Raw genomic sequence first — 72,089 nt, 5'->3', positions numbered from 1 at the left:
CTATTTCCGAGCGAGTGCAGTTCATCAAGTACATTAAGCTTTTAATAATTTGGGCATATTCTAATTGAGAAATACTTTCCTGTACATTTTTAGAAAGAAACAAATTAACATCCACAGGTGTTCTAGCAAGATGATCATCATCTTTGCTAAATTTGTCAAGTATTTTCCTAATGTAATGTGATTGTGACAAAGCATAACCTTATGATGTTTTGGTAATTTTCATACCAAGAATTACATCAACAATGCCCATGTCCTGCATATCAAAATGTTTATTTAACATTTTCTTGGTAGTTTTAATCATGTCATTATTACTACCTATGATGAGCATATCATCCACATAAAGACATACAATGACATAACATTTGTCTATGTTTTTAATATAAACACATTTGTCACACTCATTAATTTTAAATCCATTTGACATCATTGCCTTGTCAAATTTCTCATTCCATTGCTTTGACGTTTGTTTTAAACCATATAATGATTTAACCAATTTACATACTTTCTTTTCCTTTCCTGGCACAGAAAAGCCTTCTGGTTGTTCCATGTAAATTTCTTCATTTAACTCACCATTTAAGAAAGCGATTTTCACATCCATTTGATGAATTTCTAGATTGTACAAAGACGTAATAGCAATTAGCATTCTAATGGATGTTATTCTAGTAACCAATGAGTACGTGTCAAAGTAATCAAGACCTTCTTTTTGTCTACAACCTTTGACCACAAGTCTTGTCTTGTATTTGTCAATTAATCCATCCGCTTTCATTTTTCTTTTGAAAATCCACTTGTACCCAAGAGATTTACAACCCGGTGGCAAATCCACTAATTTCCAAATGTGATTTTGCAAGATGGATTCAACTTCACTATTGACAGCTTCTTTCCATAAAGGAGCTTCAGGACTGGACATAGCTTTTTTAAAAGTTAAAGGCTCATTTTCTAACAAAAATGTTAGAAAATCTGGACCAAAATATTTTGAGGTTCTAGCATGTTTACTACGCCTAGGTTCCTCTTCCTCATCTTGATCTATCTCTTGCTCTTGATCTTGTTCTTGATCATTACTAGTAATAGCATCAAAAGATCTTTTCTTATTACTAGTCTCTTGTCCAATCTTATTCAGAAACACATGTTTAAAGAAAGATGCATTATGAGATTCAATAATAGTATTTACATGCATTTCAGAATGTTCTGATTTATTAATCAAAATCCGATATGCACGACTATTCTTGGCATAACCAATGAAAATGCAATCAATGGTTTTAGGACCTATCTTAGTCTTTTTAGGACTAGAAATAGTCACTTTAGCCAAACACTCTCATACTTGTAAGTATTTGTAGGATGGTACTCTTCCGTGCCACATTTCATAAGGTGTTTGATTCATTTTCTTTCGGGGTACTTTATTAAGTATATAATTTGCAGAAAGTAATGCTTCCCCCCACAAGTTCTGAGGTAGTCCAGAACTTATTAATATGGCATTCATCATTTCTTTTAAAGTCCTATTTTTCTTTTCAGCAATTTCATTTTGCTGAGGTGAGTAAGGAGCGGTGGTTTGATGAATTATTCTATGTTCTTTACAAAACTCACCAAAAGGTGATTCATATTCACCACCTCTATCACTTCTTAGTTTTTTTTTTTTTTTTTTTTCTTACCAAGTTGATTTTCAACTTCATTCTTATATTGAATGAAAGTTTCCAAAGCTTCATCATTGGTTCGAATTAAATAAACATAACTATATCTAGTATAGTCATCTATAAAAGTGATAAAATACTTTTCCTACCTTTAGTTTGAATTGATTTAAAATCACAAATGTCACTATGAATTAATTCAAGTGGTTTCGTACTTCTTTCAATTGAAGGGAAAGGAGTTTTGGATAATTTTGCCTCAACACAAATTTCACATTTATGATTTGAATCAATGTCAAATTTAGATAAACATTCTATATTAATTAATCTACGTAAAGATCCATAATCAACATGTCCAAGTCTACCATGTCATAAATTTGAAGACTCAAGCAAAGAAGAAGAAGATGTATTTTTATTAATAATAGAGGGTACAACAGTCATTACATTCATTTTGAAAAGGCCATCAGACATGTAGCATTTTCCTACATACATCCCGTTTCTGATAAGTGCAAACTTGTCACTTTCAAAAACTAGCCTAAACCTATTTTTACTCAACAAAGATCCAGAAACAAGGTTCTTGCGAATGTCCGGTACATGCAGCATATTGTTGAGAGTGAGTTCCTTTCCAGATGTCATCTTCAAAATAATCTTTTATTGTCCTTCAACTTTGGAAGTTGAGGAGTTGCCCATAAAAAGTTGTTCATCGTTGTCCACTATAGAATTAAATGTGAACATCTTTTTGTCGGCACAGATGTGGTGTCACGACCCAAACCCGCCCCTATAGGTTTAGCATCGTAACCGGCCAGTAATCCTTGGATTACCGAAGGCCTCTGAACAAATTAACAAGATTAATGGGCTAGCGAAAGCTAATACATAAATATAGTTGTCCAATGAGCCGTGCTGACTTATATGAAACAGAATATTTAAAACTTTATATACATAACCAGTAGTCATACATTATACCCACACACATTACAGTAATTTAAGTACAGCCAACAACATTAAACAAGTTTTAAATAAACAGAAACAATGGAACTTAAACACAGGACTCTTCGGGAACCTCCACGTGAGACATAATGGTTGGCTGACAACCGAACACAAATCCAGACAAAAGCCTCCAGGCTCAAATTCCAGAATGCTCACCTATAATATATATATATATATACAAACAGTGAGCTAAAGCCCAATGAATAACATTAAGGTAAAGGGGTTAGTGAACGAAATCCGAGCATATCATAAGTGGAAAACAGATCATAGCATAATCATATTCATATTAGAACATAATAATGGTACATCCCATAGAACACATAATAGGACGTCTTTCGACTAGAGTAATCGGTTCTGGATACCGATTAAACACATATCATCACAATGAAGTGGTTAACGAGATCTCGTAAACTTGTATGTCATGGACCCGCATTTTCATGCCATCCCCCATGACTTGGAACTATCTATGGATGGCATAATAGATTTCAAACTTGGGATGTTCGTTCACGTAAACCGATATCATATCGAAAATCAAAGCTTATCACATTTCATTTGGAACATAATTCATATGAACTTATCTTTACGATAACATTACTCACAGTGGTTCTCACAAACGGTTAATCAATCTTCAGACGTTGACCTACAATCACAAAAGTACATAACACAACATATCTCATTATTACACATTCACATGGCCAACACAGCTTAACTTTCATTATGTTGGTTCTTGTTCATTCTTAGCACATTGATTAAAACACACACACACACTTGCAGTCTCGGAACTTGGTACATTCTCTTCTTAGTGTGTTTCTAATCCATAATCTCATTATCAAAGCTTAATTAAAGCTTAGGAATGCCTAAGATGCAATGAGGATGCCAAAATATGCCTTGGAACACTTAGGCTAAATTTCTGGAAATAAGGTCTATGCTCGAGCGTGGGTTTCCTCGCTCGAGCGGACATGCAGAAAATGAAGCTCCGCTCGAGCGTGACTTTATTTTGGATTGTAAACTCAAAAAAAGTATTGGATGCCATGTTTTCACGCTCGACGGGCGCTCGACCCACGCTCGAGCGTGGTGCATGAATTCAGGGTTCACGCTCGAGCGTAAAAGTCCCCGCTTGAGCGTGGGTCAAATTTCTAAAAAATCCAGATTGACCTTCCCAGCTCAAAGCTCGAATTCAACCATCCAAAACATATTTCTTGGGCCCCAAAACTTGAGATAACATAGTAAACTTGTAAAACATGAAGAATTTAGGATCATTTCATAAAATCATGACCCAAGGGTTTGTTAAAAACTCACAATTTCAACTTGAAATTCAAGAAACAAAACATGCATGTAAAATCTTTTCTTCAAACTTCATGAAACTAGTAAATTGAGCTCAAAGGCTCCATGCATGAGGGAAATCCTTTTCAAACATGGATTTAAGCTTTAAAATATGATGAATTACACATGTATGATAACAACATAGATGCCCAAAATCAAACTTAACATGTCAAAACTCCATGTATTCATGCATGCATGTGGATTTCTCTTCCAAATTCTCTTTCAAGACTTCAAAAACATGGGATTGACTTACAAGACTTGATGAAATATGCATGCATGTACCATTCAACCTCCATTTCCAACACAATTGATGTAATTCAAAGCTAACTTGGTAATTTAACACCTACATGAGCATGCATGTATGAATTGTAACTCAAATCTTCATCCTAGGCTCAATATACACATTTAAACTCACAATCTACATGTTAATAACTTAGATTCATAAATTTAGGAGTTGAATTCATACCTATAGTCTTGAATTAGTCTAGCTCTTGCACAAAATTGATGAACTCAAGTAAAATCTTCAACTTCTTCTTTTAATCTCTCCTTCCCTCTTTCTAGAATTGCACTCTCTCTCTCTCTAAGATGAAATCTCAGATTTTTCCACTCAAGGGAAATGAAAGGAAATGAGCTCAAAAAAGCTAAATGTGATGCATATATAGTTATGATGATATAATGCATTAATTGAGACATTAGGCTAACCAAACACGACCTAATTAATCGTTCTGAATCAATTTTTAATAAAATTTCCCACAAGGTTCTAAAAATTCCAAATAACATATTGATGTAATCAATTTCGATTTCGGATGCCGATAAGGCTTTCAATTTACATATTAAAGCGGAAAATCCCAACAGATATTTCTACAGGCAACAGATAGAAAGCCAAATATCATGCAAAATACAGAATAAACACATAATTTATTTTAATCCTCTCATTAGCATCATTAATTACAGATTAGTGGCTAATTACAGATCGAGGTTATTACATATGGCGAGTAGCACCAATGTCCACCTACCATTCTTTAGGATTTCCGACAAGGTTTGCCTCAGAAGCAACTGCAGAAAGATTTATGACATCGACACCATTGGAAATTTTTTCCACTTCGGTTATATTGGCTTGAGCAAGCTTCTTACTTGATCTTTCTTTGCCTTTACATTTATTACGGCAATCTTTGGCCCGATGTTCCTCTTTGTCACAAACATAACACTTGCCATTAAACTGGTACTTCTTAGTTTCCCCTCCTTTAGATAGCATTTTCTTCTGCCATCTTTTAAAATCAGTTCCTAAGAACTTCTCTGATTTTTCACCATGATTGACTGGCACAATCACAATAGGAGGGGTTGGCGTAATTGCAGCCACCATACTAATACTTGTTTGAGCATTAGTTTAACCAGTTTTAGTAGCCATAAATTCTAAATTATAAAACAAAATTAGAATTAGAATTTTATACTACACAGAAAATTAATTCAAATTCACGGAACTAAATTCTATAAAAATAAAATAAAATTTATTTAACCAAATTAATTTCACACAGAAAATTAAATTTCTGTAACACTTCAATAATTAAAATACTGAAACAGAATTTTAATTAATGAACTCAGAAATTATTTATGAAAACCAAAATTAATTTCTAACAAATTTCACAAATAAATATTCAGAATTGTTAATGACACCAGTATATTACTATTAGTTGTCAAAGAAAATAGACAGCATGTTACTACTATCTGTCAAATAGTATATTACTACTATTTGTTTTCCAACTAGAATATTATTTTATAAAATTATAGAAAATAATTTCTGTAAGAAGAAGAAAGAAGAAAGGAAACAAACGAAAAATTCTGTATAAACAAAATAATTCGAATCTATCTTAAGATTGTTGGAACAATCTTCTGTGTACAATAAATAAATTGAAATTAAATCAAACAAATAAAATAAATTACGTACTGGAATTATTTTACCGAACCGAATGAATATTTAAAAGATCAAGTCGAGTGTATGACACTCTGTCCTTAAGACAGATTTGCCCCGCTACGGTGCTTACGGACTAATGGCGTCCATATCCGAGGATACAATGATCTTCACAAATTTGTAGTAGCACTCAAAACAAATTTGTTCGGCGAACTAAAACCTGTGTTCTATACTCTTTAAATTTTTCCTAAAAAATATATGTTGAATATATGCAACAAAGCAAAGATTAAACAGCAAAAAAATGGATTTTCAGACTATTTTCATATCTCTAAACACTGCTGGAATGCTCTGAATTTATAGGCAACACAAACTGTCCCGAACAGGTATGAAAAAGAAGTGAACAGATGCATTTTCAAACTGTACAGGTACTGTTTGAATTTCAAACAGATCTAGCAGTTTCAACAGATAACTACACAGCAATTAAATCTGTTTGAAAAAAAAAACAGAATCTGTCCAGGTGTGCAATAGATTTGGAAACTGTTAATCTGTTTGGAAATTGGACTGAAAGAAACACAATTTTTGGACACAAAATTTAAATTCAAATAATTTCCTATAAGAATTTGGAAAAATTCAAATAAATTTTGTCGCGTGCGCGTGTGGTGGTTTGAGACAAGGTTCCATTTGTCCATAACTCCTCCCTTCTACAAACTTGAGGTGCCCCTTGGAGCCTAACCTAAGTTAGTACACCAAGAGCTTATATACCCACAAAAGTTTTCTTAAAGTTTCAATGTGGGACAACTTATTTCGAGAAAACCCACATTTACTTCTTTAATTGTCCATTCCATGAACTCGAAAATGACCTCAACTTCTCATTCACTCATAAATAATTTTAACGAACCGTTTTCACCGTGTGACTTACCATGCGGCAATGAACACATCACCTCTTTGGACCCACCCCAAAAAACATTTGGGGTCCACTCAATTTTAGACTCAAAATTAACCCAAAATAAACCTTATAAAACCAATTTTTTCAACATTTTTTTCCATGTTGAAAACGATGGAATTTAACTATCTTCAGACGGTGCAATTTAACTATTTTAGATCCCCATAAAAAAAAAATTAAATTTATTACTCACAACTTAATAGGTTGAAATGATGATTCTCAAAACTCTATATAGAAGGGTTATTCCCTTATAATGATGAATAACATTCTATTTACATTTTTTTATCATTTGTTTAATAAACCAAAAATGACAATAATGAATAACATTCTATTTACATTTTTTTATCATTTGTTTAATAAACCAAAAATGACAATAAATATTCTAATAGAATAATTATTTCATTCCACATTCATTTTAATTAATCAAATACTACTTTAAAAGTTTAATAACCAACCCACTAAAGAGGTCCATTGTCATGCCCTAAAATTTAAACAATTAAATATTGAATTAGGACTAAATCCCAATCGATATTCCATCATCCAAATCCTAAGGGTAAAACAAAAAAACTAAACTTTCTCGTCTTCATAAGGTTTAAATAAATTTCCATCCTCAAAAAGTTACAAGGGATAAAAAAAAACTAACAAAACGGCAACCAAACCATCCACCATAATTTCATAACTAATCAATACCTCCAACATTAAAGTAACAATAAATAGTCAAAATAACTCAAATAATGTAAAGCTACCAATCATGCCAAAATATCAAAATACTAAGGTCATAAAAAAATAAATAAATAAATACATAAACTAATATCAACCCTAAACTCAAGAAAATAAAACGACATGCCCAACAACTATAGTTATTCCACGTCACCAACGTAACCCCAACTAATCTTGCAAAGAAAGCTCAGTTGCGCTCAAATAGAACGCACCCGAGATATTAAGAGATAAAATGGGTTAGTATACAAGTATACTGGCATGAGTATAATTATTTGACACCCACGTGTCCACCAAACACAAGTAAAAATACATTTAATTCATGTTACGGGATAAGACAAGTAGTTTCATCCGAACCGCGACGAAGGGGTAGTTTCCCACGATACAATGGCATTTAGTTTCTTACCCGTACACAACTAAATATAAATTGAGTATAAAATAAACAAAATAAAAATAAAAATAAAAATATGGAGAGTTAACCCTGCATAAAAAGTTAGTAAGACTTACTATTCTGCACACAAAAAAAAAAAACAAAAAAACAAAAAAACAAAATTAGTATAATTCAATCATAAGTAACTTGCTGAAGAAGTATAAAAATGCACCGTTTCACGCTTAAATAATTCGAATTGACCAAAACTCAAAGAATAAAAGTTGTACAGAATCAATTTTTATTGAAAATATTGTGGATGAATTTAGTAGAAACTGAACAGGTTGAAAGAAAATCTTAATAGAAGAACCTAGACAAAATTCGATCAAAAAATCTAAAATTGAAAATGAACATAAACTACCCTAAGATGATTTTTTTTCAGAAAAGTTCAAAACGCAAAAAGTGTTTAGAATAATGTTTTACTTCAGTTTTCGCGAAATCAATAAAAATGAGCTCGTTTCGTAGGTTAAAACAGCCTCTAAAATCTGCATTGCTAAAATTAATAAAAACTATTATAACCAAGAGCATCCGATTAGAAGTTTTAATCGATCTTTTTAGTATAAAGTTAAAATAAAAAAGTTCTCTAGAATTACATATACATGCCTCTGCCCAAATTTCATAATTTATTGAGGTCGATTACTATTTGTTTCAATATGTACAAATCAATACAATTCAAACTATACTTATAAGTTCATATTTAATTCTTTGTACCTTAATTTCATCGCTTCGGCCTCCACTTTTAGCCTACACATATATCCCATATGCCTCTCGTATACCTAACACCGCTCCGAAGCCAAACTTGCATGGAGATATTGTCCCGAGTTTGACCCACACTTCCCGGATGGTTATCATATACGTACGCGCGTAAATCAAAGCACTCGTCTACTCATGAAAACGAGGCAATAATATATATATACACAATCTCTCATCTACTCATGAGAACAAACATAACAATTCCAAACCTAAGGCATTCAAATAAATCTCATAGTCCTCACTTTTTTTCTTATACACTCTTTCTCACCATCACTCAAATAAAACAACAATCCATGGAGTCATGTTGGAATATAAAGAATAATCTATGGGTTTTAAGTTTATTTTAATTTCATATAACTATGAGTGTGATTACAACCATAAAATAAATATATATAAAAATTCTAAATCTGACATACACAACTAATCAAAATAATTAAAATCAATCTATCATTTTCATGTAAATATAAAATCAAACTAACATCAAATAAATAAAAATAAATAAATAAAAATAACGAATTAAACATAAATGAAGGGAAGTGGGTTTTGTACTCACAATTACCTTTTAAAAATCAAAAAATTATTTAAAGAACTAATAGAGCAACCAAAACAAAACCCTAATCTTTTTTTTCCCTTCACTTTCCTCTTTCTCGGCTCTCTTTCTTGATTAATCCCCCCCTCACTCGTCTACTCATGAAAACGAGGCAATAATATATATATATATATATATACACAATCTCTCATCTACTCATGAGAACAAACATAACAATGCAAAACTTAAAGCATTCAAATAAATCTCATAGTCCTCACTTTTTTTCTTATACACTCTTTCTCACCATCACTCAAATAAAATAACAATCCATGGAGTCATGTTGGAATATAAGGAATTATCTATGAGTTTTAAGTTTATTTTAATTTCATATAACCATGAGTGTGATTACAACTATAAAATAAATATATATAAAAACTCTAAATCTGACATACACAACTAATCAAAATAATTAAAATTAATCTATCATTTTCATATAAATATAAAATCAAACTAACATCAAATAAATAAAAATAATTAAATAAAAACAACAAATTAAACATAAATCAAGAAAAGTGGGTTTTATACTCACAATTACCTTTTAAAGATCAAAAAATTATTTAAATAACTAATTGAGCCATCAAAACAATCTCTCTCTTTTTTGTTTTCTTTTCTTATTGTTTACCTAGTCACTCTTCTAATCTAATTGACTATTATATAATATTATATAAATATACATAAATATAACATATTTAAATATAAATATAAGATCAATATATATATATAACACCATTTATGTATATAAAAAAATAAAAATATCAATATATATATATAAATATTTAAATTAATTATATATAATTAAATAGCATATTAAATTAATTAAATATCACATTAATTTCTCATGTAACCACACAGTTAATAAAGTCAAAAATAAAGTAAGATCATAATAATAATAGTAAATAAAAACTTACGAAAAATCAGGATCGCTACATCCATGATGGGAAAAAATTAACCCATCCTACAATCAACAACCTAAAAAATAGCTCCATAATAGAAAAAATAATCAAATACAACAAAGGGTCCTGTAATAATATAGAAATTATATTAATTTTTATATTTGGTAAGAATTAATCCTCTAATTTTCTAAAAGATATAGATAAAAGCGATCAACTAAATTAACCTACAACCTTAATAATATCATCAATGTTGGGTAGTTGGTCATACAACTAAATCTTAGACAACCATATTGCTCTCCTTTAATTAAAGTCTTTAAGATTTACTTTATCTTTGTCATGAAATGGACCTAGTGGTTGTATGATGGAGAAAGGGAGGTTGGGGATCCAAAGTCCAAAAGCTAGCAAATTGAATAATTTACAGAAGATTTGTCTTTTATTATTGTTATTATTATTATTATTATTATTATTATTTTGATGGGTCTAAAGATTTTTCTTTAACTATGATGTTTAGTTTAAGTAATCCTCATTGAAAGGAAGCCAAAATGAACCTCACTAGGAAATAACCAAACCGACAAATTGGAGTAATGTCACATTTGATTTTCCCCTCTTAGTTACCTACCAAAGACAATGCTTTAGCTCTCTAACTTGTACCTACATGTGATGTTCCTTCCATATGGGTAAAGTTGGGGGGAACCAATTATTCATGACATGTTTATCTTATTTTATTTACTTTTTTTTTTTTTAGGGTTAATTATTTAAAAATCTTATTTACAAATGTTATGATAGCTCAGATTTTATTTAAGATTTTTTGAATCAATAAGTCTTATTTAATAAAACTGAAAATATTATCAGTTTTTTCAATTTTTAAAACTAAGAACATTATTAATTTTGTATAGTAATATTCCAAATAATTGTTTCACTAACTGAGAAAAAAAAACAGAGCATGAGATTAAACATTTTTTCCCTTTTAATTATTAGTTTGATTCAACTATCAAAAAAATCAATAATATTATTAGTTTTTTTTCTGTTTTAAAATTGAGAATATTATCAGTTTTTAAATTTTTTTTTTATTTGTTCTTTTGTTTTCAATTTTGCGCATCAATGTGCCACCATCATACTCCTTTTATAGACACTATTTTTAGTTTTGCAAAAAAAAAAAATTCAATTTTAAAAAAAAAAGAACTTTTTTTTTTTTTTTTTGCACATAATTTTTTTAAAAATTTTTCAATTTGAAAGTTGATATTTTGAAATTTTAAAAATCAAAATAAGTGTAAAATCATCATGTTCTTTTATAAATAATCATAAATGATGGATAAGAATGGCAACGGGGCGGGGCGGGGCGGGGCGGGGCGGGGCCAGGGACTACACTCCCCGTCCCCGATCCCCGAAGGCTGAAAAATCTCCATCCCCGCCCCCGCCCCCAATCCCCGACGGGGAACCCATCACCCCCCGTCCTCGTCCCCTAACGGGGTTCGGGTTTCCCCGACCCTGAAAACTCCCCGAGCTTCAACACAAGAACAACAAATCAAATCTAAATTTAAATTTATAGATTTAAATTTAAAAAAAAAATTAACAGATTTAAATTTTTTAAAAAATTAATCACAGATCAGATCAGATTAACAAATTTAAATTAACAGATTTAAATTTACAAAAAAAATTAATCACAGATCTAAATTTACAAATCTAAATTAACAGATTTAAATTTAAAAAAAAATTAATCACAGATCAGATCAACACACACACACAGAGATCAAATCACACACATACACACACACACACACAGAGATAGATCTAACAGTGGTCGGCTGTGGCAGTAGGTTTGATGGTAGTGGCGCGAGATCAAGAGTGGCTGGTTGTGGCGGTAGGTTTGGTGGTGGAGACAGACCTTGTGCGGCGATGGTGGTGATGTCATTGTTAGTGAGGGAGGGGGGGTCGAGGCCAGCGGTGGTGGTGATGTCACCGTCGGTGAGAAAGAGGGGGGGTCGAGGCCAGAGAGAAGAACGAGAGAGTGAGAGAGAATTGAGATGAGAGTGAGAGTGAGAGAGAGAGAGAGAGAGAGAGAGAGAGAGAGAGATGTATCATAGTTAGAGAGTGAGTGTGAGAGCAACACATCAGTAACTGACTCATAAATAAATATACACAGATTTGGTTTATTATAAATATTATATAAGGGGTATAAAAGTAATTTTACTTCGAGGAAATTCGGGGATGGGGCCGGGGACGGGGCCAGGGCTTAATCATTGATCACCGTTCCCAACCCGAAATAGATCGGGGATTGATTTTCAGATATCGTTTTTCTCCCTGTCGGGGGTATTTTTCGGGGAATAACTGCTCAAATCGGAGTCGGGATCAGGGATCCCCGTCGGGTCGGTTTCAAATTGCCATCCCTAATGATGGACAATCATTGTTTGAAGAACAATTCCGACTATTAAAAATTTAATGGGACTTGAAGGTCCAAAAAATCTTAATTAAAACTTAATGAAGTATAAGTTCATAAATTAAAATTGGTGTGTAAATATTCTTTTTTTTAATAAATAAGAGAGTAATTATAAATATAAAAAGAATAATGCTATATGTACCAATTAATGTATACACTAGTGTACTAACAGATGATGTTGCATTATTTGTATGGTTTTGGGTATTTGTAATTTGTATAATAAATGTGGTCAATAATAATATTATAACACTAGTTGGTACACGGATTTATTACAGCAGTGACTGCTGTGTCTCAATTTGAGGTGTATTATAGGCTTATTTTTATGATCCAAACCATTCATTTTATAGGGTTTGTTGAGTACTTTATGTCTACCAAAAATCATATTAATCGGATATCAATAACTATATGATTGATAATTAAAAAAATAAACAATAAGTTTTTCTTTAGAGAAATGGCATAAAAAATATGCAATTCAATCATATAGTTATTGATACCCAATTAATATGATTTTTGATAGGCACAAAGTACTCAACAAATCCTACAAAATGAACGGTTCGGATCATAAAAATAAGCTCATAATACACCTCAAATCTTTAGTATACTAGTGTGTATATTAATTAGTGCATGCAGTACCACCGATATAAAAAATATTATATCAAGAATAATTAAAGTCCAATAAATAGTCAGCAAACCAACAATCAGTGCTTGCCCAAATTTAGAAGAAACAAACAACTACATAAGATAAAACCTTCATATTAAAAATTGAAATTAAGATTGCTATTGCGCCACAAGTTGTGAGGTTCGGTGGGTTTCTCTCAAGCTTATTTTGATAAGTTGGTATTATAAAATTTGTTGAGTATATTATTTATAAAAAAAAGTTAAATTAATCAGATATCTGTATTTTTATAATTACATCCTAATTGTTATTCAAAACATTATCAAAATCATACTAAATGTGGTCTTGATATTTTGTGAGAAAAATAGAAAGAATGATATTTACATCATTTGAGCAGTATTGCCAAATTATAATATTTGGCACTATAGCATACTAATTTAACTTCTTTTTTTTTTTTTTTTTTGAATTGAGATACTAATTTAACTTTGATATTGTTATTTTAGTTTAAGAGTAGCAAAATTTGCACCAAATAATATTAAGGTGCCGTTTGGTAACACTTACGTTTTCAGTTTTCTATTTATATTTACAAAAATTTTAAAAACTCAAATAAAAACTTGTTTGGTAAATTTTTTATTTATAAATCAGTGGTCTCAGTTTATAACTTTGGTCAAAAAATGTAAATTCAAAAAATGTATTTTCGTTTTGAGTTTTTTTTTTTTTACCACCCAACACTAGCCACCAACCGCCACCATTTTCTACTACCGTCTTCCGCCACCACCACCCAACCCCCACCACCACCTGCCATTACCACTCACCACCCAACCGCTACCACCACCCACCCACCTACCACTTACTCACCACCACCACCACCTTCACCCACCTACCATCCACCTGTCACTACCATCCACTGCTCACCACCACCACCCGTCACCACCACTCACCACCCGCCACCACCAGCTACCTGTCACCCACCCGCCACCGCCACCGCCACTGCCACCACCCACCATTACCACTACCACCACCACCACCACCCACTCGCTACCACCCGCCACCGTCACCCACCCAGCCACCCACCACCACCACCACCCGCCACCTACCCGCCATCACTTGTCATCCGTCACCCATCCGCCACCACCAACTACTCGCTACCACCCGCCACCGTCACCGATCCACCCACTATCACCACCTGCCACCACCACCTACCCGCTGCCACCCACCTACCACCACTTGCCATCCGCCACCCACCTACCACCACCACCACCACCACCCACTCGCTACCACCCACCACTGTCACCTACCCACCCACTACCCGCCACCTACCCGCCATCACCACCCACCCGCCATCACCACCCACCTGCCACCACCCGTCATCTGCTACCTACCTGCCACCACCACCCATCATCTGCCACCTACCTGCCACCACCACCCACCACCCGCCACCACCACCACCACCACCACCCCCACTCACTCGCTACCACCCACCCGCCACCGTTACCTACCCACCCATCACCACCACCCACCCGCCACCACCCACCACCACCTGCTACTCACCACCCATCGTCACCACTTTTCACTACCGTCTTCCGCCGCCACTTGCCATCACTTGCCATTTCTCACTCTTTTTTATATTTTTAAAATTTTTTAAATATTTTGTCAATTACCAAACGCGTTTGTAGTTTATGTTTTTCTAAAAATAAACAAAAAATAAACAAAAATTAGTTTATAAAATTTTTGTAAATATAAACTGAAAATTTTGTAAAAATTTTAAATAAATCCAAAACACCCAAGTTTATAAAACAGTGTGTTTATTCATATAAACTGAAAATTTTGTAAAATTTTTGTCAATTATCAGTTTATTCATATTTTTTAAGTTTAAATATTTAAAATTTTATAAACGTAAACTTATTATAAAATTTTTATAAATATAAACCCAAAACAGTTTTTTTTTTTTTTGGGGGGCTCATATGATAAGATGCTAATAGATAGTAACTTATTAGATTATTGGAAAATGTTTGGTGGTCACAAATTCTGTAGTTTAAATGGTCTGAAAATATCAAAATGATGTCGTTTTGACATTTTTAGAGTTATTTTATACCCAAAACGACGTCATTTTGATATTTTTAAACCATTTAAAACATAAAATTTGTGACCATCAACCATTGCCCTAAATTATTAGAGTAGGTCAATATTGTCCATTGATAGTTATCATCTCATTGACACTTGAAAGGACTCTCTCATGAACACTCAAGTTACAATCACATCATAATAAATAAATAATTTCTGCACAACTCATAAGTGTATTCCATATATGTACGTATATGTGCAGAGAGGGAATTATTAGGAGACAGTGAGCGGCCATGACCCCTTATCGTGATGATATGTTATGTTTACCTAAAATTTTCTTGTTAGTACAAATGATCCTTACTTACCTTATGCACGAATATTGAAAACTTCATATTTCTTAATAAAACAAGCTTCTATGTGTGAAAGTATTGGAACACCAAAAAAAAATTGACCTCCAATTTTTTTAATTTATTTTATGCAAGCATAATTTAACAGCAATAATACAATAATTATATTTCTTTTATCACATTTTGTTTATCACCTAATGGGAGGCATATTCATATGAGACCCATTGAAAAAATTTAAAATTTGAACCCACAAAAAAAATATAGTGTTTTTCACTTTAATAGATAGTTGAGTTGGTATATACAAAAAAAAAATCAATTAACTTATGATTTCAGTTCTGACCATGTTAAGACTACACGCAAAATATTTGTTTATGTATTATTTTAGTATCAAATCTTAGTTATTTCCCATTCTGAAATTGAAATATAACACTACAAAACAATCGATATATAGAAGGAAAAATTTATTCATATCTTAGTCTCTTAAGAGAAATTTTTTTGATTCCGTCCTTATATATATGTTAAATTATCCGTACTATGCATGGTATAATAAGTAATTAAAAATTAGTTTTTAAACTAAAATAATAATGTAAAATTTATTTAAAATATGTAGTAAAAATAATTTATAATCAATTAAATTTTATTCATTTTTATCATAATTACACATAAAAAGATACTTTTTATTCTGATGTTATTAATTGTATTGTAAGTTCTTAATAAAAATTGCATGTCATAATTTAATTGATAAAATTAAAAAAAATTACAAAAAATATATTTACGATAAAATATAAATACATTTTGTTTTATAAATTTCGTAATTTTAATTCGGCATATGATAGTAATAAATTACATTTGTTAATATACTAATTTTTTCTTATTTTGTGAAGCCTAAAAATTTGTCTACTCAAAATTGTAAATTTTCTTATGTCATAACTCTTTTGTGAAAATGGATTAGGAATGACTTGTAATATTCGACTAAACATTAGAAGTGAGTTAGAAGCTAGTTGACTTAATATTTATACCAATGTGACATTCACATAATCATTAAAAATTGTCTTTATTGGTTCGTAACTGGTATGAGATAGTTTGAGAGTTCTAATATTCGATTAAATATTAAAAATGAGCCTAAAAAATTTGATTCCAGACGATTTTTTTCAACAATTCTTGGTTTAAATCTATAATACATCATAATTTAATAATTTAATATCATAAAAAATAATAATCTTAATGTTAACGGTGCTTTTTATCAATCAATAAAAAATATTTAGGAAAAATAATGCAAATAGTCCCTGTAATTTACACGATGTGTCAATTTGGTCCCTGTAATTTCAATTTGCTCGATTTTTCCCCTTAATTTAACAGATTGTATCATTTTAGTAAAATAAATAACGGTTGTTAAGTTAATTTAACGAAAAGTCAAACAATGTGTCAATTTGGTCCCTGTATTTTTTACAATGTATCAATTTAGTCCCTATCAAAATTGAGAAAATTGAAACTACAGGGACCAAATTGACATATCGTATAAAGTATAAGGACCAAATTAACACATTGTTTGACCTTCCGTTAAATTAACTTAACAACCGTTATTTATTGGACTAAAATGACATAATCCGTTAAATTAAGAGACAAAATCGAGCAAATTAAAACTACATTGACCAAATTAACACATCGTGTAAACTACATGGACTATTTGCATAATTTATCCTAATATTTATAAATATTAAGAGAATTACATTTGAATAAATTTTAATATAAAATATTTATTTGAAAACTTTAAGACTTATTTTCTTTCACTCTATCACTAATTTTTGAGATAGCAATTAAAACAAATTTCAATCATTATTATATAGAGAGACATGCGTGACAAGAGTTTGTAGTACCCAATTTTAATAAATAATATTATTTCAAATTTTTCAAAAAACAATATAAAGAAATTTGAAGAAATAATGTACCCAACTTAATGTTATGTTTGATTCATGAATTTAGGTAAGAATTTAAAAAGATAAAAAAAATAAGATAATATGTGAAATATGAATAAAACATAACTATATTTTACATAATTTCACATTCCTTTTTATTTTCTCTTTCAAATTTTTTATCCAAAATCATGAACTAAACATATCATCAATATTTAAAAAGATTTCTGAATCCTTTGTTATATTGTCTAACCAAAAAAAAAATATAAAATCCTACCTTAAGCTATAGAAGCATAACTTGCGGGTTTAAGGGATTAAAATTATCCGTTTAAAAATATATTAAAAAAAGGAATAAAACTATGGATCACAAATCAATGATCTTATAAAAATCTTTTGGTGAAATAGGTTAACTGGTTATGAATTTTTTTTAAGATAGAAAAGCAACTAATAAATTTTTTTCCTATTTTTATTTAATTACTAAAATTTGAAATTTTTGTATGGAACTTTGGAGATTTCACTGTCTTAATAAAATGTCTCTTTACTATAATATTGATTTATGGATTAGAATGTCGATATATATAAAACTATTAAATATCAAGAGAAAAATCTATTGAAGATATAAATTGATTCCTACGTTTTAGTGGTACAAAAATTTTAATTTTAAAATTGATTAATTGATTTTCCTTTTCAAATTTTTAAATTTAAATTTTTAAAATAATGAATTAACTTTTCTTTTGAAATGTGTAAATCAAATCATACTAAGATTATTTTTTTTAAATCTTTCAATAAAGTTAGCCCCTAAAAGATTTTTTAATTATTTAAAAAATAAGAAATCTAAAAAAGTAATGTGAGGATTTTAAATTTTACAATGCTCTTTTTATTAAAAATTACATTTTTCTTAATATATCTATATATATATATATGTGAGAGACACTTAACTATTTGAGATTTGTCTTTTCTTTTTGATTTTGACATTTCATTTTGAATAATTTACTAATGGTGACTTATATGTTGAGTGAAAGTTTTTTCGTAATTACACAAACATTCTTAGTCAATTATGCAACAGGTTTTTTTATAATTATACAAACATTCTTGGTCAATTATGAACCATAAATATTTTATACATAAATATTTATTTTTTGACAAATTATGAATACACTCATAAAATTTGTTTAAAATATGAATCGGTCCTATAAAACTAAAAATTACAATTAGCGTTTGTTAGAAATTTTAATTTAACACAATACTTAAGGAAAAAAAACTATTCTCCTATACAATAATAAATTATCAAAATTGTTCATTGAAAAATATTTCTCCTATCATTAAAATTTATTAATTGACTTAATGATTTATTTATTAACAAAAGGGTTAAGTGAAAAATATTTTTCTTATCATTAAAAATTGTTAATTTACTTAATGATTTACTTAGTAATAAAATTGATTATTTGTTATGCGAGTATGATTTATGTATTAATAAAATTAGTCATTTGTATATATATATGTGTATTTTCTTCTGCTTCTTTATTAGTTTAGTGACTTATCTTATTAGTTTTTTTTTAGATAGAAGAATTATTTTAATATTTGTTTTATATTTATCTGTTTTGAAAAGTTACACATCATAATTTTTTTTACATAAATTTGGAAAAAAATGTTAAAAACTTATAAATTCACTCAAAATGATATGATAATAGAATTAGAGTCGACATCATTGGGTATATAATAAATCAAAAAATATATATATCACACCACATAATTTTATTATATATTTAATGATTTATTCTATTCAATTTCATATAATAATATTTTAATTTTAAAAAAAATTATTAAAATATAAAATATAAATATATTATAATAATAACTCATGACCTGCGTAAACTAATAAATATATATATTCATGCATAGACCTGTGTAAACTAGTGTATATATATATACACATAGGGGTCGTTTGGCAAGAAAAAAAAAAAGAGTTAACTTTTAACTTTTTATCTATTTTAAATTATATCATCTCTCATATTTTTTATCATTAAAAGATAAAATAAATTAAAAAATTAATTTTTTAACAACTTTCTAAAATATCACATAGATAGATAGATTGTACTGGCTTTGCTTTGTAGCTAGTGGGTGGTTTCCATCAATTTAAATGATTAATTTATGTTTGGCCACCTGCTTTTTTAGGTTTCACATTTATGTTTGGACAAAGGGGTTTGATGGCGACTTGCACGTATATTATATTATATTATATTATATATATATATATATATATTTACACGTTATTAATATTATGAGTGAATAGGATCATCTAATGGAGTAGTTGCCTGTCCGATTTCTTCTTCTTATTGGATAGTGAATGTAATGGACAAGACCCATTCATTGCTTGCCAAAATCAAATTTTGATTTGCCACAGTGTAACAGTGTATTCTTTTTGACAATTAGTGCAAAGTTACACTTTGCCTTTTTTATATTTAGTTTTTTTTTTTTTTTTTTGACTTTCATTTTTTGTTTGGTCTTTTGAGTTTTTTTTAGAAGATTTTAACTTATTTAAAGTCACATTATTTCTATATTTTTTTACATGTTTTTTTCAAAAAAAAAAGTCAAAGTCATTTTTTAACCAACTTTTCAAACTAACCTTATGTTTTAAGTTTTTCTTAATTTACTTCAAAAACTAACTCATGTCTAAAATTATGTAGAAAATGATATATTAATGGGGTATTTTTTTTAAGGTCCCTGATATTATGATTTTATAGTAAAAAGGACATCAAATATTTTCATGATGTCTAAGGTCCCTCAACATCAATCCAGAGAAATTTCAGTCCCAGAGAAAATTGGTCCAGAGAAATTCTGGGAAGAATTTCTCTGGACCAACCCAGAGAAAATTTAGTTCAAAAACCAGAGAATTTCTCTGGTTTTAACCCAGAGAAAATTCAGTTAAAAACCAGAGAAATTTGAAAAATCCAGAGAATGAGGTTCAAAGCAAATTCAACACATCCAACTCTACAAAGCCCATGAATGTACGTGTTGTATGTTACAATAGTTGGGCTTTCCTAACTCTCCTCCATTTCTTCTAGAATTCCAGTAGCTTCCTTTGCAGTAAAAGCTCATCATAATGGTATAGGTGCGTACATTAGGCAATGGTCCAGACTTCTTTATTTCTTTAAATAAACTTGCAAGATATTCCACTCTATTTGCTTCTGCCAAACATTTAAGCAAGAAATTGCATGAAAAAATACTAGGGTTTAACCCAATTTTCTTAGCCTGCAGAAACACATCAACTGCATTTTCAAGCATTAAAATTTGCTGGCATTTGTTCTTGGAACAACAATTTGATTAGCTACACAAATCTCAACACTTGGGTTAGAATCAAACACTGTGCCATCTAGTTTGTCCATATTTCTCTGGTTTGCAAATTTCTCTGGATTGCACAAATTTCTCTGGTTTGCGAACTAAGCAAAAAAAAAAAAAAAAAAACTTACTGGGTTAGCACCATTTGAATAGAATCCACATTCCGATTCAACTCTCAAGCAAGTCATGCAATTCCAAGACGCCGCATCTAAAGCAGTTAGATAGCTCGCTCAGGTAAAGTTTCCAAAAGCGGTGGATTCAACTTTGATATAATATTTCAACACCACCATTTTTAACTCCAGGAAGTCTCTCTCTCTCTCTCTCTAAAAGGATGGAGGACAGTTCGTCAAGACAGGGCACCGTGACATATGCTTCATGGATCAGACGGCCGGAAACGCCCATCTCGTGGAGGTCGGAAAGGCCAGGCATCGTAATCAACCCTCGCTCATCGAGATCTTCTCCTTTGATTCCATGACCTCCTTTTCTCTCTTCCAACTCCTCGGTCTCTACTCTAGCCCCCACTGAGACTCTTGTTTCTTCTTCAACAAGCTTCACACGTGATTGAAGAAAGGAGAAAGGGGCTGAATTTCTCTGTGATAGATGGGAGGGACTTTAGACATCAAAAAATAATTTTGTGGATCTCTTCCATTATGAAAAGTGGGAGAGGGACCCTAGACCAATTTTCCCTATATTAATAACCACGTAATATAAAAATATTTTATTTATAACACTACTGACACAAACTCAAATATTTATATAATAATATATTTTTTTTATATTATGTGGAAGCTAACATGATATTTTTTTGGTCTAATTTTGAATAGAAGTAAATTGAAAAAAATTTGAAATATTAAAGGCAAAAGTGAGAAAAATAAAATTTCAAAGATCAAAATAAAAAAATACTTAAACATAATAGGGATAAAGTGTAATTTGCCAATTTTATTTTAATGGTATAAATATAATATATTTGGCATAATCCTTGTAGAATTCAATTTTCATAATTGTATAATGTGATACTGTGTTTTTGTAATTACAAAATGGTTGAATTTCACTCTAATTCATAATCTGAACTTGGGGGTATTGTTTGGGACCTGTCATAGATCTTATTTTAATAATTCAAATATTTTATTTTATAAGGCTTTCTATATATATCATTTATGAAAAAAAATTAGATTCATAATCGAATATTTTCATTTTATCACTTTTATCTTCAAAAAATATGTCCATTTTTTTGAGACAAACAGATAGAATAAAAAAGCTACGATTATTGGATCAACATAATTTTTCATAGATGATATACATAAACAAAATAAATAATTTAAATTATCAAAGCGAGAAATGTGATGAACCCTACAAACTCGAACAATATTTGAACCGAAGAGAAACTCAACCCATTAGAAATAAAATAAAATGAAAAAACAACGTCGTAAAATAAAACAAAATATTCAACTGATCAAAACAATCATAATAATCTTAAAATCAAATTTTAACATGCTATAATGTTACTACATATATATATATATATATATATTGAATCTTTGTAAAAAAGAAAAAGAAGAAGAAAAGAAATGACGTTTAAATTATCAAAGTAACATTGTAAAATTATAATATCTTAACATTATAAGCTCAAATATATATATATATATATATATATATATATATTTGTGGTCACATCATGAAAATGATAGCGAGGGGTTTTCTTTCCGAAATTTGATATTAGTATAATTTGGCATAGAAATGTTATGGTCCATTGGAGAAGAATTAAAAAAAAAAAAAATTGTTGCCTAATTTAAATTTTATTATAGAAAATAGCACATCATTGAAGACATTCTAAGCACGAGCCAAATTTAATTTGCCAGCAAAGTATATTTTAATTGTTTAAAGAGAGAATTATAACTCAGTGTATTTTAAATATTTAAAAAAAAATCAAATCAATGGTAAAATTTATAAATATTCATAATTAAATTTATAAATTTTTTCACTAATCTGTAAATATTTTATCAAAAAGTCTCTGATGTGTAATTTATCCTCTTATTTAAGCTACAAGCAAAGAGCAAACTCGATTTATATTATTATTATCATTGCTGCTTTATAATGCTTTCTATTTATTTATTATTATTATTATTATTTTCTTATTTTGTCTTTGTTGCCAACCAATTTCATTAAGCATGTTTTTGTTACCAAAAAATATCAAACCAACAAAATATTAAACAAAAATAGTTAAATAAGTTTTAAAAAGTTGATTATCTAAGTCGAGAGTTAGAATGCTTTTAATTTTTACTTTCGAATTATTATTTTTTAACTTACAATAAATTACACTAAACATGACTCATACACATGGAATATCTTCTTTGATTATGACTTGTTAGATAATAATATCTATTAATTTGAGATAATATAAAATTATAATAATTTATAATTAGTAAGAAATATTCCATCACATGATACCATACCAGTACCTAATAATTTTTCTTGGTAGGACTTATTACTAGAAGCCCTTTTTAACTAAAAATTATCAATTGGGCATCACTTGGCTTCAAGGTCACCGTTGTCGTATACGACTTTATAACATAGCAGATAGAAGAATCAAATTGAGAAAGTTGATCAAGAATTCCAATTCCCATTCCAAGTGAAACAAAATTTATATAAATAAAAAAATAAGTTACATTAATCGCCCTTGTATTTTAATTTTATGTCAATTTAATTTTTGTAATTTCAATTAATTTAATTATGACTCTCAATTTTAAATTTTGTATTAATTTAGCCCAATTAAAATAAATATGATCACTAAGTTAGTTGAAATTAACTTACAAAATTGAACAAGTTTATAATTTTGCTTATAAAAGCATAACATATGATGCTTATGTGTATATTTTTCATAAAAAAATATTAATAATTATAATTAATTAGACCAAATTGAGATAATAAAAAAAATTCAATATCATAATCGAGTTAATTGAAATTACAAATATCAAAATGACACGAGCAAAAATATAAGGAAAACAAATATAATTTATCCAAAAAAGAATATAAGATGAAAAAAACAAAAACAAAAAAAAGTCTAGGCGCACAGATGACTGAACATAGATCTGAACACAGAAACTGTGCATCCAATTGTCCGGCTGGATGACTAGCCAGAGCTTGTCGACTGCGACTGTCATAGTGTCTTCCAGTCGTTTGATGGAATAGTTTCTATGTTTAATTCTGTGTTTGATCCTCTATATATGCATAGCATTATTGAAAAAAAAAATTAATAATAATAATTGTTTGGTAATCAAATGGTACAGCGAATCAACTGAAGTAGCTTAGACGCGGTTTGGCATTGGCTTTAGTAGGTTTTTTTAAGTTAAGACTTTTTTAGTTTAGGACTAAAATATTTGTTAAAATAGTGAAATGATTATGGTTTGGATGCGATATTTTATCTTATTAGTTTATTTAACCTATTTTATCTTTTGTACTTTTTTAGCCCAACTAAGTTAGCCAAACGAAGGGTAAATTGCATAAATACACCTTTTGAGATTTATTTAAAATATAATTTACTTTATGTAGTTTTAAAAATTAGATCACAACCTTTGAAATTTTTAATTTCACAACAAAGGACATATCTTATTAATAAATTATTAAATTAATTAACAGTTTTTAATGATGTTCGAAATTTATTTTAATAAATAATTAGGTGATTTTATCATTGTATAGGAGAGCAGTAAAGAATTTTATTTTATTTTTCATCTTTTAGTTAATTCTGTTAAATAATAAATCCTGACAAAGGGATATTTATAATTCAAGCCATAAAGAATAATTTATATTTTAAATAAATCTCAAGAGGTGTATTTGTAATTTACCTTACTTCAATCTATAGCAACACTACAAACTCAAACTTATGAACCTAAAATTTACCCTAAAAAAGAATCAATACTTCAAATTTATTTTACTCATAGACTCTATACTTCATCAATGTAATTTTTACCATACAAACACATTTTGAATAAATTATCACTACTACAAAAATAGTTAAAGATCACACTTTGACAAAAAAAAAAAGATCTCACTTTTATTGGAAGTGTGATAAAAAAAATTAGAATGATATTTTAATCACACTTAATTTGATTGAGTGTGATAATATTTATTTTTTATGTCACTTTTCAATTAAGTGTGATTATATATATATATTTTTAATCACACCTTCTAATTAAAGTGTGATTATATATACACTACTACTTTTTAATCACACTTTTTAAACAAGTGTGATTATATATATATTTTTTAATCACACATTCTAATTAAAGTGTGATTATTTATATATTTTTTAATCACACCTTCTAATTAAAGTGTGATTATATATACACTACTACTTTTTAATCACACTTTTTAAATAGGTGTGATTATATAGGTATTTTTTAACCACACATTCTAATTAAAGTGTGATTATTTATATATTTTTTAATCACACCTTCTAATTAAAGTGTGATTATATATACACTACTACTTTTTAATCACACTTTTTAAATAGGTGTGATTATATAGATATTTTTTAACCACACATTCTAATTAAAGTGTGATTATTTATATATTTTTTAATCACACCTTCTAATTAAAGTGTGATTATATATATCCTATCACTTTTTAATCACACTTTTTAAATAGGTGTGATTATATAGATATTTTTTAACCACACATTCTAATTAAAGTGTGATTATTTATATATTTTTTAATCACACCTTCTAATTAAAGTGTGATTATATATACACTACTACTTTTTAATCACACTTTTTAAATAAGTGTGATTATATATATATTTTTTAATCACACATTTTAATTAAAGTGTGATTATATATACATTACTACTTTTTAATCACACTCCCTAAATAGGTGTGATTGTATAGAATATTTCAATTTGATTTTTATATAAAATATACAATTCCCAAATCTGCGCCTCTATTCTACCCATGAATGATAGAGATGACTCACTACTAGAAAATAAGGCTTTAGACACGGAACTTTTTCACCCATTTTTTCATCTTTCTATCTCTCTGTCTCTGTCTCTGTCTCTCTCACTCTCACTCATCACTCTTCTCTGTCTGTCTGTCTGTCTGTCTGTCTGTCTCTCTTTTTCTCTGTCTATCTCTCTCATCTCTCTCTGTCTCTCTTCTCGTTATCTCTCTCGCTCATCTCTCTCTGTCTCTCTCTCGTTTATCTCTTTTCGCTCTTTTTTCTCTTCCCCTCTCTTTGTTTATATCTTTTTACCTATTTTTTCATCTTCCTCTCTCTCACTCGTCACTCTTTTCTTTCTGTCTATCTGTCTCTCTCTCTCTCTCTCTCTCTCTGTGTCTCTCACTCATCTATCTCTTCTCTCATCTCTTTTCTCTCTCTGTCTCTTTCGTTCATCTCTCTTCTCTCTATCTCTCTCATATTTCTCTGTCTCTCTCGCTCATCTCTCTTCTCTCTCTCTCTCGTTCGTCTCTCTTCTCTCTATGTCTCTCTCGCTCATCTCTCTTCTCTCTATCTCTCTCTCGTTCATCTCTCTTCTCTCTCTATCTTTTTTTTGTCTCTCACTCTCTATCTTTTTGTCCCTCTCTCTCTCTTCTCTTTCTCTCCCACTATGTTCGCGTTGCTCACTCTCTCGCTTCTGTCTTCTCTATTTACTGAGCTCCCTCTCGATTTATCTATCCACTACAAGAAAATGCACTTTTAGCGACCACTTTGTCTCTCTCTTGCTCATCACTCTGTCTTTGTCTCTCTCTCTCTCTCTCTCTCCCCTCTATCTGTCTCTCACTCATTTTTCTCTCTCTCACCACCCATCTCCTTTACCACCTTCACCACTACTGCAAACGCCATTCCACTACCACCATTACTACCACTGTCGCCACTTCACCTCTACGACTACCATTGCTACTACCATTGCCACCACTACCACTACTGCCACTATTACTACCATTACCTCTCATTCACCCTTGCCACTTCATCTACTTTACCACTACCACAACTTCACCACTAATCTCCTTCGCCACCGCCGCCACCACCACCACCACCACCACCACTACCACCATCATCTCTTATCCACCACCTTCACCACTACTGCCACTACTACTACCATTACCTCTCATTCACCCTTGCCACTTCATCTACTCTACCACTACCACAACTTCACCATTAATCTCCTTCGCCGCTACCACCACCACCACCATCATCTCTTATCCACCACCTTCACCACTACTGCCACTTTCTATCCTCTACAAAAAAAAATAAAAATCATTAATTACAAAAAAATATATATTTTAACAAAAAATATTTTTTTTTGACGATGGCAACTCCCGTGGCAAAAAAAAAAAAAGAAAAGAAAGTTAAACGACATTATTTTGTTACTTAAATTTCATTTCTGACAAAAAAAAATATTTTTTATTCCCGCATGCTTTTGTTTTCCATTCCCGCTCTATTCTCTCTCTCTATCTCTTCTATCCGTCTCTCACTTATCTCTCTCTCTCTCACCACCCATCTCCTCTACCACCTTCACCACTACTGCAAACGTCATTCCACCACCACCACTACTTCCACTGTCGCCACTTCACCTCTACGACTGCCGCTACTACTACCATTACCTCTCCTTCACCCCTTCCACTCCATCTACACTACAACTACCACAACTTCACCACTAATATTTTTCGCCATCACCACCACCACCACCATCATCTCTTATCCACCACCTCCACTACTAATGTCGCTACCTTTCCTCTACCACAAAAAATTAGTTCATGATTTTTACTAACCAAAAAAAATAGGCCGTAGAAAAATATTTTTCATTGACCACAAAAAATAAACTTTTATTTTAGTGAAAAATATTTTTCATTAAAATATTACCCCTACTTCTACCAAATAAAAAATAATAATAATATCTATATTTCTATCATTTGATTTTCATACATACGTTTTGATTTTTTTCTTTTTAATCTCTATCATTTGATTTTCATACATAGACTTTCTGATTGATTTGTAATCGATCTGTGCTTCTCTCTTATTTTACTTTTAGACCCTTGTGTTTGTATATTTGTTTTTTATGCAAGATTGTTTATTCTTTCTTTTTTTTTGAAAATTTTCTCTTCTCTGTTTGTTTGCTGAGAAAACCGAGTATTAGAACCAAATATAATTAAAAAATAGCTTGATTAGTTGTTGATTTTTTAAATATTTTAAATATTTTTTTAATTGATTAAAATATTAAAAAAATTTACTAAAAATAAAAAAATACTAATTAAAAACTCAAAAAAATAATTTTCAAAAATTGAAACAAATTTTTAATACAAAATCTATTTTGACTCGTTCAGACCCCGCCCATTTGCCACGTTTGAAAAAAAAAAAAAAAAAAAAACTAACAAATTATTCCAAAATTCCCCCCAAAATTTCCCTCATTTTTCTTCTTCTCAGTCGCGCTCATCTCTCTCTGTCTCTCTCTCAATCGTTTTCTATTTTTTTTCCCTTTGAATTTCAGCCTCTTTTTCTCTCTCTCATTTGTTGCATAACCCTAACCCAACCCGTCTTTGAGAGAGATGCAGAGACGAAACGACATGGAGATGAAGGCGATGTGACTCCGGTAGACGACTCCAGCAGACGACTCCGGCAGCTAGGCGAGGGGAGGCGACATCGAGGCAAGGGAAGGCGGCGACCGACGAGGTCCCTTTCGTCTTCATTTTGATTTGTTACTGATATATATATATATATATATATGATTTCTTGCCATGGTTTGATTTGTTGTTGATTTGTTAAATGGGTTTGATTAATTAAGTTTTATCAGTTTGAAGATTTAGGGTTTGTTGTGGATTTTTTTTCATCATCATTCTCATTTGTTCCTATTATATATATATGATTTCCTGGGTCAAAATTGTTGTTGATTTCTTAGATTTGTTGTTGATTAAGTGGAAAGAAGAATGGAATCGTCCACTGCATTATTATTCTTTTTGCTATGGATGTTATTAATTAGGTGATATATATGATTTCCTGGGTCAAAATTGTTTGTTTGTATTATTCTTTTTGCTGTGGATGTTATTAATTAGGGGATATGTGTATGCTATTTATGAAACTGAAGATGAGTTTATTATGGGTCTTGTTTCTGATTGTTTTGTCATCCAATTTTGTCTCTATGCTGTCAAAAATCAGAACATAACAATTCATCAGGGCGAAAATTTTCCTTGCTATAGATTATTTTTTTAAATCAATTTTGATCAATATCCTCTTGACAAGTAAATATTATAGGGAAAATATTGGTTATTTTTGTTCTTTCTGTACTTGTTGCGTTCGTATGGATCTGCATTGTAATGTGAAGAGTGGCTGGAACAAGGGCATCAAACGTTTTGCTCATAAAATTAAGTTATTTTAGGAACTTATAGTATTGTTATACTAAATATTGGATGAGAGGTCTTGATTAGTTGTCTTTGCTCTTAAATTAAGTTCTTGGTAGGAACTTTAAAGTATTGTTTTACTAAATTATATGAGAGGTCTTGATTTGCAGTGATAGACAATTACTTATTGGAGCTGAGACTGTTGATATGAAAAAATGGCCAATATTGCTGCTTATTCATTGAGTGTTACTCATGATTGAGAAGCTTTGAACTGCAGTTTTGAGAAAATATTTACTGAATTTGGATTACATGGGGGCGAAAAATTTAAATTTGGAACTACGTAGTAAAAAAATTTCAACAGTATACTTCTCACAATAATGGACTGACTCTATGAGCAATGACTACAAAATGCACCACTGATGATGGAGATTGCCGTAAACTGAGGTTCTCCTGAAACCTAAGAGTCTGTGAGCCTTGCTCTTGACCTTAGATACGATTAGAATCAATAGCAATGCTTTCTTCTTCTTGTTCTTCTTTAAGAAATTAATTGACGCGAACAATAAATCTCATAACCTCTGATTGAGAAAGCTTTGAAGTTGTTATGATAATATAATTTTTGCATTTTTCAATTGAGGATACCCTGAACTCATATTTGATTGAAGTTAGTTAGTTAATCAATTAGGGAAATGTGATATTAATTTTACCATTTATATAAAACGCATCTAAATAAAGTTTTAAGAGTGTAATGCATTCACAAAATTAAAAGATGTAGAAAGTGATGAAGATGTGACTCAAAGCCAAGATCATTTTCAATGAATGTGAAAGTTGAAGCAACAATTTCATTAAATATTTTTTACTGTCAAAGATGATCAGCATATGCTACTAGATGATTCTGTTGCTTTAAAGTCATTTCCAAGTAAAGTCGTTTCCAAGATAACCAAACACATTATTGTCTCTCTGCGTCGCATCTTAATTGGACATTTCAAACTGTAGACCTATTAACAATGAGAATAAAGGCATTTTAATAATGATTAGGTTAGGTGTACGACGAGTATGTGGAAAAACATGAACTCATTGATTAACTCCAATTTTAGGGTTTTAGTTTCCTTAAGAAGGTAGTACAACTAAATGCATTAGTTAACTATTTTGTGTTGTTGAATTAAAACTGCTTCAATTCTTAGGCTCTTGTGGATGAATTTGAGTTTTCTCTATTGGAAATTCTACAAGAGCTTGAATTGGTTCCCACATCTAGAGAACTTGGATTGAATGGTAGTAAAATTTTCTTAATGCCATACATTTTGGATTTTTAGTTAATTAATTAATTTATTTCTCCGAGGTTTGAGTGCTTTAATTGAGAGTCATGAAAGGTGTTTCGTCACTGACAAGAGTCTACACTTGTACATCAGCTATATTGTGTAAACATAGCGGCATACATCCTGCAACCCTGTCAATTAAATGGAAAGAGGTTAAAGAACTTGAAAGCAGAATTTCTTGATAATAATAAGGTTTCTCATTTTTTGTACCTATAAATTTGTAGGAAGAAAGTTTCCTAGAGATAAAACTACTATTCTGCATGGGTGGATGAATTTTATATGGATATATTTCATATGAATAACTCATGGATGTGGTAGTAGAAGAGTTCTTCTATTTTTCCCTGTGGTAGTTTTGCACTAAATAGTATTTTATGATAAATCCCTAGCAGAGGAAAATTGGATTGTGTGCACAAAGGATTGAATCTGCTCTCAATTTCAAACTATATACTAGAACAGTAATGAGTGATCTTTATTGATCTCAATGATATGGAAACTTCCAAGGTTACAATTTCAGGAATGACAGAGTCATAACTTTCATCTTCTGCAAGGTATTAAACTGGTGTATTATGATTGAAACTTGTTTAGAAGTGATAATCTTGCCTTAAAGATGGATAGTGATGGTATGCAAAATGAGAACATAATTTGGAATCTAATGTGCCTTGTTAAGGAGTTGTTTTAGTTCTTTCAATTATCCGATTTCACTTTTTTTGAATGCCAAAGTCAGTATTTGGTGGCAGATACTTGAGCATATTCTGAGACACTGATTAAGAACTTGAGTCTTGCAGATCACTTGGTGTTCTCAAGCTCTATGGTGCTCATGTTTTTGTCATGACATTAGAGCCATATAATATTTTCTCATTCTGCCTAATCACAAATCTGTCATATAAATCCACGAAAGCAGTTCCTGAAACCTGAATATAAACAGAACTTTATGCAGACTACTATATTATGTTTAGGTTCTTAATTGATTTTTTGGGAGCTAAATATAATGAATTGCGTGGAATTACAGTTCTTCATTCCACTGGGTTTTGCTTATGTACTGTTTGAACATATGATTCCTCTTCCCTTCAGAACTGGTCAATGAATAAATAAAAAAAAAAAGAGAAGTTTATTCTCATTTTTTTCAGTACACATGAGATTGAATGCTAAAATTTGGTCAGAAAGAATTTATGCACCCATTTCTCTGGAAATAAATCTAGTTCTCCGGTGTTTTACAGTTAAGTTGCCTAAATGATCAAATAATGGACTGCTATTTGGGAGGAAATATTAGGATATCCAACTTCCCACTACTTTTCTTTTTGTCATTCTATGTCAGGCTTTTTGGGATCTTTAGTTGACATGGTGGAATTATGAATCATTTTGTAAAAATAAATCTGCAAAAAATTCTTGTGTCAACAGAAAACACCAAGCACGATGCAGACTCCTTGACGCTTCACATGATGATTAGCCGATCTTTTTACAAGTCCTGATGAACTTTGCGTCATGCTTGGGAGCCATTTTAATATTTGTCAAAATAATATATTCTTTGGATTATAAAACCTAAATTCTTGCAAGAATACCACTAACCATCAATACGCTTACAAGGCTTCAAAAATTTCCATTTACTAATTTCTTTGAGCAACTGTCGTGGTCATAAAACGACTGCATTATATTATTTTAAGACTTATTTTGATACATAAACATGTTCTACATTCAAAACAAAAGTTTTTTTAAATGGAACCAACCCGAGATCCCCTACCCCTAAAAAGTAAGGGGAAAGGGTATGGGACTAAAGCCAAGGCCTTTTTCCTTCCATCAAGAATACAAGTAACCATCAATACGCTTATGTACTCTTGCTCTGTTCTTTTAAAGAACAACTGCAACAACATGTTCGTGTGCATGCAATGGAAGCAGTAATGGCTTGCTGGGAGATTGAGCAATCCCTACAAAGCTTAACAGGTATGTTCATTATTTATTCTTTCTAGATTTGTTCATTTCTCAGATTTCTTGTGTACTCCAATAGATTCCAGGTTTCCCCAGAATTTGAAATCCTTTTTCCGCAGGCCAATTTTTACTTGCTTTCTTGTAATGATGTTGATTATCATACAATTTTTTGACAGTTCGAGACCTTTAGTGCTGTTACTTACATTGGAGTTTACATAACTTCTCATGACCTTACATTTTTCTTTAGTTTGTTGATATGAATTAAGAATGGTACATATCACCTTCCTTGGTAGGTAGGTTGTGATATTTTGCTTTTGAGGAAGAAGAAAACTTCAAAACAGAACAGGACTACTGGGAAGGTTTCTAATTTGGTTTTCCAAATCCAAAGAATCCTCTGGACTCTCAGAGCATAGCCCTTTACTAGGTTGAATGAGTTTATTGCTTGTCATCCACCACCATTGGCATCTTGACTAAATCCAATAATTTACCCTAAAGCCCAAGGCCTCATGAAATCATTGCACTTCATTCTTAGTTTTCAATGCATATGTATACTCAGCCTCAGCTTAACTACACATGAGCACATAGATACTTCATGCTGTGACCCAGTTAACTGGTAGGTCAAAGCTAAGAATTTGGTTTTTTATTTTTTAAATTATTATTCTTATTCTTATTATTTACTTCAGTGAAGATAATGTATTTTCCATGTAGATTATTTTTCTAACTCCTCTGGTGGCTAGACTTATATTTAGGCCTCGTTTGGCATGTCAATGTTTTAGCTTAAAAGCCTAAAAGTTACTAAAAAAATCAAAAAGCCTATAACTTATACCAAAAAGTTAAAGATTCCCTTTTCTCTCTACTTTTTGCACATCTTTTCGTAAAAAACCAAAAAGCCATTCTAAACATACTAGTTTTTTTTTTTACCTCATATTTTAGCCAAAAAACCAAAAATTTACTAAAATAGTCTGTTTCCAAATGAGGCCTTAGTATATGAGAATATAAAATCATTTAGGCACAAACTCTTGTTGAGCAGTTGATTACTTATTGTGTGTGAGATAATTCCTATGTCAACTCCATTGAGAAGCATGAAGCAAAAAAACTATGATTAAAATTCCCACAAGCATCAATAGGCTTCGATTTTTAGATGCTCAAATCAACACATCCATTACTCCTAAAATTATGTTGTGTTGCTACTTGTTAGTGAATGCATTCTAATATGATCTACATAATAAAATACCTTTCAAAAAAAAATCCTTTTTGTAGCATAATTGCTGAATTTGCAGAAGGAAACTGGAAGTGTGGAATTGTTTTTCAACAGATGATTATTAATAATTGAACCCTCTGAGAACCAGCTTGAGGTTGGACAAATGAGGAAGCATATATAAGTGCTGCGAGAAAGTATTGAGATAAAGGTTTTGGGTGCAGTGCTGCACAATTTTTATATGCATGGGAATGCTGTATTAGCCCATAACACTTAGTGATATGAGTCCCTTGCTTCTGGACTACTTCATGTTCAATATTTTCCATTCTATCTGTAATTAACATTTCGAAGCCTTCAATGCTACTATCTATCTTCATGGATATAACCCACCCAAAAAAAAAAATATCTTCATGGATATTTCTCATTACATTGTTTTTACTAGCAAATTCTCCTGTGTCTGGCATGCTAATATTCTTTCTATTACTTATAGAGGAATTAGTGATTGCTTTAAAAAAATGTACTCTGCATGGTATCTATCTGATTCTTAAGCCTTTCCGTATGACGGTTTATGACATTTCACAAGAAGCACCTGTAACTGAATACCTAGTGTGGCTGTGATGACCCTTGAGAACCATGATACATGCATATACATTTTTACAACACGGAATTGGTTACGTTTGATTTTTTTTTTTTTGGTCTGACCAAATGTAGATCACTTGCCTTATTGAGATAAATATACAATATCTAAAAAAAAAATTGTCAAAGGAACACCTATTGCTTTGTTTCTTCTGCAGATAAACCTGTTCTTATGGTAAAGTAGCAAGATTCAAGAATCAAAAGCATAATGAAAAATTATAAAATGGAATTGTACTTTACCATGTTGAACTCCATGCTGTCTAATCTTGAAATACTAAAGCAAATTCTGCTTAACATGGTATATGAACAGGTGTTTCTCCTGGAGAAGGCACAGGGGCAACAATGTCTGATGACGACGATGACCAAGTAGACAGTGACACAAACTTGTTTGATGGAAGTTTGGAGGGTGCTGACATCTTGGGTTTTGGTCCTCTCGTCCCAACAGATAGTGAAAGATCCTTGATGGAGCGTGTGAGGCAAGAGTTGAAGCATGAACTGAAACAGGTGAGAGACAAATATTTGATTGTGGACACTTTTCTATGCATATATTGCCGTCAACTAATATTTTTTTTCTTTTTTTTAAAATTTTTTTTTATAGAGTTACAAGGAGAAAATCGTTGACATTAGGGAGGAAATCTTATGCAAGAGAAGGGCAGAAAGCTCCCTGGTGATACCACTTCTATGTTGAAGGCTTGGTGGCAATCACATTCTAAGTGGCCGTACCCAACTGTAAGTTTTCATGATTGAGAAGCACAATGACCTTTGGCTTTGAATGGGTTGCTTTCGTGCTATTAGTTTCAAATTTGGTAGGTTAAAGCACTAATGGGTAAGCATGAAGCTCCAACTAACCATGGTTATTGGTTTGGACTTGTGCTAAAAGTTTCGGGCAAGTTTGCTCTCATGTGCTCTCCATAACATTAAAAGGACACTGAATTTGCCTTTTATTGTTTGACTAAATTGATCTGTGATACTGCATGCTGCAAGAATTAAGTGGTGAGTTTGTTGATACTGCTTGCCGCAAGAATTAAGTGGTGAGTTTTTCTAAATCACCGTGGTTAATTGTTGTTCTTTCAGGAGGAAGACAAGGCAAGATTGGTCCAAGAAACAGGGTTGCAATTGAAACAGATAAATAATTGGTTCATTAATCAGAGGAAAAGGAATTGGCACAGCAATTTTTCCACTTCTACAGTCTTGAAGAGCAAGCGCAAAAGGTATGCCAATTTGAGCACATGTAATTTCATCATTTTATATTTGTCGAGGGCTTTCGCCAATCTTAGTTTGAAACAAAGTAATGCAGGTGACAACAGCGGTGATCGTTTCATGTGAGTGAAGGACAAATTCGTAATCCAATCAACAATATATTTCTTCATGCCTCCACTCCAGTGATAATCCAGAATCAGTGCATGTATCTACATAACAAAATAGGACAGTATAGTGCTGCTTGTGAACATTACAGCGTGCAAATGAGAGAATAGGTACACAGATATGTATGCACAAAAGACTGCAGATGGTATACTGTATGTGCTGTGATATCATTAGGAAGTTCAATTATTAGAATATATGACAAAACTGAGTTGGGTAGCATCATATATTGGCGGTTCATGATTTTGTTTACGTTTTACATATCTGTGAGTAAGAATAGAGACGGGTTGTGGGTGTATAGTGTAATAATCTCTTTCATAGCAATCATAAATTTTCTAGCAGTGTTTAGTAATGTAGTCTCAATAGTTGTTGCATCTGTTGAATGTATTTAGTAGTTACAATATTTTTCTTCTTTCCCTTTTGGCATATTTTGACACTATTAGAAGTCGTCAAGTGTCCTCTTAGTCCAATTTTCCTTCATTGTAACAGTTGTATTTTTAGTTTGGGAAAAAATTGAGGCATCATGTCTGATATGGGTATGTGTATATATATATGGTTATGATAGGAAAGAGCGGATGATGTTAGTGATGGTGTTTTTTATTTGATGATGATGTTTATATAGGGAGCAAGGGTGAAGAAATTTTTTCATGGTGGGGTGTAAAAGTCTCAAGTTAAATCAGTGATGGTTAAATTGGAAATTTTCTTCATTGGATGTTAACATACCAGCAGGACCACAAGCTCATGTTCGGTCTACTTTTTTCCCTTAAATCCTTGACTGCACAAAATGGATCCAACAAGGTTTGTTTTGCTTCTTCAAGTTTTGAATTTCAAACATAATATGTTTGCGTGAGTATTTTGATTTCCCATAGAAATTAAAAAAATTTATTTGATTATATAAAACAGAAAATGTTTCGGTTGTGCAAAGAAAACTAATAATTTGACATGCATATACTGTTTGTTTTGGGATCCATAAGATGGTATTAGAAACACTATAACTGGTTCTAATGCCATATGTGATATGTTGATTCCAGTAACAGAAAACTCTTCCTGTATCATCTATTGGCCTTATTAACTCCATATTTATTCTTAGCTTGGAGATTGATTAAATTTTTGTTGAAATTTGCATATGTTTATTAGACATATTTTGTTTGGTATTGGAGTCTCACACTGTGATAGATTCATGATTCATCACTTGTTTGGATTTGAAGCTAATTTTTTCATTGAGGTCCAAATGTTGTGCCAGACATTGTTTTTAATTATTTTGGTTGTGGTGGGTGTTCAATGATTGTATGATTTACATGGGACTCTTTTGGACTATTTTAATTATTAAATGTCTTGTTTCTCAAATAATATTGTCATTTTCTACAAGTGCATATCTTGAGTTTAAGATCACTTTTTTGTTTTATTATTAAATTATTCTAGCTTAAGAAAGTTTGAAATTATTCATGCCTTGATGATTTATTTTGGCTTCTACAAGGGTATCAATATCTTTTGTAGCTTTATACTATTTGTGTGGAGAATCAAAATAATTATGTCATTTTTTGTGGCTGTGGGGAAAGGATTGGGGCAGTTTAACAACTGGATAAATTACATTATTTTTGGTGTAATCTAAATGTAAGTTTATAAATTAATTAGTAAGTTTATTCATATGCTTCTGGCGGTTTTTAAATTAATTTGTTTTTTTATTTTTCAGGTCAGAAATTTCTTGGAGAGATGCAAAATATGGTCAAAGAATTCAAGAACTTACTTTTTTCAAGTTTTTTATTTTTTATTTTTTAATGTATGTAATCACAGTTAATTTTTTTTTTATTAATTTCTTTGTATATACTTTTAAACATTTAACTTTCATTTATGAAATATATGATATTATTTCATTCAATATATGGTTGTGATTCAAAATATAGTATATAGTGTGTATTATATTATTCAAATGCGCGTGCAAAAATAATATTGATTATTCTTTAAATATGTCAAATTTTTTTTTTATCACAGGTTTTATTAGTTATTAATCACACTTAAAAGGTGTGGTCTAAATGTTTTTAATCACACTTAAAATGTGTGATCTAAAGTTTTTAATCACACTTAAAAGGTGTGAACTAAAGTTTTTAATCACACTTAAAAGGTGTGATCTAAATGTTTTTAACCACACTTAAAAGGTGTGATCTAAATATTTTTAATCACACTTAAAAGGTGTGATCTAAATGTTTTTAATCACATTTAAAAGGTGTGATCTAAAGTTTTTAATCACACTTAAAAGGTGTGAACTAAAGTTTTTAATCACACTTAAAAGGTGTGATCTAAATATTTTTAATCACACTTAAAAGGTGTGATCTAAATGTTTTTAACCACACTTAAAAGGTGTGATCTAAATGTTTTTAATCACACTTAAAAGGTGTGATCTAAATATTATTAATCACACTTAAAAGATGTGATGAAAGCATTTTTTAATGACACTTAAAAAGTGTGATTAAAAATGACCATTTTTAATCACACTCCTAAAGACCACACTTTAATAAAACTTAAAAGGTGTGATTAAAAAACATACATCACACCAAAAAAGTGTGATCTTTATCTATATTTGTAGTAGGGTATGAATTAATAAAGGTAAGTTCATAGCATTTTTGTTCAATCTATCATGTCAGGGTATAAATAGTTTTTTTTTTATATATATAAAAGATTGATTATTTCTCTTTCTGTATAAGAATTGTTTATTGTATAGTAATTTATTTTTTCTCATGATGATATATTAACAGTTGGTACACACCATAGATATAAAATTCAAATAAATAAAAATAAATTAAATTATTGTCGTATATTGTGTGTCCTCAAATAGTATGAGTCTTTTTAGCAAATAAAATATTTGATATTTGAGTCTCACACCCCTCATTTGTTTTTTTTTTTTTTTTTTTTTTTTTGAATGAGAGAGAAACTTCAGAATACTATCAGAGGTGTTCATTTTATAATATTATAGCAGTTGACATATGTGATATGTGTATTATTAAATACATGTGTATAATTAAATATTAGCGGTAACCCGTGCGATACACGAAAAAATAGAATATATATATTTTGTGTGATAAATAAATAATCTTAATCTTAAATTATATCTTAATAGCGACAAACCATAATATTAAGCCATCTAGATAGATGTTTACAATAATTAACCCACAAAATTTTACAATAAAATTTGATATGCATGAGAAATTATTAATTATAAAAATTGTTGAGAATAATAGTATCACAATCACTTAATAACATCTATACTATATATATAAATTTACTTGGACTTTTAAATCAGTGGTGTATATTATCATTGTGGGATCAAATTATGAATAAATATCAACTTTTAATTATAATTTATAAGTAGTTTTTAAAAAAATTTAATCTATGTTTGTTGCCTTGCTTATAAAAAGAACTTCTCAAATAAATCATTAATTGATTATATTAGCAACTCTCTATCTTTGATTTCCTCTATCAATGACACACTCATATCATATCAAAGTATAAATTATTCTCCATAGTTTGAATAATACTTGCATAGTTTCTATGTCATTTAAAAAAAATTAATCAAGATAAGAATGTCATAGTATTATAAAAATTATATAAGAGAATAGTTTTAATCCATTTTATTTATAAAAAAATGATAAAAAATTATTTGAATTGTATTTGAAAAAATATAACAAATGATAGCTTCAATTATTATGTACCCCAAAAAAAAAATCATATCGGTTACTTAATGAAAAAATGGTCAATTACAAATAGAGTCATGAACATTGAATTGAATCATATGGGCTCTAAAGTGATAGTATAATCTAGCAAATCAACTAATAATAACATAGAGATATTGACAAATATGTAGTACTTCCCTATCATCTTTGTATTATATTCATTAATTTCATATATTATATGAAAGTTTTATTCGTCTCGATCCTTTAATAAAATAAGGATCAAGAAAACAAATTTGATAAGAAATTGATTCTAAACTTAATTATTGAAAAAACAAAAATTTCAAAGAGAGAATTTAGAGATGGGATTGAAGAAATACTATAACGAATGACAGCCTTATAAAAAAATTTAAAAAAAACATAACAATGATCTAATGCGAATTATTTTTAATAACTAATAGAAAGAATCTCAAATTATTACCTTTTATAAATATAGTGAAGAAAATTAATTTTGTGAGATTTTTGTGCTACCTTCTCCCATGTAGCATTTATTATTTCATTATTAATACTATTCTCCTTCAAAGCGATAATTTTTTTTTTAATAATCTTTATCATTTGGTAGATAATAACGAATAATAAAAATTGTCAAGAGAATGTTAAGAATTTAATAGGAGATAAGAAGTTATAGATAAGAGCATTTCATAAGATAAAAAATTTAAAATAAAAAAAAGTTAATATGTGATAGGAGAAAAAAAAAATGAGTAAATCAAAATAAAGATTTAGATATATATGTTTTTGATAGATATAGATTAACAAACCATATCTTTATCTAAATTTTATTATTTTAATTTTTTGAAAATCAATTATTTAATCTTTATCTTTATCTGTAGGCCACGAAATTAATCTTTATAAATTATTTATCAATTTTTATATGTTTATTTATCTATAAGTCATGAAATTATTATTTTTAAATAATTTTTAAAATTTTTATCTTTATCTATAGGTCATGAAATAAATTTTCATAAATTATTTGTGAATTTTATATGTTTATCTATAATGAAATTAATTAAAGTACGAAATTAGGAGGGAAAAAAGAGAGTAATTTTGTTTTTTTTTTAAAAAAAAATCAATTATTTAATCTTTATCTTTATTTGTAGGCCATGAAATTAATTTTTATAAGTTATTTATCAACTTTTATTTGTTTATTTATGGGAAGAAATTTTAAATTATCTATAAGTTATGAAATTAATTTTTTTAAATTAATTGTTTATTTTTTATCTTTATCTGTAGATTATAAAATTAATTTTCAGTTTTTATATGTTTATCTATATGGAGGAATTTTGAAATTCAAATCTTTATCCATAAGTAATGAAATTAATTTTAATTTTAATTAATCAAACAAATAAAAAATGAAGAAAAATAGAAAACATGAAAGGCAATCAAAGAAAGTTGCCACGTAGGAAAAAGAGTGTTTTAAAATTATGAGAATTTAAGAATAAATATTTAGAGACTTTTGATAAAGCAACTACATTTGGTTATATATATAGTATAGTATAGATAAATAGAACAAGATATTTACTATATATTATGTGTTATTCAAGTGATAAAAGTCTTCCTTATTAAAACCCAAGTCTAAAGTTTGAGACTCACTCCTTTTATTTCTATCTATTTACTTATTTTTTAAATAAAAAAAATGGACACTTGATAGCGGAGAGAAAGTTTCAAGATATTACCAAAACTCTTCGCTTGGCAGCATAAAGAGAGAATACTTCATAACACTACCAAAATTGTTCACATTATGTAAGTTAATGTAAATCTTCTATATTTGTAAAACAACTGTTCTCCTTTTTATGTAGTTAATTATAAGAGTAATGATTGAGATCCTTACAAAAATTTCACCTCGCAACCCTCACATCATCCTATGTAAGAGAGAGAGGAAAATAAATAAATAAATAAATAAGCAAAAGTACACATGAACTAATCACACACATTTAGAAATTATGAGATCCCCAAATTAGGGTTTCAAACTTTTTCCTAATTATAATTGGTAGAGAAAAAACCTAGTGCAGTGTTTTGGACTTCCAAATTAGCAATAAAACATATTTAAAATTTTATTTAAAAATATCAATATATAAGCCAAATTCCAGCACCACAATACATCAATTAAATCTTCAATGAGTTGCAAAGTTTTTGGGTACTTTGGGTTTAACCTACCGAATAATTTTTCCAATTTAAAATGTCCAAGAAAAAAAAAAAAAATTGTTCATTGGAAAAAGCAGGTGAGAAAGTTGGAGGTGGTTTCCAGGAAAATTTCCATGATTCCAACTCTGTGAAGAGAGACAAAAAGATGGCCCACCCAACCCACCTGTATCCATCACTTCACTTGCAATTTGGTTTTATGTTTGTGTCTATCTAATAAGTTAGCTGTGATTCCAATCCCAAATTTCCTTGAAAGCCAAGCAAGTCATGTTGAAAATGTGAATAATTTAATATTTATGGGAAAGTCTTACCCACTTGGAAATTCTCTGTTTGGTGGAAATGTCAAATTTGTGTAAAGTTTGAAAATCATCATATGCCTAAAGAAAGACAAATTCCACTCTGGAAAATTAAAAAGAAAAGATAGAAAATTGAAGTGACTCGGTGAATAAGGAATTGGAATTCTTTTCCACTCGCCAAATTTTTTTTTGAAATAATTGCCAACAATCCGGTCCATCTGATGTGGTATATAGTGATTAGAGATAAGTTATTTGATGGTTTTAGGGCACGGTCATTTAGTGCCTCAGATGTTTTCTGAGAATGTAGGATTTATAATTTTATATTAAGTGATTAAGAAATAATAGAAAATATGATGTATGATAATTTGTGAGGAGCTCGAATACTTGACGTCTCAAAATGACTAAATAATTTTTTGTGATAAGAATGTTGGGAATTGTAGGTGAGTTGAGTTGGGGTTGTTCAACTTTGACCATTTAATTTCTACTATTTCTAGTGAAGAATCAAATGTAGTTTGTCAATAATGGCTGAGAAGCGATGACAATTTCTTTTATCCGATTATGATATTTTTGTGTAATGCTTTACTTGAGGGATTTTTTAGGGAATAAGTTGTATCCAGTTGGGTATTCTAATTAGGCCGTTGTGTTGAGTTTTAGTGGGCCCATTGTAATAATTTAAATTATTAATCTTGTAAAACTCTTTTAATAGATCATTCATATAAAAATTTAAGTTGATCGGATAATCATAGTCACATGATTGAATCACATTGTTTTCAAAATAATAAAAAATTTATTCTCAAAATTATACTTTCTTTTTTTTTTTTAATAAATAAGAACCAAACATATGGTTACAATTTTTTTGATCAACTTTAATTTTTTCATGAATAATCTACTTGGTGAATTTTATGAACAATTCAAAATACCAAGATGAGTCCTATAGTGGATATACTAAAGCCCAACAACACCGTCTAGGGGAAACCCCAACGTGACAAACTTTTTTTTTTTTTGGAGATAAATTTTCTTTTCTCCACTTTATTCTACCTCGCCTGTCTTGATTATATTTGTTAAATCGTTTTGTATGTATAAAATAATTATAATTTAATTTTTTAAAATATAATAAAATTAAAATATTAAAATTAATTCTCATCACTTATCAATCATCGTGCATAAGATACCATAATATCTCTTGCATTTATTTATGCAATTATTCTAAAGTTAAAAAATTAATACACCTTGGCCATCTTACTATATGATTCGCGGCAGCAAGAGAGCCATCGCCATCTCGCTTGATGCTGAGTACTGTTTCTAAATTTTTTAAAAATAAAAAATAATGAGAAGTTCGAAAATACTTATCCTCTTATTTTGTTCAAAAAAAAAAAAAAAATCTTTTCAAAAAATTTAGAAAATATTTTAAAGTATTTCCAAAAAATGGGTGTTTTGAGTAATTTTTTACATAAATGATTCACCAAACAAGATTTTCTTAAATTAATTATTATTATTTTTTTTATGAGAGAGAGAAATAATTCATTCACAGAATTTCTCTCCCAAATTCTCCCAAATGACATAACAAATAAAATATAAAGGGGTAAATTACAAATACACCATCTGAGATTGCTTAAAATACAGATTAACACCTGCGGTTTGAAAAATTATAAATACTCCCTTATTAGAAGTTTTTATTTAACATAATTAATTGAACAAATAAAATTCATAATTACTCTCCTGTATAATAATAAAATTGCCTAAATTATTAATTAAAACATATTTTTAATATCATTAAAAATTGTTAATTGATTTAATGATTTATTAATAAAATGAGTAATTTGTTATGAAATTAAAAACTTCAGGGGTGAAATGTAATTTTTAAAATTATAAAGGACGATTCGTATTTTAATAAAACTTCAAGATATATTTGTAATTTATCCAATATAAAAAGTTGACTCATACTCCATTGTTCTCTCAAAACTCTTCTTACATGTATTCTCTCTTACCACCTCATTTGAAAATTGTGAAAATATATATATATATATATATATATAAATATAACACTATTGTATATATCATAGCACGTAAGTATAAAATTTAAAAATCAAGACTCGCCGCAATCTAATAAATTGTGATAAATAATATTAAAAAAAAATGCAATAATACTAGAAAACCTCTTGTATATGTTGGTCTTTTTAATATTTTCAAATCAATTCACAATATTTTGGTGATATAATTTTTAAAATGAATGATTTGTCTTATCAATCCATGTCAATTATTGCGCATTTCACCTGCTAAATAGTTTACACTAGATCGCGGATCTTTATTATTATTTTTTAATACTAACCTAATATCATTTTTTATTGTTATATGATGCTAGAGAGCAATCACAAGATATAGACCTGTCGCATTTTATTCTTTAAAAAAAAAAAAAATGAACCTAATAATTTAAAGATTAATGATTGAGGCCTCAAATTTTTTGGCTCAAATTTGGCTCGGATCTTCTTTTTTTTTTCTTTTTTTTTTTTTTTGCTGGGTTGATGCTTTGCTTGTTATTATTATTATTATTTTTATTTATTTTTTTCTGCAATGTATTAGCCCAGAAAAAAATAAAAAAATAAAAAAATAATGCATTCGATGTAATTTCGAGCCTCATTTTCGACGCCTCAATCACAGCCGTTTTTAAAAAAGCATTTGCACCATCTTCGCTTTTAACAATATAGAAGCTTGATGAATTTATTAAGCAGAGTATTCGCCCCAGTCTAGATTTTGAATTAAAGAGCATTATTTAGTTCTATGAAACTCATTAAAGGTTCTATTTCGATGATCCGAATCGTTATTTTGTCGAATATTCCGTATATTTTATTCAAAAAAAATTAGGTTGATCCGATAACTATAACTTGTTCAATTTATTGAGTTTGTCACTAAAAAAATGTATAATTTATTTTTAAAATATAATTTATCTATTTTTTAGGAAAAAAATAAACAAGTTATAATTATCAGATCGACTTAATTTTTTTTGTGGATGAAATATAGAAAGTGCCCGACAAAATGAACGATTCAAATCATCAAAATGGACGATTCAAATCATCAAAACGGAACTCGTGATGGATTACACGATCCTAAATAACGTCTTCCAATCTAAAATTTGGATTAAAAGGATTTTTTTCTAATTTATTAATCCGATAAACTTTTCTCCTGTCCGTAAAAATTGATTGGACCATTTAATTTTCTGTTGTGACTTCAGCTTGTTCTATTTAATGATTCTAAACCTTCGTCTTATAGAACCAATTGAAATGATCACCCACGCAAACAATATGATTAATTAAACATTAGAAATTATATGATCAGATTACATATGTTTTAAAACTAGATAATTTTAAAAATAAATTGTTCATAATTTTAAGATAATCCATTCAATTTAGATTCTTTCTAGAATAATCATTTCAATAGGATCACAATATAAATAATTTGACTCATTAGGGTGAGCTCCCATAGCAGGGCAGCTAGATAGATCTATGGAAGAGAAGCCACTTCTATATGAAAACCTCTATTTTTTATCATTTAATTGCAAGCTATATTTAGGGGTTGTTTGGGATGACCTAAATAAGTGCACTTTTTGTCTTTTTACGAAAAGATATGCAGAAAAGTAGAGAAGTGATGTGATTAAAAAAAGATAAAAAGATGGATTATTTGAGGTATGCCAAACTTGACCTTAGCAAAGTTTTAGAACCTCAGTTGAGTCCATCCCTGAAAAGTTCTAACATTGTTTTCCCCATGTCATAAAATAGATTAGCTTTGTGGTAGGCCAATATAAACCAAAATGCTAGCAAAAAGAGACTTTCAAATAAATGATTCCTCTTTATACCACTAATTTTTATATTTTTTCATATTTCATTTTGCGAGTTTTGTTTTGGGTTTATAACAATGATTCAAACCGTTCATCTTGTAAACATTGTAATAAAGATTGTCTATGCAAAAAATTTAGTTTTATTGAGTTTTAATGAATAAATAAACAAATCACATTTTATTTTATAAAATGAAAGTTTTTGTCTATTTTAAGTTTACAAGGAGAACGGTTGGAATTATGTTTTGAGATCAAAATAGGGCTAACAAAATGAAGTATTAAAAAGCATTGAGGATAGTTGTATAGAGAGGAATAATTCCCTTTTAAGTATGCCATAATTTATAGAGTAAAGTTATATCAACATATACAAAATAAGATGGATGAACTCGGACAACTCAACCAGGGCCTATGGCCTAACGATTATGTAGTATCATTTTGTGATATGAAATTATGAGTTCAAATCATAAAGAGACATACTAAAAAAAAATAAAAAATAAAAAAACCCTCAGGTCACTCATTTAAAAACAAAAACTATCATCAAAAGGGTTTATTTGGAGGTAACCTATATTAGCACACTTTTTATCTTTTTAGCTCACATTATCTCTTTATTTTTTTATATATTTTTTTATAAAAAGTCAAAAACTATATTTATTTAAATCATTCCAAACAACTCTTTAATCTAAAAAAAACTATTGTCACATCATTTTAAATACAAATTTTATATCATTTTTCTATTAAAATAGACATTTCTTAAATTAAAACACACAGATTGTATAGCTAAAAGTATTTCTAGGCATATGCTTTTCTTGACTTAATAAAGTAAACGTGATTGATGATTGGTTTTTTTGAAGGGGGGTGTTTCATTCAATTTATTTAGACTTTTTATTATAAATAAATAAATAAATAAATAAATAAATCTATCAGACTATTTGATTTAATTTTTGCATACAGCTCATTATCCAAAAATAGCATAAATAAACTTTTTTTTTTTTTAAACTGCTATTCACTTTCAACTTATAAGTTATAGTAGACTGTATCAAACCGGGCCAGATGCATTACTTGGTGCAGCTTTTTTTGAAATTAAGGGTTGGTTTGGGATGTCCTAAAAAAGTGCACTTTTTGACTTATTGGTGGGTTTGGGTTGGGTTTGATGTGATGTGTTAGAGAGGTGATGTGATTTAAATAAGATGATGTGACTTAAATAAGATAGTGACTTTTTGACTTTTTGACTTATTTAGTACATGCCAAACTAGCCCTAAAAGTTAATAATAGAAAAAGCAACAATTAAAGTATTTTTCACCCAACTTTGAGTTTTTTCAACTTATTTATAGGTGTCGTTTGGATGTTTGTTTTCTAGTTAAAAAAGGTTAAAAATCCAAATATATTTGGCATGCAAAAAAATTAAATGGAGAATCTTTGTATCAATTTGAAAACAGTAATGCTAGAGGGCCACAAAATTAGTGGCTCAAATGGCTCAAAATTGTCAAAACGACGTCGACGTCTTTTTGGCAATTTTGAGCCATTTAAGCCACTAATTTTGTAGCCCTCAAACATTTTTCATTTGAAAAAGCAAAACTACCTTCCTAATTGGATAGGTGTTTTCACATTGGAAGGGTAAAACGAGAAATTCAAGCAAAAAATAAAAGTATATGACATCAATCATTCACATTTTCACATATAATTTTTTTTAAAAAATGTCATTCTCAAAACACTGTTTTTTTTCTGTTAAAAAAAGCACATATTTTTTTTATTTCTTAAAAAAGTTAAAAGAGTACCAAAAAAATAAAAAATAAATAAATAAAAAAGTTAAAATCCCAAACAGCCACTGAAGTTACCTTTACTTTACCTGATAAATTATAAGTAAGAATCATATTAAATATTTCAACGTAAATTCTAAAAATAATAATAATAATTGTGGGAGGTAAAATCTGAACTACCATTTATGTATGTCCGAACAGACTTTGAGCAAGGCCATAGGGCCGAGCTAGGATGGAGCAAGTCAATATGACCAAGCTAGCATGCTTCAGAAAGAGAGCAGAATTATGAGTCAGCTCTGAACACTAAACTCACGAAAGGCTGCAATTAGGTAATCCAATAGCCATACCATGTCGACGAGTGTTCCATTGAACATGAGCTTATCCACTCTTAGAAATCCGTGAATATGAAATAGGGGTGGGCGCGGGTCGATTGCGGCCACGGAACCTCCAATCCGCTATCCGTCTGCCAGATTGGCGGATTGGAGAAAATCAATCCGCATCCGTCCGTCAATCCGGCGGATGTGGATTGAGCGGATTGGCAGTTTGGCGGATGGATGCAAATCGGTTTGGCAGTTTAAAATTTTATAAATTTTCAACATAATTCAACTTGTGCACTTTCTCAAAAAAAAAAAAAAAAAAATTACAGTCAATGACTTAAAAAAGTATTACAATCACTGTATGCCTTATCTAAAGAAAGAAAGTTTAAAACTTTAGAATATCACGATCACTGCATGCTTCATCCACATATTATAATCACAGCATGATTCATCCACATAAAGTATTACAATCTGTGGTTCTTAAAATATAATAACAATTCAAACCACCAAAACCATGAACAGAACAGTAGTAGAGATTGTATGTCTCTGTATTGTTACATCTGTATATGTTTTTGAAAACAAAAACCAACCAGCATATATCATATTTTCTATTTATTATTTTTAGATTTAGATTTAAAAACCAAAAAATATAGATAAATAATACGTTTATTTTTTTCAATTCAAAAAATATATTCAAGTTGAAAACCTTTTTTCAACAGAATATTTAAACTCTTTTTCAATTGAAAACACAAACATAATATTTAAACAAATTGAAAACACAAAATCTTATAAATTACTAGGGATGCTCGTGGTTTGGCGGTTTGGCAGTTCGGTTGCGGCCAAATAAATCTCAAATCCGCCATCCGTCCGCCAAATTGGCGGATTGGAGAAAATCAATCCGCAACCGTCCGCTCGTCATCACGCATCCGTCCAAAATGCAACGGATCGGTTCGGTTCGGTCGATTTTAGTGGATCGATATATCCGCTGCTCACCCCTAATATAAAACACGATCCCATACAAAACAGAATGAGAAGAAGTGGCAGAATTTCTTAACCAATTAAAATGGTCATATGCAAGGCTTTATAAGCACAGTAATTCTACCCAATAAATGTACACAGGAACTAACACTCTATTCTAATATTTTTAGTGCTTATTCTTTTAACTTAGGCATAAGAGAGTCTCTTATCTGACCACCAACTACAATTCTTCTTTTTAAGTATTTTCAGCCAAACAATCCTTTGAATTTAATCCAATCTGATGCGGTTGCGAAACGTGGTAAGTCTTTTCCCACATAATAATAAATAAATAAAACTATAAAGTAGTTCAACTGCATTAAGCACTACCAAAGGACAACAATTTAGTGGTAGCCATTAACATATTTGATATATATATACCCCATTAAAGGGAAACCATTGGAGCTAGCGCTGTTTTAAAGATGTCAACAATAAACCATTTTATAGTTTATTTATTATAATAGTAATAATAATGACATAAAAGCTATTAGGGAACCACTGGACCAATATTAGGGCATCACTGACCCATCATCAAATTAATTTTTATAAAAAAGTTTGATTAGTCAGCCGAATCTTGTTGATGCCCTTTTATGGATTTGATTCTCCATTATCTACCTCTCCTTTTCATTTTTTTTTTCTTTTGTCTAAACATACAAATGCAAGCACAAGCACACAGTTTATGCACTTTTTTAAACATGTTTTCTGATTTTGTGGCATTTGGATGGTGTTCCACTAAGGTATTTGGCACTTTTGATGTAGTTTATGGGAGTGTTTATGTTCTTTAATTGACAAATGCTACCTAAGTGTTCCAAGACTATTGTTTAATATTGTAATTGTAGTGAAAAATATTTTAGAAATAGATAAAAAAAAAATTAAATCAATGAAAAATATTTTGAAAAGGATAAAAAGTATATCATGCTTTTTAATTTTTTAAAATTTTTATTTATGTCACATGTATTTATTATTAAGACCCATGTTTTCTTAATAATATGTGCTTAAAGATGGCAATGGAGTAATTTTTTTAACAGGTGTCCCACCTCTCACCTTTGCCTTGTGGTTATTCATATCAGGTCAATGTTATTTTGAATGAGGTTATTTTCATATTTATAAATAAACTAAAATTATTAATTTTAACAAAATAGAACATTATAAGTCAAATTTTAATAATAGACACCAGTATTGCAATGCAACAATGGAAGTTTTGAAATATATATATATATATACATATATATATGTATAGCTTGTAGCATATATGTTATTTAAATTTTATAATTTAAAAAGTAAATATCTTTAATATACTTGAGTCGAGATCTGGAGAGATAGGCCGGTGGATATTAGTATAGTATATTGAAAATGTAAAAAAGTATACAAATACATAAAAATATATAAAATGTGTATTGAATTTTAAAATTTTGGCATTATTTGATCATTAACAAATGCTCAATGTACACTTGTTAACACAACCCTTTAGTTTAACATTTCTAGAAGCTAAAGAAGAATTCGATTTTGCTCACATATTAACAAAATATGTAAATAAAATATAAGCTTTTATTGATTTAAAATAATGGAGTTTAAATTTTAAATGAAATCTATGTAACTTATTGTGTGAGTGATTTTCCAACCACACTGCCAAGTAGGTACCCAGCTGGAGAGCATTGGCAGAATAGATGGCACTTGACTGACTTGCAACAAAAAGAAGATTCCGGCGGTGGTTCGTCCACCCGGGGGCACTCCGACGATCAAGTCAGTACTCAATATCTCTCAAAGATAACCAATAGTGTTTAACTCACTAGACAGAATATCAAAAGCATAAAAGACATATCTTAGACCCGTGGGGGTGCCTCTCTTTTATAGCCAACACAATCCTAGTCCCAATAGGAGCCTAGCTCTAATGAACTTAGGATTACTGCTAATCTTGCACTCTCAGTAGAATTAGGATAAACCCTCTAAGAGTCTTATCTTTACCCAAACTGAAGTCTTCTCCCATTTTAGGACTCTTGTCCCTTATCCGCTCATCTCGGATTCCAATATTTTCGGAGATAACCTCGGCCTTGCAGAGATCACCTCGGCGTCATGACCAGGACACGTGGCACCTCGGCTGGCACTTCAGTGATACCTTGGCCACGTGTCGTTATTCAAAATTTTATGTTCCCACAACTGCCCCCTAGGTTCTATTACCTCGGTATCCTGAGGTGATAGAACCTATATCATTTCTTCGAATTTAGCACATCGGCTAAGCTTACTCCATTATTTGTTGCCGAAGTCAGAACTCGTCGGCTCAATATGACCAAGACCTATAGTCTGCTTTCATCAATGTTTTGGAACTAACAACCAAGCTTTGTTCGAGTTTCTCAGCTGAAACCATCCTCCTAGCCGAGGTATTTGCTTCATTGAATTAAGAACTCCAAGAGTGTCATCACGCGGGAAAGCTGTCACGCACAACAACCCAACCATTTCAGTCATGGGTCTTCCCCTCACTGGATTGTACTTTGTTTTCTTTTTGAAGTAATGTAAACTCTTCACATTGCCGATGTGTTTTTAATACAACAACTCTTTTGCTTTTGAATGCTTGCATGCTTGCTTTGTATGCCTCCATACTTCAATCCTCGTGGAAGCTTCTCAGGGTGATACACCTCGGTTATACAAACTGATGTTTTACCTCGGTAAGTACCCAAGTACTTTAATTTGATACAGCCTTAGCCCTGACTTATAAATTTATCACAAATTTTAACAAGTACAAGACATATCCTTTGTCTTATTTCAACTTGTAAATTGTCCACAAATTACAAGTGTTAAACAATGATCTCGGTTTAACTTCAACTTGTGAATTGTCCACAAATTTCAACAAGTGTTAAACAATGATCTTAGTTTAACTTCAACTTGTGAATTGTCCACAAATTTCAACAAGTGTTAAACAATGATCTCGGTTTAACTTCAACTTGTGAATTGTCCACAAATTTCAACAAGTGTTAAACAATGATCTCGGTTTAACTTTAACTTGTAAATTGTCCACAAATTTCAACAAGTGTTAAACAATGATTTCGGTTTAACTTCAACTTATAAATTGTCCACAAAATTCAACAAGTGTTAAACAATGATCTCGGTTTAACTTTAACTTATAAATTGTCCACAAATTTCAACAAGTGTTAAACATAATCTCGTTAAACTCTTCTCTTCTCGGACTTAATCATCTTAGGCCGAGATCTTGTCTTTTGGGATCTGGGATCCGAGATCTGGAATCCGGGATTGGCTTACTTGGGCTGAGCTCTTGTCTTCTCATATCTAGTGTTATCTCGGCTTGACAGGTGAGGTTACCTCGGCATCTTGTCGCTTTCTTTGGAGGTAATCCCTCAGATCCTCCTTGGTTCGTCCAGGAGCTCGGCTATCTCCGGATTTCAGCCTCTTTGGTGCACTACTTCCTGTGTCATTGTGAGTCCTTTTGAACATGCCAATGTTCTTTGGAGTCAGCTTCCTTGGTGTGATGTGTCCTCTGTGAATCTTCCATTCTTGATTCTCCTTGTCCGATCTCTCTTGAAGCCCGGCGAGAATGTTCCTTGGTCCTATCGTGCTGAGGAGTCGTAGGAGTTGTCTTCTGCCCCCCTGCCTGGGCATCTTTCTTGGTTGCTGGAATCGGCGTATCTTGTGATGGGAACGGTGGCTGGAGGTCGTCCTCGTTATAATACTTGCTTCGGTCTGATTTCTTCGGCACGTCGCCCTCCTGGTCGACATCCTCTTCTCCGTGATTCTTATCACGAGTTTCTTCGTTGTAGTTGTCTTCTTCGATGCCAAGGTCAATATGTTTCCCACTCTTAGTAGGGGTGTCGTCCCCAACCCTCTCTTTCGGTCCGTCGTTGGCCATCTATTCTCTTTTTTTTTCCACAGATAGCGCCAAATTGTGTGAGTGATTTTCCGACCACACTGCCAAGTAGGTACCTAGCTGGAGAGCACTGACAGAATAGATGGCACTTGACTGACCTGCAACAGAAAGAGAAGATTCCGGCAGTGGTTCGTCCACCCGGGAGCACTCCGACGATCAAGTCAGTACTCAATATCTCTCAAAGATAACCAATAGTGATTAACTCACTAGACAGAATATCAAAAGCATAAAAGGCATACCTTAGACCCATGGGGGTGTCTCTCTTTTATAGCCAACACAATCCTAGTCCCAATAGGAGCCTAGCTCTAATGAACTTAGGATTACTGCTAATCTTGGACTCCCAGTAGGATTAGAATAAACCTTCTAAGAGTCTTATCTTTACCCAAACTGAACTCGTTCTCCCATTCTAGGACTCTTGTCTCTTATCCACTTATCTCGGATTCCGATATCTTCAGAGATAACCTCGGCCTTGCCGAGATCACCTCGGCGTCATGAGCAGGACACGTAGCACCTCGACTGGCACTTCGATGACACCTCAACCAACGTGTCGTTATTCAAAATTTTATGTCCCCACACTTATAATTTTAGACTAATCGAATTCCGTGTTTTATTAAGAATTAGGTGGACAGATCCACTTTGGCTAAAGAAAGGCTTAAACAACTTTTCTCTGCGTAATCTACGAAAGTGGTTGTTTTTGTCATAATATAAATAAATAAATAATAATAATAAAATTAAAGAAAGGTGGTTCTATTCACACTCTTTTTTTTATTAGATGCAATTCACTTTTGTTTTTTTCTTGGGTAAAATTATGATAAAACCCTTCACAGTTTTGTCAATTATCTCAATTATCCATCTTAAACATTTACATAAATAGATGCTAATAGAACCACTCTTAAAGAAGGATAATAATTTTTGCCTTGTTTCTTGTGTAGAGATCTTGATATGCTTTTTATCGTATGTGACATCAACAAAATATATAAATACTTTAAAATTAAAATAAATGACAAAAACAAGGATATTCAAGTCATAAGTCTAATTTTAAAACTTTTAGAATAATAACTCTAAACTATATTGGAAAATTTATTAAAAAATTCTCTTTCAAGTACTTATATTTCAGTTAGTTCATAACATATTTTTATATTTTACTAAGTCCTATTAGTTGAATATTTGATCTGTCAAATCCTAATTATCATATTTAAGGTATTTTATGAATAATTTTATCTTTACAAATATTTTTTAAACTCTTAGCAACTTGGTGTGTACTAATTTGAATTTTTTATACTTTAAAAATTCATAATTTTTGTTATACATATTTTTTGTTTTATCAAATTTATATTTTTGAAACCTAATTAATGAGATCTATCAAATAAGATTTTATTTCAATATATAGTTTTATAAAATATATAAATAAATTTGACAGTGAGAATGTTCACATTAATAGTGTCAATATTCCATGATGTGAACATTCATATTAAATAAATTTGACAGTGTGAATGTTTACATCATAGAACATTCACACTGTCAATGTAAATATTAATGTGTGCTTCACCATATTATTATTAGGAGTATTTTGATAATTATGTCACCCCTAGAACTTATTAGAATATAAGAAAATAATTTGAACTAAGTGGAATATAAATAAGTAAAGAGAAGTTAATGAATAAATGTCCCAACTATGTTCTTTCGGGCCAAAAGGACAGTAATAATTTGAAAGATAATATTATTCTTACCTATTTGTCTAAATGTCCTCTGTCCACTTATCGGTCCATGTGTCATCCCTTTATTTGTCCATGTATCACCTGTCTATTTATCTAACACTACTACCACCATTGTCGCGGCCGACAACCTACTGCGACTTTTCCGATGAACTTTCCACCGCTAACTAATTTTCTAGCGAAGGCATCCTTTTCGACAAACTTTCCAATGACGGTTTGGCGGACAGTTGTCTAGCGGTAGCAAAGTAAAATAGTTGGAAAAAAAAACTTTCAAAATAATAATTTGTCCTTCTTACCAAACGTTTTTATTAAGAGTAATTCTAGAAACACTAATTAGTATGCCAACTAATACACTAACTAAGACACAAGACATGCATGTGACTTCCATCATTTAACATGGTCATACCTAATATTGTATCTAGTTGGTGTGTTAGTCGGTATACTAGTTAGTGTTTATAGCATTACTCTTTTATTAAACATATCATTATCACCAAAAAAAAATTAAATCTTGAACCAAATAATATATGGCACATAGCTATAGACTTTTCACTAATTATTACAAATAATGTGTATATATAATTTAAATCACATATTCTAAAATAATGAAATTTTACCTTAATTTTGAATGCAATTATAAAATTACCACAAAAATTATTGTATAAAGATCTAAAATAGGGAATCATAATTACTTTACCTATATTTGAATCATAAATTTTAATAAAAATTTAAGAAAATATTTTAAATTCGTTTCTAAATCAGTGAATCAAATACAATCTTAAAATAATCTTCTTCAAACCCCCGCGTGCACACAAAAGTAATGATAATAATAACAAAATTGTTAGAAATCCTAAAAATTCTATCAAAATTTTTATCAAATATCTTACATAGGTGTGAGACTTACATAAAACTTATATGGTTTGAGTCTCACACCCATATAAAACATTTAATATAAATTTTAATAAATTTTTTAGAATTTTTAACATTACTCTAATAATAATAATAATAAATCTTTGTTTCAATATTGCAGGCTGGCTGACATCATAATTGGTTTTTTTTTTGTGGTGGTGCGGATAAATTTTTTTTTTTTGGGTACATCGGAAAGTGAAAACAAACAGAAACAAAGAAAAAGGAAAAGAAGACAAAGAAACCCAAGTAGGTTGTCACAGCTCAGGGCCTAAGGAAGCCCTGCCCAACCATGTCAGCAATCACTAGCCCTCAAATTTCATCAGGAGCCTCGTCCATGACAACGAGAGGCTCACCTTGATTAGCTCCCAATTTAGCAAAACTATCCGCACTGCCATTACCTTCGCACAAAACATGCTGGATGCCATAGCCACATCTTCACATAAGGAATTTGGAATCCTCTACCAAGCTTTTAACCGAAGAAGATACCACATAACCTTCTTTCAACAACTCAATCACAGATAAGGAATCTGTTTCGATAGTAAGGTCTCTGTACCCCTTTTCAAAAACAATAGTTAGACCTCGGTAAATAGTCCAAAGTTCCGCCTCTAAACCAGTACAAACATCGAGCTTCCCATAGTACCCAATAAGCCAGATACCTCTCTCATCTCGAATAAGACCACCAAAGCCTCCTCCTCCTAGGTCACCATTCGTGCTACCATCAGTGTTCAACTTTAGTTTACCTACACATGGAGGACACCAGTTAATGATCACACCACAACTAATTGGATGTAAAACAATAGAACAAAAGGCTTCCTTAATATTAGAAGCATATCTATGTAATAGTAATATCCCCACCACCACTTCCTTAATAGTGGTGGTGGGGGATATTGCATGACCTTTAGTTGAATAATTAAATGAGGTTCAGTAGTGTCCTTTACTGATACCACACATTGTTGAAATTTGATCTTTTATTATTTTAAGAAAATTATAAATTAATATGATCTTCATAAAATATTTACAAATTCATTAAAAATTTTATAAATTTAATTATTAAAGTTGACAAAGTTCATCACTAATTTAATTTTTTTTTTAAACTTCCATTAAATTGCAATTTCTCTTATTATTTATAATTTTGATTGTTAATTTTTTTTTTTTTTTTTCACTTTGACCCTATACATTTTAAGTTTCTTTAATTTATTTTTAAAATTAACTTCATGTTAGTTTCCACTTGGCGTAAAAAAATATAACAATATCAAAGGTGTAGGTTAAATATAATGATACATTTCATACCATGTGGCTGTCTTTGTCACATTCTTTATCTAATTTTGTATAAAAATTAGTTTTAGGTGTAAATTGAAAAAAAATTAAAATGTAAAGGACCAAAATGAGAAAAAAAGAAGAAGAAGAACTTAAAGAACCAAAATAAAAGAAATAGTAAAATATAAAAGTAGCAAAATGTAATTTACCCCATTCATATATACATTGTCATGCACGTATAAATTTCACTTATATACAGATTTTAAAATAATTAGATTATTAATTACATTTGATATGGTATCACCATTATATTAAAATTTGATTCGTGTGTGAGATTGTTTGCACCCATTTTCGTTAAATTTATGTCGACAGGTAAGTCAACCAGATGGTGACATATGGCAAAGTCAAAATGAAAGTCCTTCGTTAGTTAAAAGGACAAGTAATATTAGAGAGGTTGATCATGTGCTTTTGATGGCCCAAACGGTAGAGCAATTATCAGATTAAGCCATGGACTTAGTGAGTGGCTTACAGAAAGGGACATGTGTAGAATGAAGATTTTGCTCTGTAGATGGAAAGCCTAAAATGTTGAGGGACATGTGGCAACATAGAGGGAAAATAGCTCGACAAGGAAGGTTAAGGATTTAAGGAAGGTTGAGGGCTGTAGAGTGAGGAGGCAGTTGTAAGAGCAGTTGAGGCAGGAATACTTACATGTTCAAAAAAACTAATTTTTAGAAAATTAAATTCAAAAAATTAAAACCAAAGTTTTGAAGTCATGTCAATAAAATATGGCTTAAAAAATTATGAGAGACTTACGTATAAATCTTAATAAATAGATTTATTATTCAGTAGTTCTTACGATAAGTAATGACATTTTTGTCAAATACTATTAAAAAAAGTCACTAATTGTTAATTTTTAGCGAAAATTTAAAAACGTTATCACAAAAAATGTCATTAATTATAAGTTTTAGCGACAATTTAAAAAAACTGCCATAAAAAAAAGTCACTAATTTTCGACTTTCAACGACAGTTTGAAAAATTCTTCACAGAAAAATATCACTAATTGTAAGTTTTAGTGGCAATTTATAAAAATCGTGACAAAAAAAGTCACAAATTGTCAATTTTTAATGACATGCAAAAAATCGTTACAAAAAATTATTTTTAACAACGATTTTACTATGATTTATTTTCAATAGGATTTGATGGAAATTAAGTCCAACTATTAACACATATTGGTTGTTTCCATATAGGTTCATAATAAATGAACTTGTTGTCCAATAAATCTTATGAAAAATGTCACTAATTATAATTTTTAGTTACATATTAAAAAAATTGTCCCAAAAAAGTAACTAATTTTCAACTTTCAAAGATAATTTGAAAATTTTGTCACAGAAAAATGTCACTAATTATAAGTTTTAACAATAATTTATAAAAAGCGTGACCAAAAGAAATGTCAATAATTGTCAATTTTTAGTGACATGCAAAAAATCATTACAAAAATTATTTTTAACGACGATTTTACTATGATTTATTTTCAATAAGACTTAAAGGAAATTAAATCCAACTATTATGACCTATTAATAATTTATTCAAAATTATTAATGAATTTATTGAAATCTCGTTTTGAAAATATTACTTTAAAAGAAAAAAATAATAATTTGAATTTACAAAATAAGTTCAAAATTATTTAAGGTTACATAAACATGTTTAAAATGGAAATTATTTGTGAGAAATCCCTCAATCTCAACATTTCTTGCAACGACAAAGAAATTAAAAAATTAAATTAAAAGGTTTTCATTTATTAAAGACAAATAACAAAATATAATCAAAATTTCTAAAGTAAATTTTACTTGCCTCCTCCCCCTTGATGCTACTTCCAATTTAGCCTTTACACTCTACCGTACCTTTACCTCTACAAAAATGGTGACTAAGGCATTGTTTGGGAACATGTTAATTTAATAATTTTTTGACTATTTCGTTAAAAAGTAGGTAAAAAAAACTTATATGTTTGAGATGATTTTTTGGCTAATTACGAAAAGATGTGCAAAAAGTAGAGAGAAAAGAGAATCTTTGACTTTTTTGTATGAGTTGTTGGTTTTTTTGGCTAAAAAGGTAACTTTTTAACTTTTTAACTAAAAAAGTAAGTCCCCAAACAGGGTCTAAATTTGAAAAAGAGATGTTGGATGAAATCGATTTGAAAGATTATGGTGGTGAATGCCTGATGGTAATTTTTCTACGATAATGGTGACTAAATTTGAAAAGGTGATGTTAGATGTAATCGATTTGAAAGATTATGGTGGTGAATGCTTGATGGTACTTTTGAAATGTTGGTGGCAGTGGGTACAAGGCGGTGGATGGTGGTATTGTTCAGTTGTTAGCCCCGTTTGTTTTAGGCCATAAGGAGAGTATTGAGACTAGTAATATCAAGGTATTACTAATGCCCTTATTTGTTTGCAGAGATAGCCTTGTGACTATTAGTCCCTTAGTATTACTAATACCCTTAGAAGGGAGATTGGTAAGGAAGAGGTAGAGATGGTATTAGAAAATAGTGAGGGGATTAGAAATTTTTTTATTTTTTATATATTGGGAATTTTTTTAAAAATATAATGTTTAATTTTTTATATATTTTTATTTTTTTATTATTTTATATAAAAATAATTTAACAATTCCTTATTATTAATCCCATCACTATCAATCCCCTCACTAACAATCCCCTCACTATCAATCCTCTCCACTCTATCTCCCAAAACAAACGGAGCCTTAGTGATTAATAGATGGAAAATGAGTGAGACTCTTTTTTGGAGGATTTCCATAATTTTTAGAGTGATTCACACCACTTATGTTGTGTGGGACCCACTCATTTATATGTGAGGCTCATATTATGAGTGGTTTGGATCACTTTGGAAGTTGTGAGGTCTTCAAAAAAGAGGGTCTCTATCATTATTGTTAATAGATTGACTGAAGAAAAAGGAAAAAGGTAGGACCCCTTTTGGGGGAACCCCACCACCCCCAATACATTGTGATTGACTAACCTCCTCCTTCTCCTCCTCCTCCTCCTCCTTCTTCTTCTTCTTTTTTTTTTTTCCTTTTTATCTTTAGCTGACATGCGTCTGTGAGAGTTGTGGAAATTAAAAAAAAAATAAAATAAAAAATGAGAATATGTAAAATGTTATTAAGGATGGAGATAGGGAGTGAGGGGTTTTAGTGGTGATATTGTATTGGTTGGATGGGTTATTATATCAAGTGTTTCCACGAGAGGTTATGCGACATTTTCCATCCAATTTTACATGGATGTTAATTGTTTGAGCAAATTTTAAAAACTTTAAAACGTAAATAACTAAAGTGAGCAAAAAAAAAAAAAATCTAATCTAAAATAAAAGAAAGAAAAAGATTTAACGGTCAAAAGGGAAAAAAAGTATAATGAATCCAAATTTTATAATAAAGTTGTGACTATGTTACGTGAGTGCAATCGTGATATTTTTCTTTCAAAATTAGATGGATGTTAATTGTTGGAGTAAATTAAAATATATATATTGAAGACACACAGAAAATTTTTTAAAACATGATGGGTAAAGTGTAATTTATTTTAATTTTTATTGGAAAAATAAATATGCCAGGTTTCAAGCTAATCATTCTAGAGTTCTACGCGGGGTAATTTCTTTGAAATTGTATTAGTGTACAACAGGGTTTGTTTGACATTTTTTTTTAGTACTTTTCGAATTTATTTATTTTTTGCATGATACAGTTTATAAGTCCTCCAAAGTTATTAATTACTAAAGGAATGGCTTCTCTGCAGTTCAATTACGAATCGAAGAGTATTGTTGAGCTCATGAAGGCTCACTACAGGTTTCATTTCGATAATCTGAACCATTTATGTGTAAAACTCGTCGAGTACTATATGTCTATAAAAAATTACATTGATCGGATATCGATAACTATGTGATCAAATCAGTCTTGTATGAAAAAAAATGAACGGCGAAAAATAAACGGCTTACAAAAATCTGATTTGATCACATAGCTATCGATATCCGATCAACGTGATGTTTTACGAGCATATAATACTCGACGAGTTCTACACATTAATCAGTTTGAATTATCGAAACAGAACCCGTGATAGGCCCTACAGGCCCAACAGTACCTTCCAATTCAATCACGGACTGGAGGGAAGTCATTCCTAATTACTAAATGGTTTTATTAACTAGTAGTATCATTCATAAAAGAAATTATCAGATAATTCTAATTTTTTTATTTTATGTATATGTCTTTAGGAATGTGGTTTATTTTTAAAAAATATATTTGTGCTATATTTTTTTGAAGACAAATGTGATAAAATAAAATGTTACAATTATTGAATTGAATTAATTTTTTTTATTAATGATATACATTAAGAACCCTATAAAATAAACATTTTAGATCATTAAAATGAGACCTATAATGAACCATACGATATTAAAATGTGAATACAGGAAAAACTCAACCCTTCTATTATATATTTTATATATAACAAAAAGTGTATACTTGAACTTTCTCACCAGAATTTAGGATTGTTTTATCAATAGGCTGAACTAGTTTTTTAAAAAAAGTACAATAATTTTTTTTTAATCTATTTTGTCACGTGTCTTTTCATAAAATAAAATATAGAAATTAATTAAAATAATTAATTGCGAAAACTACTCTTGACTGTTTGATAATGGAAAAATTATACATAGATCAGATTGTTATAAAATAATTGCATTATAAATAAATAAATAAATAATTGGTACAACTCTTTACTCAAAAACAATTGTACAAGCACAAGAATAAATTTACACCGTACACATAAGAGAGTCACCATCATAAATAATTTTTTATCTCTGAAATGTAATTTTATCTTTGATAATTCATATCCTAAAAAGAGTTTGCCATGTGGCAGCCCGTACTTGAATTATTGGAGTGTATGTTTTTTAATATTATGAAAAATTAAACTATTTATCAAACTAATTGACATTTTAAAATTGCAAGTTAAAAATATTATTTCGTGAAATTACATCTTAAATATGTGATTTCTTATTGACATAACCTATGTTCATGTATCAGTTGGTCATGTCAATATAAAATATATCTTGAATATGCAATTTTACTATGAAATCGTATTTTGATCATGCAATCTTATAATAAAGTCGCATTTTGAACTAGTATTTTTAAAAATGTATGCTAGTTTAATAAATAGTTTAAAAAGTGAGCTACTAAAATAAATAGTTTTATTTTTTAAAATATTAAATGTGAGTGTTGTTTTTTACTTCACAACCAAACAGATTTTTTTGCCGAGATCTAGGGAACTTAGTTGGAAAGTACATGAAATAATAGCTTAAGCTATAACCTGCACACAAGAAAATAAGAAATACCGCGATGGCTCATCCAACTGAGGGCATAACGACAATCAAGTCAGCTACTTATTTCACAAGATATTAACTCAAGTAAATACCTCACAATCAAAAGCATACCTTAGATTCACAGGGTGCCCTCTTTATATCATGATCAGTGTCCAACTTCTTCTAACAATCTTATTTCATGGGATTCTATCCTTCACAAGGATATCACTTTTCCAAAACTCATGTTATTTAGATTATGATTAACTATCCCAACAGTCCAACCATACCCAAATAAGTAGTCCAACATTTTCTAAGATTGTTGTCCCTTATCTGAATACTAGCGTATGCCCGTGCCTAAAGGCACGGTGTAAATAATATTAAGATTAAAATGTTGTTATAAAAACATATTGAAATATTTTTCTTCTTAAAGAACCTGTAATAATTTTGGTTGTATTACATGCTCTACAAAATTCAAATAAAATAACAACTCCCCTAATCTTAATGCAAATTAATAAACACATATCAGATTTATAATGTTTACTAATATTACAAATCAAAATATAAGAGTAAGTAAAAAAAAATTATAAACACTGAACAAAAAACATAAATTAAAGTTATTGTATACTAAATCTATAATAAAAAGAAAAAAAATACTAAATCTATAGAATAAAGCACATTAGTAATGGATACAATCTTGTTAAACACAGAAGTTTTACAATCTTGGAACAGCTTGGAATAGCTTTTCTTCTCTTGCTTAGACCACCCCAGCTAGCTGACCTTTTCAAGAAGCTGTTTGGATTGCCAGAGCAGCAATGAAAGTTGGTCTCTGAATTAAAGTTGTTTCTCACACCCTTTCTCAAACAGGTAGAGCTCAAGGATGAAAGGCTCTTGTTGCTCTTGGAGAAGCTCTCCAAGTTGTTTGGGCATGGGGAAGCCATTGGAGCTGTGAAGCCAAATGGGCTGAGAGAGAGGGTATGAGAATCAAGACGTCGCAAAAACATTTAAGAGACAATGTTAACCAACCTCTGTTTGGCAACAACTAAATAAGTTATATATATATATATATATATATATATTATCTTTAATGAATTTTTTTCAAATTTGTGTCATCTTTTTTTTTTTTTTTAATCTTTAAAAAAAAAACTTTTTTCTCTTATTTGGAAGGATCTAAAAGTAGAAAAATTTTTTAATTTTTTTTAAAAAAATCTTCAATAAAGACAAAAAAAAAAGCCAAAAAAATGGACTTAAAAAAAATACAGGTTTATCTAGTCTAGTAAAACTTAAAAGAAAAAGTTTTTGAAAAAAAAAAATTAAGTAAAAATGAAAAAAAGTGCTAAAGCAACTGTCATACCAAACTGAAAGAGGTAAGGCATGAATTTATTATATTTTGTGATTTCTCATTTATGAATATGAACAATAACACATGAGATTCTGGGATTAGTTGAAGAACAGATGATGAGTTGCAGTTACAATAGTTGCAGATGTATTAATTGATTAGGGGTAGACAAAGCATATCTTTCAGTTTGGGGACTAAACAAAGAGTAAAGAAACCAGAGAGAAGATTGAGGAGATTTAAATGAGGGTGGAGAAGAGTTGAAGAAAGAGTGTTAGGGTAAGGACAAAATGGTGATTGGAACAAAACATTGAAATAAAAAAAATAAGAATATCAAGGAATTGTTTTGAATTGTAGCACTACAATCAGAGTTTTGCTAAAATTCCAAACCAATATCAAAGACTCACATCAAACAGAATTCAAACAACAAATTCAAACAATTCAAACAACTCAACACAGTGATGAAGAGTAGAGAAAGGGAGCGAGTTCGAAGTCTTACCTTGCGAGTGCGAGTTTGAAGGGAGCCGAAGGAAAAACAGTGTTGTTTGAATTGCAGTAAGGGAAATTGTCCCTGTATTCCAGTCAGTAAATTTTCTATCAGCGCTGTAATTTTAATTTCGGACATAATTCTTCATTTAGTAAATGATAATGTAATAGAGGTAGAAAGAGGAGGGGAAAAGAAAACTTTAAAATATAAATTTCACGGGAGGGGATGCTCTCAAAGCCCAAACATGAAATGAGATCAGTCCCACTTCCTGCTGGTATAAATTAGTTACTGTAACATTAAAAGAACAATAACACACCAAACCATAAAATTAAAAACTGAAACAACAAAAGTTAAGAGAGAAAGAATGAGAGGAGTGAAACAACAAAATTTGAGAGAAATAACTTACCAGAGTGATCTCTGATGGGAGGGAAGAAAGAAACAAAAAAAGCTGAGAGAGAATAGAAACTAAATGACAAATAATAACAGTATGGAGAATGGAAACACCCTTAATGAGAGCCAAAAAGAAATAGAGAAAGGGAGAGAAGGGTAAGAATTTACACTCTGTTTATTCTCTCTTTGCTGAATGGCTTTTATGGACAAATGAGAAGGCTCCAAAAGGTCATTTGTTTCAAGAAATTAAAAACCTGCAATGCTCCCATGCCTGCATTTCCAAGAGTCCACATGGATGGCGTTGCTGCTAATACATTAGCTAATGTTTTTCTGCACATAGAGAAGAACCAAAATATAAAAAAAATTCAAAACAATCATATCAAAATTCAAAAAAGAAAAAGAACCTGAAGTGGAAAAAAAATTAATAAAATCAAAATTTAGTGAGAAAGCTGGAACTTGACACTGGAATTTTCAGGGGCCTCAGTGTCAGACTCTTTCATCATATTATGCACTCACAGCTTTCCTTCATTGGCTGTGGCAACTATTTAATGTGATGTTGTAGTAAATTATGCAATGGAAATAATGAAAAGAATGCTATGGCAAAATGATGCAGTCCCTGGTAAGAAAGAAACTACCTGCCAAGATTTTTTTTGGGTGAATAACTACCTGCCAAGATGGTCATGCTCTATATACGGATAATACTGAATTTTCATGTAGACTATTGGAAATGCAAGCATCAAGAACTTCAAGTTAATTTCTATTGAAATGAAAATGCCTATGAGAATATAAGTTGAAGAGTTTTCTTTGCCTTTTCTTTGCTTTTTGTTTTTTGTTTTAAGAGTTTTGGTGGTCATAGGTTATGTTAAAGGAATATTTATTTATTTATTTATTATTCTTTTGAAAGAGTAGGGAGTGAATACACCAATTTATAGAAAATTCAAAAAATTATGAACTGCCCTTGAACAAACATTTTTTCTTTTCAAAGAGTAGGGTATAGAAAATTCATAAAAATTATATAAACATTCAACTAAGAAGTCAGAGCATTGAAATTTATAGAAACATTCAGCACAACATTGGGATTAATCTTCTATTTTGGGGTTTGAACAGACACAGCCACAGAAAAGCCCGATAGAGAGAAAATCATACCTCATTTGAACACAAATAATAAATAACAATTAGTGATTGAAGTATACCACTCCGGAAACAAAGAAACGACCTTGAAGCCCAACAATTCCAATAATCAGAACATCAATGTGCAAAGAAACTCTTCAATCCCAATATAAGGAAATTAAACACAAACAAAAATAAAATAAAATAGTGTGATCCATCATGCACTTCAAAAATAAAGGAGAGAAAAATTGGAAAACAAAATAAAATATAAACCCCTTAAATAAAATAAAATAAAAATTGGAAAATTTTGACACAAATTATTTAAATAAAAAAAGTATATTTTATTTATAACATTTTCAAAAATAAATTAAACAATACCTAGCGTATGCCCGTACCTAAAGGCACGGTGTAAATAATATTGTAATCAAAATATAATTATAATTTATACATATCATGTTAAAAATTATGGAGTCTGTAGTATTTTTTGATAAAAATATTGAAAAAATATAAAGAAATACTATTTTTCTTAAAGAACTTGTAATAATTTTACTTGTATCACACGCTCTACAGAACTCAAATAAAATAACAACTCCACTAACCTTAATACAAATTAAGAAACAAACATATATGATTTAAAATGTTCAAAATATAAGAGCAAGCCAAAAAAAATTATTAACACTAAACAGAATATACAAATCAAAGCTATTGTACACTTGCTAACATTCAATAATAATAATAAAAATTACTGGACACCAAATAAAACACACCAGCAAGTGTTCTGCAATCTTAATAAACTAATGTATGCTCGTGCCTGAAGGCATAGTGTAAATAATGTTTTTTTTTTATAATAATTTTCATTTATCATTCTCTCTTAAGTTAGGAAAATTGACAATCAAATATACCTAAAATTCTATTTACCCATGACACACAAAATGAATAGATAGCATGCATTTGAGCAAGAAGATACCCTTTATTATAGATACAACTTCAAAATAAGAGGAATAACAAAATGGTGTTCTCCCTTTGGAGCACCCCATGCCTATACGAAAATGGTGTTCTTGATCAAAATCCAAATAACAGACACCTCCAAATGTCTACCTCTCAAACCAAACCAAACCAAATCTATATAAGTTTACACAACGTCAATCTGCCTCTAAATAATCTTTAACTTTATACAATGTCAATCACTTTCAAAATTTGGCAATGATAAAACCAAAAATAGTATAAATTCTGCCCTCAAACTCCTAGTTTTGCACAAATATAAATTTATTGACGTGCAATGCATGTACTTACACTACTACACATAGTCAAAAGACGCTTTATGGGTAAAGAAACTTCTTTTAACTATCAAAACAAATATTCAAAAAGTGTATTAGGATATTCACAAATTACTTTCACATATAAACATGACAAAGTTTTAAATTTACACTTGAAAACGAACTGCATAGTTCCATACACTTGAAAATGGCAAATGAAGATAAGTTTCTTCATCAACAAAAGGGCAAAAATAACTGTAAAGCTAATGATGCCTAAGCTCTCCTAGCCTATAACTCGTGCCTGAAGGCAATCCCAACAACAACAAAAAAAAAAAAAAATTGATAACATTGATTATTGGGATTTCTCAAGCGGTAACACTTGTCAACCTTCACTGGGTTTAACAGAATTACCAAATTTAATAGAGTACTCACCAATTTTTCTAACTGTCGTAATTGATAAGTAGCTCACAACCTAGTAATGACATCAACTTCATCACCACAACCAAGGTTGCTCATTTTCATCAGACCCAAATTAGCATGACCGATCAAAAACTTATCATAGAGTAGAAGCAAGCTGTAGAGGCACACACTACGACCTAATTTTCAATCGGAGGAATACAAAAAATATGTAGCAGAACATTATTAGCTTTCCCGACCATCCTTTTCTTTAAGGATGGAATTTTTATAAAGATACCCCATTGCTGAAAATAGATTATAAAAAATGAAATGCGAATTTGGGAAGGGAATAGCTCCGATGACCTTTTCCCACACTCACAACATTCTCATTAAAATTCCATATACAATGGAAAACCAATCTGCTAACCAAAACATTTATGGAGCAACGGGTTCAATTGGAGAAAACAAAATTAAGATCAAATTAAAATGTTCAAAGTTATCCACAACATGTTCTTTCACCATCATATTATGAAAATGGGTCAAAGCCATGGCATCATTTGCCATAAATATTGTAAAGCCAAACTGCATCTCACGAAAGTATTATTTGATATAAAATAGAGAGAGTTACCATACCAAATTCAAAGCACAAAAACTCTGAAGGCAGTCAAGCTTATACTTCCACTTGGTAACTACAGTGAAGGAAATAAAGAAGAGACTCTATTTTAGGTATTTTATCAAACATTCTACTGACAAAATTACAAAATATGCTACATAATCGCAACACACAAAAACATAAGAGTTTAACTATAACCTATATATAATCAAATCAAAAATAGTATGCGAAGGGAAAATTTTGAGAAAATGAATAAGCATAGAGTTTTACCTGGGTTTAAGTCTCATCCACCTGTAAATTATAGGAAAAGCTTTTTATTAAGAGCAAATTAGATATAATAAATAAATAAAAGTCTCAACCTATAAGAAAGATGTAGTAGAAAGCAAAAAAGAAACTATATTACATGGTACTTCTAGAGTATCTAATAATTTTCTATTTAGAAACGAAATAACCAAGTGTACCTTTCTATAGTTCCTACAATTACTAACCTTCCTCCCTAAAGACTTGTGGCATCATTAATATAAACAAATTAAATTGATTAACTCCAAGTTCCTGATTTCAATTAAAAAAGAAGTGATATTGTTGGGTGCAAGGGGATACATGGAGCCATGTGAAATAGAGGTAAATATAGAATGGCATTAAATAAAATAAATAGACAAAGTTTCAATTCTAATTGCAATGAAAAGAAGGGATAAAGAAGTGGGGTTGGAAACAGCTAGGGAGGGTTGTTGTTTTCTATATCAAATCAGTGATTGTTACATTACAGCTTTTGAAAGTTGGAGTAGTCATTTTGTTTTCTTTGGTGCTAAAGTTGAAATTAGAGGAAGTTTCAAAGGACCTTGTTTAAAGCCAAGAACAAAGTCAATAAATTCAAACTCTTTTCATCTCCTTGAGATATCCATATCTAAGCCTAAGAGACACCCCTCCTAAATAGATGATTGGGGTTAATGTGTTACACTTAAAAAAGAAGCTGGTATTTCTTTCTTCATAAATATGATTTATTTAGAAAAATATTCAAAATTTAAATAGAGTTAAATTTGTCTCCAATCTAGTGTAACAATTAAGAACATCAACACTTGTTCTTGAGTACAAAACCCAATAAAAAAAATTAACAAACCTTTTAGTCAAACCCAGAAATGACAGTAACGAAAATTTCATTTTCTCTACTTCTGCCGCCACTTTCTCGGCGACCAAACAAGAAGAAAGAAAAAATAAATAAAACCCAAATAGAAGAGGGGGAAGGGGGAAGTAAAACCCAAATAAATAAAACCCAATGTCAATGACAGTAAAAATTTCATTTTCTCTGGAACTTTAGTTATGAATTAAATATCAAATCTTTACATTCTTTACATTTAGTCTTTATATTCTTTCTTTCTTTTTCCCCCTCTTCAAATGGAAGACATAATAGACTCCTCAAAACTTCTGAAACTTTAGTTATGAATTAAATCATTAAAACAAGGGCAAAATGTGCTTCTTTTGCAAATCAATCACTAACCATAAACAAAACCTAGCATTTACATACAACTTTAAACCAATTTTATGTATACAAAAGAAATTCATAATACCCAATTCTAGAACAACATATTGATTATGGATTTCATTAGGGTTAACCCTATTTCCTCATTTTACCTAGAATATTCTCAAACATACCGTATTGCCATTGCCACTAATCTCACTTCAAAAGTTCCAAACTTGAACTCTAAATAATCAAACTGTTGAATATTCATTATTACATTGCTGTAGATCCCATGATTTTTTTGTTAGATGATAAGGGACAACAAAAGGCATAATGATTTGTGATTGATTTATGATATGTGTCATACGGTGTCCCAAATAGAAAGAACCATTTTTTGATATTTTATGGACCTCCGCTTATAATTTAAAAAAAAAAAGACTATTGATATAAATCATTATAACAAATTTTGCTAAAAGCTTAATTATAGTATACTTACAATCTTATGTTAATCAATATTAGACAAATGTAAAAAAATTAATAATGTCATCAAAGTTTAAATAAAAATAAAAAATTTATCCTTCAAAGTTTATTTTAATACTTTTAAACAATAAATAAAAAAATAATTGACCAAATTGCGCCTTCCAAAACCAGTTAAAGCCCACCACCCCAACAGCCACCACTACCAATTTCTATCTCTCACATGCATTTTTTCAAACACCTTATATGCATTTCTAATCACCCAAACAAAAACTGATCTTTCCTGAAAATAAAATAAAATAAAAAATAATAACTGATCAAAAGAACATATTACATAGTGTAACTCTCAACAGCCATGAAGTTTAAATAATGTTACTGAAGTCCCAGAAAAGAAAGATGAGGATCATGCATCAGTAATGCATGTCAATTACGCTTGTACACAAATATAATCACAAACTTCAAATATACCTTCAATTATTTGGGTAGTTTTTTAATCAAGGGGTCAATAAATTTCCGTGTAATCTGTACATATTCATACCAATGTATTAATTTGTTAATGGAAAACTTTCTTCTTCTCGATGAAAAAAGATTTGCATCATTGTTGTTTAGAAACGATTCAGATTCTCCTACTGATCTAACAGCAACACTCTAGCTTCAAAGCCTTTATTTGATCAGTGCTCCCAGCTCAATCAATCGCCCATGAAAATTTCACATAAAAGCTAATCAAATTAAGTGCACCACCAGACACAATTTGTTTATTGCACAGTGACTGCAATAAACAGACACAACCCAGATCACACAAGCAAAATCAAATTTAAAACAAAAACCCCAAAACACTAATCAAAACACAACCATTGAAATAATTAGGGATAATAACCAACCTTCCAAATCTAAAATCAGAGCATATATGGCATAAAAGATCTATGCTTGTGTTCCCAAGTTTTCACACCCCAATTTGTTTTCTTCTCTCTCTATATATTAATCACTAAAACAACATATTGGGTTTTCTAGATTTCATTAGGGTTAATCACTACAACTTCCACCCCTATTTTCAAAACCCAAATAGAAGGGGGAGAAGGGGGAGACATAGAAGAAGATATTGAGGCAGATGGAGCAATATTATGGAAATAGAAGAGGGGGGAAACCCTAGATTCTTACACCACCTAAAAAAAACAACAAAAAACAACATGGAGGATAGCTTTCTACCTTGGAGTTGTGTAGGGAGAGAGGAGACAGAGATTGAGGCAGATGGAGCTATATTTCGGATATCACCACCGGGGCTATATTCCGTTAGAGCTAACCACCACCTGAGAGAGAAAGCTTGATGGAAAGAGGAAGATATGTGATGGGAAGAGGAAGGGGTGTGAGAGAGCGGAGCTTCAAATTTTGAAATCAAAATGAGAGAGAGAGAGAGAGAGAGAAGATGTCTGTGTAAATATGTGAAAATCTAAAAGCTAAATGGAAAACTGATCTTAACCATTGATATTCACCCAAAAAAATCTGAACCATTGAAATGTCCAAGTGAGGGAAACATTTTCAACCATGGGATTGAACCAATCTAACGGTTCATACTTTGACAAATAAACAAAAGTCCCATCAAATATTCAAAAACCTTCTTCCCTTATTATATAGATTTTGGATTCCAATATGATAGCATCATATCTCGGCACCTTGGTCCATTCACGTAACACATTGGCTAACAATTTTGGCCACGTGGACAATCTTAAAAATATGTCCCTACCACTACCCCTTAGTTCTATTACCTCAACAACCTGAGGTGATGGAATTTATATCGTCTGACCTCTCAACATGTCGGCTAAATAACATGATGAAAGGAATGTTAGAAATGGTTAGAAAAATTCTGGGTAAAACTAGAATTTTTTCCTAAGTTTGGTCTATTTTTTAGGTAGGCCCCGTGCGTCGATTTTCGCGGGTCAAAGTGGTAACGCGTTCTATGTCACATTGTGATTTACGTGGTATATTTGGTTGCTCAAAACCATTATCGAGTGAATGGGAAATTGAAGCCAAAGTGTGCTCCATGGAAATAAAGTTTTGGTGGAAATTCCTTAAGTTTGGAAAGTGGCTTGTCCCACATTGATTTGGTGGGAAGTTTTAAATGTGTTTATAAGGCATGGGATTAGAACTTGGAGTGTGCCCCAAGGGGTACCCCAAGTTTTGTAGAGAGGGAGGTTATGGGCTAGAACCATTGGACCCAAAAATCACCCCGCGCACCTCCGCCGCAGGTCGGGCGGACTGGGCCTGGGCTTGGGTGCGTGATGTGTGGTTGGGTTGGGCTTGTTCAGCCTAGTACCTATCTTTTTAGGCCAAAAACATTTGAATTTTAAATTCTAATTTGATTTTTGGAATTTAAATTCAAAATCTGGTCCGATTTTCTCCCACCCGAACAGAATTGACTGTTTAAAATTCAAATAACCCGGACATATTCAAATCTGGGTTATTCGGTTTTTTATCTGTTCAAATTTGAACCTAATCAGTTCTAATTCAAAACCCAACAGGTATTGTACCTGTTCAAACAGGTTTGCACATGTTTAATTCAAAACCTGCAGCCACCAATACATCTATAAATAGACTAGTCCCTCATTTGGTTTTTTACTCTAATTTCCATTTTTAATAATTCTGCAAACATTCTCTTCATATTGCTGCATTATTTTCTTCTGAGAGAGAGTATAAACACTTAGTGTGTTCGTTGAACAAATAAATTGTAGTGCTGCATTTATTTGATGATTGATCATTTC

The 72,089-nt window shown here is 30.3% G+C and overlaps 4 long non-coding RNA genes across 5 annotated transcripts; 2 read left to right on the top strand and 2 right to left on the bottom strand.

Moving 5' to 3' along the window:
- Nucleotides 1–34,871: 34,871 nt before the first annotated feature.
- LOC145801374 (uncharacterized) lies at nucleotides 34,872–36,166 on the top strand. 2 transcript variants are annotated; one of them, XR_014342750.1, is made up of 3 exons: nucleotides 34,872–35,002; nucleotides 35,348–35,484; nucleotides 35,563–36,166. It is a non-coding gene; the product is annotated as an uncharacterized LOC145801374 (long non-coding RNA). The 2 variants fall into 2 exon arrangements; XR_014342751.1 differs by having other exon boundaries at nucleotides 35,571–35,987.
- Nucleotides 36,167–36,257: 91 nt separating this feature from the next.
- On the top strand, nucleotides 36,258–37,514 carry LOC145801375 (uncharacterized). Its single transcript, XR_014342753.1, has 2 exons — nucleotides 36,258–36,433; nucleotides 37,329–37,514. It is a non-coding gene; the product is annotated as an uncharacterized LOC145801375 (long non-coding RNA).
- A 24,799-nt stretch (nucleotides 37,515–62,313) lies between these two features.
- LOC145801373 (uncharacterized) lies at nucleotides 62,314–64,681 on the bottom strand. The gene is made up of 2 exons (XR_014342749.1): nucleotides 63,648–64,681; nucleotides 62,314–62,758 (listed from the first exon to the last, which is right to left on the bottom strand). It is a non-coding gene; the product is annotated as an uncharacterized LOC145801373 (long non-coding RNA).
- A 2,734-nt stretch (nucleotides 64,682–67,415) lies between these two features.
- LOC145801754 (uncharacterized) lies at nucleotides 67,416–69,934 on the bottom strand. Its single transcript, XR_014343402.1, has 3 exons — nucleotides 69,802–69,934; nucleotides 67,671–67,691; nucleotides 67,416–67,476 (listed from the first exon to the last, which is right to left on the bottom strand). It is a non-coding gene; the product is annotated as an uncharacterized LOC145801754 (long non-coding RNA).
- Nucleotides 69,935–72,089: the final 2,155 nt, after the last annotated feature.

This window comes from Camellia sinensis, chromosome 10 (genome assembly GCF_055761805.1).
Source record: "Camellia sinensis isolate YWXY chromosome 10, ASM5576180v1, whole genome shotgun sequence".
Classification (NCBI taxonomy): Eukaryota; Viridiplantae; Streptophyta; class Magnoliopsida; order Ericales; family Theaceae; genus Camellia; species Camellia sinensis.
Note: the sequence above shows the minus strand (reverse complement) of the source record. Positions and strands in the feature narration are given on the sequence as shown.